The sequence below is a fragment of the Malus domestica genome, chromosome 08 (genome assembly GCF_042453785.1).
Source record: "Malus domestica chromosome 08, GDT2T_hap1".
NCBI classification, from domain to species: domain Eukaryota; kingdom Viridiplantae; phylum Streptophyta; class Magnoliopsida; order Rosales; family Rosaceae; genus Malus; species Malus domestica.
This window is the reverse complement of record NC_091668.1, coordinates 5,926,728-5,998,816: the sequence shown is the minus strand read 5'-3', so window position 1 is coordinate 5,998,816 and position 72,089 is coordinate 5,926,728. Positions and strand designations below refer to the sequence as shown.

General features: G+C 35.9%; 5 protein-coding genes and 1 non-coding gene across 6 annotated transcripts; 4 read left to right on the top strand and 2 right to left on the bottom strand.

The window, feature by feature from the left end:
* The first annotated feature begins 26,110 nt into the window (after positions 1 to 26,110).
* LOC139197992 (uncharacterized) lies at positions 26,111 to 27,763 on the top strand. The gene has a single exon (XM_070826215.1). It carries the CDS (start codon positions 26,111 to 26,113, stop codon positions 27,761 to 27,763), a length of 1,653 nt encoding a protein of 550 aa, XP_070682316.1.
* A 7,317-nt stretch (positions 27,764 to 35,080) lies between these two features.
* LOC103443114 (uncharacterized) lies at positions 35,081 to 37,353 on the top strand. Its single transcript, XM_008381898.4, has 5 exons — positions 35,081 to 35,629; positions 35,735 to 35,862; positions 35,968 to 36,080; positions 36,339 to 36,524; positions 37,135 to 37,353. The coding sequence occupies exons 1-5, from the start codon at positions 35,133 to 35,135 to the stop codon at positions 37,162 to 37,164; spliced, it is 954 nt and encodes a 317-aa protein (XP_008380120.3). The 5' UTR covers positions 35,081 to 35,132; the 3' UTR covers positions 37,165 to 37,353.
* Positions 37,354 to 38,358: 1,005 nt separating this feature from the next.
* On the top strand, positions 38,359 to 38,431 carry TRNAE-CUC (transfer RNA glutamic acid (anticodon CUC)). The gene has a single exon. It is a non-coding gene; the product is annotated as a tRNA-Glu (tRNA).
* A 1,982-nt stretch (positions 38,432 to 40,413) lies between these two features.
* Positions 40,414 to 40,881, bottom strand: LOC139197991 (uncharacterized). The gene has a single exon (XM_070826214.1). The coding sequence runs from the start codon at positions 40,879 to 40,881 to the stop codon at positions 40,414 to 40,416; it is 468 nt and encodes a 155-aa protein (XP_070682315.1).
* A 7,738-nt stretch (positions 40,882 to 48,619) lies between these two features.
* Positions 48,620 to 49,183, bottom strand: LOC139197990 (uncharacterized). Its single transcript, XM_070826213.1, has 2 exons — positions 49,054 to 49,183; positions 48,620 to 48,885 (listed from the first exon to the last, which is right to left on the bottom strand). Exons 1-2 carry the CDS (start codon positions 49,181 to 49,183, stop codon positions 48,620 to 48,622), a joined length of 396 nt encoding a protein of 131 aa, XP_070682314.1.
* Positions 49,184 to 50,181: 998 nt separating this feature from the next.
* Positions 50,182 to 54,413, top strand: LOC103443094 (AP2-like ethylene-responsive transcription factor ANT). The gene is made up of 9 exons (XM_008381878.4): positions 50,182 to 51,132; positions 51,240 to 51,840; positions 52,127 to 52,209; positions 52,379 to 52,387; positions 52,485 to 52,573; positions 52,658 to 52,731; positions 52,824 to 52,874; positions 52,973 to 53,049; positions 53,360 to 54,413. Exons 1-9 carry the CDS (start codon positions 50,841 to 50,843, stop codon positions 54,037 to 54,039), a joined length of 1,956 nt encoding a protein of 651 aa, XP_008380100.3. The 5' UTR covers positions 50,182 to 50,840; the 3' UTR covers positions 54,040 to 54,413.
* The last annotated feature ends 17,676 nt before the right edge of the window (positions 54,414 to 72,089 follow it).

Below are 72,089 nucleotides of genomic sequence, written 5' to 3'. Positions count from 1 at the left end.
CAGCATCGGAATAGGCTGTGAGATGTAAGGGACCTTTTTTGAACCACAGACCTTGAGCAACAGAACCCTTAAGAAATCTCAAAATTCGTTTAACTACTTGAAGGTGAGGTTCTCTTGGACAATGCAGAAATTGGCACACTTGGTTTATAACAAAAGAAATATATGGTCTTGTCCAAGTGAGGTACTTACAATGGATATGTATTCCTTAGGATTAGTAAGTAAGGGACCAGTGTAATCCAACTTAGTTGTTCCAAGTGGAGTAGAACGTGGTTTGTAGCCATCCATATTGGTTTTAACAAGCAGATCAATAAAAGCTTGACAGTGAGAAATATTTGGACCAGTCACTAGAATGTCATCAACATACACTGCGACTATAACCAAAGAGGGCTTTGTATGAACAAACAGAGAACAATTAGATTTGGAGTTTGCAAAATCAAGAGAGCTTAGGGTATGATTAAGTTTATCATACCATGCTCTGGGAGCCTGTTCCAAGCCATAGAGAGACTTGTTGAGCTTGCAAACAAAATATGACTTTGTGGGATCAATAAAGCTAAGTGGTTACTGCGTGAAAACTTCTTCTTTGAGATTGCAATGAAGAAAGACATTGTTTATGTCTAATTGATTTAGAAATCAGTTGTGTTGAACTGCAAGTGTTAACAAGATTCGAATGGTGATTGGTTTTGCAACATGACTAAATGTCTCTTAAAAATGAACCATTTCTTGCTTATGAAACCCCTTAGCCACAAGACGAGCTTTGTACTTATCAATGGTGCCATCAGGTTTTCTCTTAATTCTGAACACCCATTTGCACCCTACAACATTCTGATTAGGAAATGAAGGAACTATAGTCCATTTTCCAGTATTTTGCCAGGCTTGAAACTCTTCAGACATTGCTTGTCTCCAATGCTTATGTTTTGAAGCCTGTAAATAAATTGTAGGGATAAAACTGCTAGTATCAATTTGATGCTTAGTAGCAGCTAATATATTGGGTTTAAAAATCCCAGTAGTGGACCGTGTTACCATTGGATGTGTATTGGTAGAGGCAAGAGTAGGTTGTGAAGCAACAGGTACCGAGGACAAAGTTTCTTGGGATGCAACATGCACTAGTGATTGAGTTGAAGTTGGAGAAGATGATTGCTGTGAAGATTTAGCTAAACTGGGTAAGGATGCAATGCTACCCAAGATTAAAGGATTAGGTTGAGAGGAACGAGTGTGAGAGACAGGAAATGAAAGAGTAAAAGTTGATGAAAAGTTTGATGTAGGTGTTGTGGATGCAGATCCTAATGTGACATCGTCCTGTGATTGTTGTAAACCTTTGAAAGGAAAATGATCTTCATTGAAAATGACATGTCTGGAGATGTACAACCGTTGTGTTTAAATATCTAAGCACATGTAGCCTTTGTGTTGCAAATTATAACCGAGAAAGACACAATGAGTGCTCTTGCCATCAAGCTTTGAAGAAACATATGGTTTGAGCCAAACATAACAACTGCAACCAAATGTCACATCCTAACCCGGGCTCCACCACATCCTGGGCTTGACTCTGCCGTAGCACGATATTGTCCGTTTTGGGCCTCAACCACGCCCTCACGGTTTTGTTTCTAGGAACTCACGCTGGAACTTCCTAATGGGTCACCCATCTTGGGATTGCTCTCGCTACGATCTCACTTAACTTTGGAGTTCTTAAGGATTTCGAAACCAGTGAGCTTCCAAAATGCCTCATGCTAAGAAGAGGTAGGCATGTACATATAAGGCGTATGGGATCCACTCCCTGTGGGGATGTGGGATCTAGCAATCCACACCCTTAGGAGCCCAACGTCCTCATCGGCGCACTTCTGACCAAGGAGTGGCTCTGATACCAAATTGTCACATCTCAACCCGGGCTCCACCACATCACTGGCTCGACTCTGCCATAACACGATATTGTCTGCTTTGGGCCCCGACCACGCCCTCACGGTTTTGTTTCTGGGAATTCACGCGGGAACTTTCCAGTGGGTCACCCATCCTGGGATTGCTCTCGCTACGATCTCGCTTAACTTCGGAGTTCCTAACAAATCTGAAGCCATTAAGCTCTCAAAAGGCCTCGTGTTAGGCAGAGGTGGGCATGTACATATAAGACATAGAAGATCCACTCTCATAGGCGATGTGGGATTTAACACCAAAAATCTGAAGCTTGGAATAATCTTAAGCCTTTTTGAATAGTAGTTCCCAATGAGATTTGTCCAGAGTAGATAAAGGTAGTCGACTAATAAGATACAAAGTTGTGTTGAAGGCTTTAACCCAGTATTTGTGAGGAACACTTGAAGCTACTAGGAGAGTTCTGGCAGTTTCTGTGAGATGTCTGTGTTTACGCTCAACACACCCATTGTGCTCGGGAGTGTTCTAGCAGCTATATTGATGACAAATACGATGATTGACAAGAAAATAATTAAAATGTAAAGCTAGTGAATTCACCCCCAGAGTCTAATCTAAAAGTTTTGATTTTATTACCAACCAAATTTTCGACATACGCTTTAAAACTAACAAATCCAGAAAAAAAAATAAAATAAAAAACTTCAGACTTTGCCTTCAATGGAAACAGCCATGTGTATTTAGTGAACTCATATATAAATATAACACAATAATTGTAACTAATGGCAGATAGAACTAGAGTTGGGCCCCAAACATCACAATGAATCAACTCAAGACTGGCAGAGACACTACTAGTACTAAATGAAAAGGGTAACTTGTGATTTTTACCAATAGCATAATATGTGCAAAGAAATTTACAGACTTGGCACCATTGAAGTGTAGCTTTAGTACTTAGAAAAGTTGAATGTGCAGATATTAAGGGGATGCCTTTGAAAGGATATAAACCTTCTCTAACTGGCCGCTTGAAAAGGTATCATCCCCGTAAAGCGATCCTTGATTGTAGAACCATCAGAATCAAGGGTTAAGGCATAAGAGTTATCTTTTAAAAATTGATAGGCAGAGGGAAGATTGAATTTCATCTTGGGAACATGAAGAACATTGTTCAATCTAAATCTAGTTGACAATGTTTTAAGCATAGAATTGCCAGAGTGATGAATATACATACCTTGTTCTCTTCTCCAGAGTAGGGAATAAGAGAATGAATAACAGCTATATCATTTGTGATATGAGATGTGACGCTAGAGTCAATAAGCCAAGTAGGAGAAGAAGTCTTGGAGTTTGTGTGAACACACATAGCAGCTAATTTGGCAGAGGGTATTTTACCAGCAAAGGCGTGATCCATTCGTTCATAGCAATCAATTGCTTCATGCTCGAAGGAATGACAAATTTGGCAAGGATTTTTGCCACCAGAATTGTTGGTGTTGCGATTAAACCCATGAGAGTTATAGCGATTACCATCAGAATTATTTCGAAAATAGTCAGAGCCATTGCCAGAGTTATGGAAATTACCACGAAACTGAGTGAAGTTATTGGAGTAGTTACCACGATTGTTGCGTTGAGATGTCCCTTTGCCACGATTGTTCTGAAATTTGAGATGAGCATTGAATTACGTAGCATAGGCTTAGGGAAAGGGATAATATGGTGGTGTAGGGAGGAGAGGGCCCTGAGACTGAGCAGCAAATGCTCAGAAAGGTTCTTGAGCAGAAGAGACAGTGTCTTTCTTTTTGCGATTCATGAATAATTCTTTGTTAATCAACAGACCATGCAGTTCATCCAAAGTGGTTGAAGAAATTTTCTGCATAATAGAATCAATAAAAGATCCATATTCATCAGATAAACCATTGAGAATGGCAGCAATGAGGTCATGATCAGAAATTGGAGAACCAGCCGCCATTAAAGCATCTGAAATACCTTTGATGCGCTACAAATACTTAGAAATCGAAAGATCACATTTGTGTATAGAATGGATATGAGATCACAGTTGATGAATATGAGCAGCAGATACACCTCCAAATCGATTTTCAAGATTGAACCAAAGATCACGAGATGAAGTCACACCAACATTGAACGGAATAATTTCTTCAGAGAGAGTTGAGTTAACCCAAATAAGGATATTTTGATCATTCTCGTACCAATGTTCATAGGGAACTTTAACGAAAAGCACCTGGTACTGTTCACTTTAACGAAAAACCACATTTTTACACTAAAAAGTTAATCCTGGTACTATTCACTTTACCCTTTATTTTGTCCTTATCATTAAAACTCAAAGTTTTCAAGCCCTTTTCATTAGTTTTCCTATGTTCATATGCAGGGTTAGGGTTTCCAATAGTGCAACTGTTCTAATCAAGAAGATAAGGCAGTGGACAGGGCTCAGAACCATCAACGATGCTGGTGAGCTTGTAGCGCCTAAAAATCGAAGCAAAAAGAGCCTTCCAGACTAAGTAATTGTCACACTTCAGCTTCGTATGCACTATACAACTAATATTCTGGATTGTGATCGATGGAATCGACAAACTAAAAGAATTAGGATTCATCGTAGAGAAATTAGGGGCGACGAACTCAGTCGATGCAAGATTTGGATGAACAATTTCAGGATGCGGAGGCATGGAAGAAGATGACGACGCCATTGTTGAGGAGAAAAAGAAATTGGAGATCGAGATGAAGAATTGGAATATCAAAGTGCGGCGAAAGGAGGATCGAAAGGTGGTGAAGCAGAGAGGTGAGTGATACCAAGATAGAAAGAATGCTTTTTGTATTCTATTTCTTAATGAGGAAGTAATTACAACTGAGTTTATATACACTTTGCTAAATAAGCTTAGTGACTATTAACACTAGATTAACTACTAATCATAGTGATTAGTTACAAAACAATTGTAACAAATTTACAATTATTAAAACAAACAAAAAAAAAATGTAATGATGAGATGTCCCTTTACGACTATGATAGCGTATGGGGGTAGAAAAACCTAGAAACTCGGCGAAGATGGACAGAGGCGGCGTTCTTCACAACGTTGAACAACTCCAGAAGCTCTTTCTCCATCGGCCCCAATTTTTTCTATCTTCCATCCACTAGATTGAATTAAAAAATCAACCATTTTATTAGTGAATCAAAGGAAAAAAAGAAAACCAAAGCTCCTATAAAGGACGACCTACGGGGATTCTCCGACGATGTAGGCAGATGGTGGTGGAGAGGTGGTTTATGCCAGCAACGGCTGGGTATTTAGTGAAGAAGAAGAAGAGTTTTTTCCTTCTTTTTTTTTTGGTATAACCTAGCCAAAATAACGTCATTTTGAGTCAGGTGAGTTTAAAATGTCGGCGGCACGATCCAGGTGAAAAAGATTCGAAGCAAGATTCACAGGTTGGAAGGGTAAAAGAATTCGACCTTTTAGACAGGGAAATTGTCTGGGATATCTGTGAGAATGTGCATATAATCCAAGTGAAAAAGGTAACATATTATTGGGAAGAATAAATAACCTAAGATTTTTTGCTGCACTGGTTTGTCAACTTACTGCGACCGTACGTAAACAAGTACTTGCATGCACGCATAATCCGGCAGTGTGTCTCCCAACTCCGAAGCTTCGACAACATTGGCATGCATGCAAAAGCAAACCCTATATCAAACTTATTCCGGTTATGCTTATACGTAGCGTGGCTTATTTTATTCTATGCATATATGCTTCTCGAATTTATATCAATATGAGTTTTGATGTGACATGGTACCAAATGTCACAATTTTAAAATGGACAAAATTAATTAATTAATTAATTAATTAACAATTCTAAAATGGACAAAATTAAAAAGCAAGTGGACAAAACGATGGTGTTTCGAGAAGCATGCTTGATGTTTCCTTGTAAAAAACTGCGGGCAGGAAGACAATTGTGATGTGAACAAAACTTAAGTGCCATAATTTATTTAAGTAGTTGTATGAGCTATGGTTTACATATTTAGTCGTAGATGCACATGATCATGATGAGACTCACATTTGTATAATGTAAAAATCATTCATGCAGAGTGAGTGTGATGTAGGCGATTGATGTAGCAAAATTTGTATAATTATAAGAGGTAGCAATTTTTTTAATACACAAACAATAGTACAACACGGGTCTTCGTCAGACTCCAAAACTAAACCCAGGAGCTATTTCCACAAGAAAATTACTAAATCATTACCCAAAAATGTCTGTAAAAATATTTTAAATCTAGTACATTGTTGTAGCCTATTTTATCTGATAAGGGGAAGGGGGCCGGCAGAAAGGAGAGAGATTGAGAGAAAGCGAGATATATGTTTGTAGAATTGTAGGAGAATGTGTGTTGTTATTTCTCATACATAATGCCTTTATTTATAGTAATAAGGGAGAGAATAAATCTTTCATCCCCAAGGAATACAAGTCATAATAGGAAAAAATAACTATAATCAAATATAATCTAAGATTTACACAATAACATTTAAACTAGGAAAGTTTACAACACTCCCCATTCAGTGTGTAAATACCTCAAGGTAGATTCAGCATCACGTAGAAGTTAAGGAAGTTGACTCGTTGGCACTGATTCTAAAGAACACGTCATTCTCAATAAGGTAGGAACTTGCATAAAGAAAGTAAGTCTCACTAAAAAAAACCCTAAGGCTATGGCAAAAACCCGAGTAAGGACAAAATCCATAGTTCAAGGAAAAATGCTTGAGCAATGCAAAGTCAAAAGAAACATTTATAGGATGTCACCAAGGTTATGACCAGTCCAAGGTGGGTGCCTCATTAAAACATAGTTAGGTAAATCCAATGGGAAAATGCTCTTAATCGTAGGGAAAAATAGTATATTAAGATCAAGCAACTATACTTCAAGATACTCCCCATGAATTTGACACAATTCCAAAATGAGCTAGCAATGTTACAACTCAGAAAGTTTACGCATACCTATTCCATGAACAAACTTCTGAAACGTCGTCTTCGGCAGTGATTTGGTGAAAAGGTCGGCCAAATTGTCTTGTGAACGGATTTGTGTTACTTCAATCTTCTGATGCTTTTGTTTTTAATGTGAGAAGAAGAACTTGGCTGCAATGTGCTTGGTGTTGTCTCATTTGATGTAACCCTTCTTGAGTTGTTCAATGCATGTTGCATTGTCTTCACAGATTGTTGTTGGGACATTAACGACAAGGTAAAGATAGCAGGAGCTTCAAATATGGCCCACAACTGCTTTCAACCAAAAGCATTCCCAAGTTGCTTCATGTAAGGCGAGAATTTTAGCATGGTTAGACGAAGTGGCAACTAAAGTCTGTTTAGTTGACCTCCAAGAGATTGTGGTGCCTGTAATGGTAAAGACATAACCTGTTTGAGAACGGGCCTTGTGCAGATCAGATAAGTATCATGCGTCAGCATAACCAACAAGGCGAGAATTGACTCGAGAAGCATAAGGTGCGACATCACTCGAGGATCCATAGGGATAGAACAAGCCCAAATCCGTAGTACCCTTAAGGTAATAGAAAATGTCTTTAACGCCAGTCCAGTGTCTGCGTGTTAGTGAATTACTGTATCTTGCCAAAAGGTTAACAGTGAAGGAGATGTCGGGTCTAGTGGATTGAGCTAAGTACAATAAAGTGCCTATTGCATTTAGATAAGGAACTTCAGGTTCCAAAATCTCTTCATCATCCTCTTTTGGACGGAAGGGATCTCGTTTTGCATCTAGCGATTAAACGACCATAAGAGTACTCGAAGGCTTCGCTTTATCCTCATTAAAGCGGTGCAACATATTCTAGGTGTAGCTTAATTGATGAACTAAGATTCCATCTGAACAATGCTCTCTCTCGAGATCGAGATAATATAGAGTTTTACCTAGATCTTTCATCTCAAATTCCGACTTCAGGTGCGCGACAGTTCTCGCAAGCTCTTCAAGAGTTCTGATGAGATTCATGTCATCGACATATATTGCAACTATCGCAAAACTAGAATATGACTTATTAATGAACACCCAAGGGTATCGTTCGTTGTTCATATATCTCTAACTAGTCAAATACTCACTTAGACGGTTATACCACATTCTTCCTAATTGTTTTAAACCGTAGAGTGAACGCCTCAGTCGAATTGAGAATGTGTTTCGGGGTTTGGAAATATTTGATCCAGTCAATGTAAGTCCTTCGGGAACTTTCATGTAAATTTTTGTATCAAGATCCCCATAAAGATACGTAGTTACTACGTCCATCAGCTGCATATTTAGTTTTTTGGAAACTACCAAACTGGTAAGGTAGCAAAAAGTAATCACATCCATAACAGGTGAATAAGTTTCATCAAAGTCAATCATGAGGCGTTGTGAGAAGCCTTACGCAACAAGACAAGCTTTGTAACGCACAATTTCATTCTTCTCATTACACTTCCGAACAAAAACCCACTTGTAGCCAACGGGCTTCACATGTGGAGGAGTATGAGCTACAGGTCCAAACACTTTACATTTCGCAAGCAAATTGAGTTCGACTTGGATTGCTTGTTTCCAGTTTGAACAATCTGTTCTACGTCAACATTCATCAACGTAACAGGGTTCAATGTCATCGCTCAACATAATCTCAGTAGCTACTGCAAATGCTAATGCATCATCGACGATCATCTCATTTATACACCACACATCATCTAAGCTAGCATAATAGACCGAAATCTCACGATTCTTGAAAGGATGATTCATCTCTTCAAGGACGCTTCCATAATCTAGAATTTCCTCATGAGTTAGATAGAATGAGTAAGCGGCAGCCGGATTCATGGTAAGCTCTTCAGGCCCTTGTGTCGTGGGTTTCCTTTTCTGGGGGTGTGAATCCTTTGAACCAAGAGGTCTGCCACGCTTATATGTAGGGGCATATGATTAGCTAACTACTAATGTACGTGGATCGGCTAAAGTGGCATCCCGAGCCTCCAGGAGAGAAGTCTGTCGTATATTTGGTACAACTATCTTTGCAGGCGTATTCGCAGCTGGAATATGTGATCTTGTCACTCGTGCTAAATTAGTGAAAGCATCTGGCATGCTCTGAGATATGCTTTGGAGATCTAATATGCGATGTACTTCAATTTCAGACTAAGCGGTGCGGGGATCTAAATGAGACAAAGTGGGAGTCGTCCATGATAATTCGTGTCGTTCTTCAGGAACGTTGACGTTCTTATCTCCCCCTAATGACGGGAATACTGTCTCATAGAAGTGACAATCTACGAAATGAAAGGTAAACAGATCCCCCGTCAAAGGTTCTAAGTAACGAATAATCGAAGAAGAATCATATCCGACATTGATTCCTATTTTTCGTTGATGCCTCATTTTTGTACGTAAGACGGTGAAACCAGCACATAGACCGCACAATAAAAAAAGCGTAGATGCAATATGTCGGGTTCGTATCCAGTAAACAACCGAATGGCGTTATATGGTTGTGTCATAGGCCTCAAGCGGACCAACTTAGCCGCGTGCAATATTGCATGGCCCTAAACAGCGATCAGGAGCTTGGTACGTATGACCAACGATCGAGCAATCATTTGTAAGCGCTTAATGAATACCTCTGCCAGGCTATTCTAGGTGTGAACATGAGGTACAAGATGATCAACTTCAACCCCAACCGACATGCAATAGTCAACAAAAGTTTTAGATGTGAATTCTTCAACATTATCCAATCGAATAGAAGGTCATGTAAGGCGGGGAAGATTTAGGCAGATGCCTAGGCGCTAGCTAGGCGGTCTGGATAGTTCTAAGCGCCTCTGCAACGCCTAATCTCAAAGTAGAGCCTCGATTGAAATTCTACCGCTCACCGTTTGTGAGTAGAAAAGGAAAGAGAGAACGCAAAAAGAGAGAAACTTTTAACTTTTAAGGTATCAATCCATGGCAGTGCGATCTGGATTTGAGATCTCAGATCCACACTTTGACCCGTTCGACATTCTGATGATTGAAGGAAGAAGAAACGAAAAAACTTAGATGGGAAAAGTGTTCCACTTTCTAACAAGTCAAAATGTGATAATGATATGGGCTTTGGAAATACTAGGTGGCGTGTTAGAGGTGGGGTGAAAGGGTTAGAAATATAGGGATATTATTTGGTTTTTAATTTTTAATAAACCACCCACTACGTGGGATTTTTATCATTTCAAACAGCTTGGAATATATACATACATTATATGTACATATATATATATGTTATATATTTATATAAAGTATTAGGATAATGTTTTATTATTTTTTTACTTGATAGAATCACACATATATATATATATATATATATTTTAATTAATTGTGTGCTTTTTTATTTTTTTAGTTTCATGGTAGTATGCATATAGAAATGGTGTACCTAATTTGCAAAGGATGGATAGACTACAAGTTCATCCAATTGTGAAATGAATTGGAGAACTTTTGAGGGGACACATACAAAAAAAAGAAATAAACTAGATACAACAACGTTAAATAATATAATCTATGTCCAATCCAATGCAAGGATCATGAACAAGAAGAATTTAGTCTGTTATCCAAGAATACTCTTCATTATGATTATATGCTCACTGTTTTTAAAATATTGAACTTGTTGGATGGATGTACTTTGTGTATTCTTCTACTTCTATTTTTTCATTTTATCATTCTTCTATTATCCATACAAGTATAGTTTTTTTTTAAGTGTAAATAGGCACTTATTTACAAGATATATTATAAATTTACATAAATCCGCCTAGGTTGCCTAGGCACTAGGCGCCTACCCACCGCTCGACTAGTGCCTAGCGTTTTTTTATAACTTTGCTTAAAATTCGGGTTAGTGGATGCATGTGTGATGATTTGAGGATACAGCGCATCGCTATTCGTCCAGGATGTCCCAAACGGTCATGCCAAAGTATATTTTCGTGCGCAATCCTAGAGGTAGGGTTGGCCACATAGTGGCATTCTATAAGACGTATGGTCGTAGTATACAGACAACTCGAGATACGCTTCATATTCTCTAGAATATACTTCTAGCCATATTCGTAAGAAGTTATGCACAGAAATTTAACTTCATGTTCCACATGGGTTTCAGCGTGGTAATTGTAATCTCTAATGTCCTTGAAACTCAGCAACGTTCTTCCGAAACATGGAAAATAGAGTGCCTCATCAATGGTCTAGATTGTACCATTGGACAACATTATACGTGCCTTACTGTGTCCTTCAATCAGGTTGGATGGGCCTGACAAGGTTGTCAGAGGTGCATTCTTAGGTATGAAGTTAGTGAAATAAATGCGTTCACGCAAAATGGTGTGCGTGGTTCCACTATTTGCCAGAGAACTAAGGGCTGGTTTGGTATTGCTGTGCTTTGAAAAAAAACTGCTGTGAAAATAAGCGGCTGTGTTGTGAGAATAAGCGGCTGTGAAATAAATCAGCAGAGTGTTTGGTAAACTTTTTTGTAAAAGTGCTTTTGGAAAAAAAAAGCAGTCAAATAATGGGTCTTTTCATTAAAGAAGCACTGTAGCTCCGTGTGCTTTGAAAAAAAGCCATTTTTCCAAAGCTGCAAATAGCAGCTTCAGCTTTTTCCTTTGATTTCAGCTTATTCTCACAGCAGCTTCCAAAATAAGCCATTTTTTTTCAATTTACCAAACACCTAAAACCCTCACAGCTTTTTTTCATGGGTGCTTTTTTTTTAAGCACCTCACTCCCAAACTAGGTCTAACTTCCCTGCTAGTCATAGCTTGAATGAAAAATTAATTTGAATCACATGCATAAAAGTTCTTAAAACAAATATCCATTCAAAATAATTTAAGTATTCAAGGATGTTAATTAATTAAAAACTTAATATCCAAAAACAAATCACCAACAAATAATCCAAATATGAAGGAAAATTGTTCAAAATTTTACCAAAAAACAAGAGGGGGGTTCGGCCACGAGGTGGAATTCGGCCCCAAAGTCTTATTTCAACTATAAAAAAAAAGTTTATGTGTAAGATTCTAAACTTCCATAGGGTTGGTATCCTCTTAAAAGTCAAAAACCTCTATATTTGTACTCTCTGGTTCGTCCACTTGCATAAAGTTTGATTCAAACTTCTTACAACAAGAATGATATTTAGCTACAACCTTTTGGGGAGCTTAGCAAACACGGGACCATTGGTCATTTGAACCACAGCGATAGCACATATCCGCATCCATGGTTTCAGGTGATGTGCCCTTATTCTTGAAGTTCGAGGCCTTGGGAGCGAGATTTTGGCATTTCTAGGCTTTGTTTCCTCCCTTAGATTGGCCTTGGCTTTGTTGACCTTGACGGGGTATCTTCTGGCCACCCGTACCATGCCTCTTTTGGAGTTTTGGGAGTTGGTTTGTACTATAGTTTGCTTCAGGCACAGCAGTCGCCCTAGTAGGTCGAGCTTGATGATTCTTCATCAACAGCTGATTCTGTTTTTCAACTATAAGTAAAACAGATATCAAATTCGAGAACTTGTTGAACTTCTGAGCTTTATATTGTTGTTGTAGGACAATATTAGTAACATAAAAGGTCAAATAAGTCTCTCCAAAACATCATTTTCAATCAAATTTTCATTACAAAACTTGAGAAGTGATCGAATTCGACAAACTTCATAATTATATTCATTCACAGACTTAAAGTATTGGAAGCGCAAATGCTGCCAGTCATGTCTTGCTTTAGACAAGAAGATGTCTTTTTGGTGATCAAAACGATCAGCTAAAGTGACCCATAATGCATGTGGATTCTCTTCAGCAAGGTACTCGGTTTTCAAGGCGTCATGAATATGCCTTCGGATGACGATCATAGCAATACCTTTCTCAGCTTTGTCAACCGAGCAGTGAGGTGAAGCTTCACATCTCTTCCAGAGACCTCCAAAGTGGTGAAGTCGAGTTTGTTCAAATTCGACGTGCTCCTATCACAAAATAGATGGACAAGATGTGGTTAGTGTAATGGAGAAAAAATGAATCCATTCACATAGGAGTAGAACATTTAGGTTTTAATAGACATGTATTGGTTTAAATTTGCATGAAAAACTTCGGGTTTTCATGGGTGATGTCTTTAAAGAAAACTTCAGGTTTTCAAACAAGGCATGTTTTTAGAAACTTTAGGTTTCGAAGTAATTATGAACTTCAGGTTTATATGTTCCTACAGTCAAACACAAACATATACACAAAAATATGCAATATGCAAATAGAACTTCAAGTCTATAATTATAATTGAATTAATTATTCGAACTTCAGGCCAAATTTAAGGTGTGGGTGAAAAAATATGAAAACCATTGGGCCTAAAATAATTAGGCAATTAAACTCGAGGCCCCTAAAAGAATAGGCCAAAGCCCATGGGTAAGCTGAGTAAATAAGAGTCGTGCGGCCTAGGCCGAAGAATTGAAAGTGAGCTGCAGGCCCAGAGCAACAATCTAGTTGCACAAAAGAGCCAAGCTCAAAAGAATGGCCCAGACGAGGGCGATATCACGTGTGACGCAACATAAGCGAACACAGATACGCCAGCAGAGCTAGGATCTGGTGCGACACACAATGCCGTGACACTATGGCTTTTCAGGCTGGTGTTGGGTCGAGCCCAGGTATTGGGCTGTATCATGCGAGCCCGTTTTAGAAAAAAAATTATTTCTCTACGAGCCAAGAAGGCCAGCCTAGGTATTAGGCTTAGGCTTTTAACCAAGAACACCCTAGCCGGAGCTGGGTGCAGTCACCTGGGACGAATGCCAGCGTTGTCGCTGCAGCAGCCGTGATTTGGAAGAAATTTCTCGGTGCAAGGTCATGGGTTCGACAGCAAGCAAATTCTTAAGGACGAAGATGATACCTCAACAGTGGGGGAAAAAAGGAAACCTATGACATTCAAACTGGAATTTCACCTAAATTTGAAGAAATTCTTCGGGAATTTCAATGATATTGGATAAAAAATCATGACACCATGTCAAATTTAATTAGAAAATTACACGGCAAGGTCGTGGTCTCGCTTCAGGCGAGTTGGGTTTTTTGGGTTGGACGCCATAGGCGTTGGGTTCCAAATGAGCTTGATGCTCCATGTTTGCATGGGGTCACGAGTTCAAAGAACCCAAACGGTGATTTTTTTTTTCTTTTTCAGATTATGAAATTCAATTATATGCGTATTCAATTCAATAACTTTATGCAAGTACATATATTTGATGCAATTCATGGCAATATCAAATTCACATAATTCAACAATTATGAATATAATGCGTACACAATTTATGTAAAATCTAAAATTTGAAAAACGTTAAGTTGGGTCATGCATTATGATGAATGTTCATGCTATCAGGGCTGTAAAAATATCGAGATAAAACCGTTATTTTGGAATAACCTAATTGCGTGATGATATGGATGGACTGGTTTGATGCAAAAAATCTCCTCGTTAAATTCCTAAGCGCAGCAGTAGGAGCGTGTTGATAACTTGTTGTAGCCTATTTTATCTGACAATGGGAAGGGGGCCGGCAGCAAGGAGAGAGATTGAGAGAGAGAAAGAGAGAGAGAGATTCATCCCCAAGGAATACAAGTTATAATAGGAAATAATAATTAGAATCAAATCTAATCTAGGATTTACACAATCATACTTAAATTATGAAAGTTTACAACATACATATCATTAAATACTAAATTATTTTTTTAACATCGATATTATCTACACTAAGGGGAATGAGTGAGCTTAGCCTCACAATGAGTTACCAATAATATGGTTCAAATTGGCCTCTGTGATAATTGAACATAAAACATCTTACTTACCAGTAAAGATAAATATCATTATATCGTATTAAATACTAAATTATTAGCTATTCTTAATCTTAACCCAAAAGCCAACATACTACTTCACTCCTCCACAATGTGATAACATTATATGTATATTTGATAAGGTAACATCGGATAGGGAAGTGATACTCTCGCACATTTTTTAGCTTTTCATACATTTTTTTTTTAATTTTGTCATTAAATGAAATAAACCAAATGAAATTCCGATCAGAATTAGACAAAAATGTGTTAAAAGTTAAAAGTGTTTGTTTATTATTTTGTTTTTGAATATTATTGTTTAAGAACAATAATAAAATAAAATAAGGCAAAAATAATGCAAAGAAAACATACTCTCCATGGCGTGGTGAAATCACAATATTCCTTTCCCTTTCAATCTCGATGCCTCTTGTCATATAATTTTAAAGTAGTACTATTAACGTATTTTTTTTATATTATATATATATATATATATTTTATTAATTTGTATAATTAATACTAACATTTGTTTATTTTTTTTTTTTTAGAAAATGAGAAGAGAGGGAGAGAGGGAGAAAGTGGGGGTGTGAGAGATTTTTGTTTTTTTAATATTAGAGGTATTTTAATATCACATATATATGATGCTTCAATAAAAAATAAAAAAATTTGAATCTGTAAAATTATATTATTGCCCATGATTTTTTTTGTGATAGAAAACTAATTCATTTTTTCATTGTTTTTTTAGTTAATAAAGAAAATTTTATTAATTAGCAGAAATTATCTAATTCATTGGGCTCACTACTAAAAATTGTCGAAAACTAAAAAGAAATGCGTGGAAGGGATTTGAAAAAGAGAAAACGAAGGAGGGTATGGAGTGGAGTCAGAGAGGCGGTTAGTGCATGACGTTGACGTGTCACGACGGGGTGTGGTGACCACAGTGCCGCGTGGAACCACAACATGTCTCCCCAGTGCCCTCCTAGTCTTATTGTCCTATTATCTATTGGAAAAGGATTCTTGTCGGATTCATTTTTTGCGGATCTTAAAGATTATGTGGTTGTGATTATTAATTGTGCATCATGTAAAAAAATTATTTAAAAATTAAAAATTAAATACGAATATTATTTAATAAAAATTGTCCACATGATGTATGATAAATGATCAATATCATAGGATCCTTAGGATCCACAAGAAAATGATCCTACGAGGATCCATTTCCTTATCTACTAACAAGTGGTGGCTCCACCACGTCATTATCATGAGAGATTTTTCAACGTATTTAGAATACTACATGTGATTAGATAACTGAATAAAATTTTATTTTTCAAATGTTTATCTAATTATATAAAGACACGTGATATTCCTTCTGTGTTTTAGACACATTGAAAATTCTCTCCATTACTATAGAAATTTTGAGATTGACTAAATACACTGTATTTTCGTGACTTCAATAAAACAAATATTAATTTGACTTTTTATCTTTGAGCCGAAACGCCACTATTTCGATATAGTAGTCCATATAAATCCTTCTATAATTACCATTTTTTAAAGAAGTTAATTACGAAGAAGAATACGATAGTTCATTCTTTTAATTAAGAACATTAATAAAATATTACTAATCGTCAAATAATAAATAGACCTTTAGCACTCATTCAAACTCAGCACAATGATACAGATCAATAAACTCTTAACAGAAAAATCATGTTAAACTGTTACAAGAAGTAATTAGATATAGACCTTTAGCACTCATTCAAACTCAGCACAATGATAAAGATCAATAAACTCTTAACAGAAAAATCATGTTAAACTGTTACAAGAAGTAATTAAATCTAATTTTTGTAGGGCCTTGAAGAGAACTATTTCTTTTGATACCGTTTGGTACGCAGAAGGGACGGAACGGGACGGGACGGGACTGGAAGGAACAGGACGGAACGGATGATGTAAATATTAAAAAAGATAAGGAGAAATTGTCATAAAATGTTATAAATTTGTGTTCCACGGATGTGGAATGAGTCGTTCCAGGGTGAAGAGGTGGAACAAAAAATCAGCCAAATTTCGTTCCATGGGACAACCCGTTCCACAGTTTTTAGACGCATCAAACGTGGGACGGAACGGCTCGTCCCGTCCCTCGTACCAAACGGTATTTAGGAACAAAAATTAGTTTTTCTTTTTTGGGATGAAGACCAAGTTCACCTCTTTTTTGCCGACAGGCGTGGGCCGGGCCCCACCTTGAGATGCCTTGTCCCATTTTACGTCACCATCTCGTACATCTTTAAAACGCGCCACTAAATGTCTAAATGGGCCCATGCATCCATCACTGTCGGATTAGGATTCTCTCCCCTTATTTTTTTCATCTTCTTTTATCCCATTTTTTCACGTTCTTTATTTTGTCACTTTCTTCCTATAAATAATTAATATAAAATATTAACGTAACTTAACTGTTATCGTTTAAATACGAGAGGAGAGAAGAAGAGAAAAAAGAAGAAGGGAGAGAATCATACTTCTATCTTAGGGATCAGGATCCTCTCCTGAACAAATGATGAGGATCCTCATGACCAGGTTTATCAAGCCGTTCAAATTTTATCCAACGATTACAATTATTATAATTTTTAGATGAATCTCTTATTTATAACCGTTGAATAAAATTTGAATGACTCGATGAGCCTAGTCATTAGAATCATCGCCATTTGCTCAGTAGAGTATTCTGATCGCTATCTCTGCCCTCCATCCTTCCTCTGTTATTTTGTGGAGGAGTTATGCTATTCAGCTGTGGACCTCACTGTGCTTACAGTATTACTACTACTCTTCTGACTTTTGTACAGTTCTCTTGTATAATTTTGACTTTTATAATGTTAACTTCATAATTTGATTTGACAGCGCATATACAAGATCTTTCATGCATCTTTAGCATCGGGGATATAGAATCTAGATTTGTGAATTTGTAAATTAAGTTTGTTTATCGTACATCGTGTAATTAACTTTCGTCAAATAATATTTATGTTTAATTTTAAATAATAAAAATTAAAATAATTTCTGATTTTTCAATATACAATAAATGAACACGATACACAAATATACGATGAATGCACAGGTCTTGAGAATCCTTTCCTCACAGGGATACTCATTCTGGGATATACAAGTTCAATGAAGGTGGAAAATGATCCTCGTCAGATCTTTTTCCTGGGATCCTAGGATTCCGTGATCGTGATCGTTTATTGTACATTGTGCGGTCAGTTTTCGTTAGGTACTATTTATATTAAATTTTAAAATAACTTCTGATCATACGATGTACAATAAACGATCACAATCACGGAATCCTTAGAATCTCCAGGAAAATGACCCATCGAGGATCCTTTTCCAATGAAGGTAATCATTAAATTTCCAATGGTGCAATTTATGCCATAATTAAACTTAATTTTGGGTTTTAACACTTGATTATTGCACTCGAGCAACAAAAAAAAAAAAACAATTCAGAGTTCAAATTCAAATTTGAGTATTACCAAGTGGAGTATAGCGTTTGAATTCAAATCAGAGTTTGAAATTTTTTTTTGATACAGTTGATATTTTTAAGAAAATATAAAAAAAAAATCAAAAAGGGTGAGGTGCAATCTAAACTTTATCACTTATTAGAAAAACTCTTAAATTTTAACTAAAATCAACTTATACATTGCTAGGGAGACAAAATTAGCAAATTAAATAATGTGTCACCAATAAGAATAAACAGATTTATCAACGCTTAAGTAATAAATTACTTATCAACTTTCAAGACATTTTATTTCCAAAATTTTATAAATTTAATCTTTCTAACACTACTATTTTAAATTTCCACTATTTTTATTAAAAATATCTTCATCGATATTTTTAAAGACACCGATACTCTTTTATTTATTTATTTTTTTTTTTTTTGTGGAAACAAATACCGATACTTTAACATTGATTCAAATATAACATTGTACAAACTTTTGGTGATTGACATGCAACTCATCACTTTTTCTTCTTTTCTATAGACACAACTCACTTGTTCTCCATATTCTAACAAGATGAGGATTATCTCTTCTTCTAATTTCTCTTTCTTTTTCTTTTTTTTTCTACTTGAATTATTACGATTAAAACATGTCGACTTTTTATATTGATCTTTTTTATAGCAATAAAAAATAAAGTATAAGAGAAGAGGAGGAAAAAAGATAAGAATAAGAGGGGAGTCCAATGTTCAAACGGTGATGCAAATTAACAAGAATATAAAGACAAGTTGTGGACCAACTAAGGGACAAAAAAGCAATAGACTTTGAGTTGCATTTAGTATTTTTAATCTAGAAGGGCTAAAACCAAAACATCATAAATATAGGGGTCCCAAAATATCATATCATATAATTCACATAGGTCCCTGCTTGAGCTCACGTTGATCATGTGACAAACTTTGCTTCTTTCTTCCTTTTTCGTTTTCACTTAAACCTATCTTTTTGGTCGTCTTTGTTTTCACTACGTAACTATCATGTATTTACTGAGTTGAGAAGTAGAACACCAAAATTTCTTTTTCCGCTGCATGTATATCAAACTGTTATTCTTCTGTTAGGTTGCATTTAGTGTATGTTGGAATCTCGAACGTGATATCAGTGTTATGTTGTATTGTATTTAGTATTACGAGTGTTTTAACTGTTATATTTTACTTTTACAACTATTAAATCTTCTAATTTTAATATCAACAAATTATTTACCGTACCAGGCAATATTATGTTAGTACAAATAAAAATGTCCTAATCGGATAAATGGTCCTCGTGGTCATAAGGTATTCAGATGATAGCCCCTGTGGTAAAAAAATTTGGATTTAAACCCATGTGGTCATAGTATGTTAGGATTTAAACCCATATGGTCTAAGTCTGTTAAGATTTATGCCCTTCTGTCATTCCTCCATTAGGTTTAGGTTGGTCAAATCGGATAAATGGTCTCCGTGATCATAAGGAATTTGGAAGATAGCCCCTGTGGTAGAAAAATTCGAATTTAAATAATTTTTAATTCATTTCTTCTTCTTTTTTTAAATAAAATTTTTAAAAATATGTAAATTAATTATTTAAATAAAAGATATATATATATATATATATATATTTATTTATTTAAAGTGAGCACCCAAAAATGGTGAAACATTCAAAATACCATAAATTATCCTTTAAGAATTTCATAAATTATAATTGAACCAAAAGAAGCTAAAGTATTTAACCATATTTTTATTTTGAATGAATTTAATATTTAAAATTATAGAAAAAAAAAAAAAAAAAACCTCCCACATTAGTGGGTGGTTTCACGTTTTTAATTCTTTTTTTTTTAAATATGTAAATTAATTATTTAAATAAAAGATATATAAAAATGTCAATTGCCACACGCGTATGCGTGTGGCAAGAGGCTAGTAAAGAATTAATTAATCGGTTGGATATTCGGGAGTCAAAAACTTGTTAATTTTATAAAGGCATTTTGAATTATTTGATTTATTAGATCTTGAATTTTAATGAATTATGTGATTTATTAGTTTCACCTCATTCTGTCGCGTCTCCTAAGAGAAACTCTGCTCTACCTGTAAGCTTAGCGGAGAAATAACAGAACCTCTAGTTTTGGGCATAAATCCTAACAAACTTAGACCACAAGGGTTTAAATCTGAATTTTTTTTACCACATGGATTATCTTCCGAATACCTTATAACCACAGGGACCATTTATCCGATTTTGCCAACCTAAACCTAATGGAGGAATGACAGAAGGACATAAATCCTAACAGACTTAAACCACAGGGGTTTAAATCCTAACAGACTATGACCACAGGGGTTTAAATCTGAATTTTTTTATCACAGGGGCTATCATCCGAATACCTTATGACCACGAAAACCATTTATCCGAATAAGCCAAGAAAAATTATGAAATCTCTTTGAATAATGAGACGATCGTATATGTCTTTTCACTCTCACTTTCGGAAGTGGCTTTGAAGGGAGTAGTAAGGGGTGGTTTGGGAGTGATGTGCTTAAAAAAAAACACCCATGAAAAAAAGCTATGAGGGTTTTAGGTGTTTGGTAAACTGAAAAAAAATGGCTTATTTTGGAAGCTGCTGTGAGAATAAGCTGAAATCAAAGGAAAAAGCTGAAGCTGCAATTTCCAGCTTTGGAAAACTGATTTTTTTTTCAAAGCACACGGAGCTACAGTGCTCTTTTAATGAAAAGACCTACTATCATACTACTTTTTTTTCCAAAAGCACTTTTACAAAAAAGTTTACCAAACACTCTGCTGATTTATTTCACAGCCGCTTATTCTCACAGCACAACCGCTTATTCTCACAACAACTTTTTTTCAAAGCACAGCAATACCAAACCAGCCCTAAGAGGGGAGCCTAATTTTTTAACTTATTAGATATATGTTAAATACAAGGTAAAAAAATGTTTCACAAACTGATAAGCAGTGTGGTGGAGTGTGGTGGAAAGCATGCAAGTTTGTTCGCTAGATATCGTTTGGTATGCAGACGGGACGGGACGGAATGGAACAGAGACAGAACAAAGATGTCCTTGGATAGAAACAAGGAGGAAGAAAAAAGAGACGAAGATGTTATGATTTTGTGTTACACGGATGTGGAACGAGTCATTTCAGGGGGTGAGGCAGAACTAAAATTCATCCAAAATTCGTCTCGTGGAACAGCGTGTTCCACCCTTTTTAGGCACATCAAATGTGAGACGGAACACCTCGTCCCACTCCGTTTCGTCCTGTCCCACTTACCAAACGGTACCTTAAGTTATCATTTTGAATTCAATATAGAGAAATGTTAAAGGGATTATCTCAAAAGTAATATTCTTTATGAATTCTTTGTACTTATGTTTTTTTGCATAATATCTTATTATATTGACATGAAATTAACATTCCATGAAAATCTCACTTTGAATAACTCTCCCGGACATTTCTCTTTCAATAAAATATCTTCTTATACCGTCGAAGTTTCCTTTAACAAAGAAAAAAAACAGAAACTATTTAATTGTAAATGAAGCCCCTTTGCAAGCTTGCCTCGGGCGCCGGAAATCTCAGTGCCTGCCCTGCTCACTTCTTCTTGCTCTGAGTTCAAGGAAGAAACTACTGTGGGTTTCCAAGACATGGAAGTACCATGGCATTGGGAAGGAGTACAAAGGGAGCCTCACAAGCATATAATATTTGGGTTAGTTGGTTATTAGGGTTTTTGGTTCGAGATATAGCGGGTCGCAAATGTCTTGCATAGGGAAAGCTTCACTATATTCATTGGGTCTTGAGGAAAAAAATAAAATAAAACCTACGGATTTCGATGTGGGAGAGCATAAAAAACAAAACCCTAATTTGTCTGGGGCTTGCAAAAACCAAAGGGGAGTGTGTAATCCCAAAGGCATGTCTTATCACCTTTGTCATTGGTCAACGTAAACAAATCCTCGTAATCTTTGAGGTGCCACACCCACCACGCTTGTCCCTCCCCTTCTCTTTCCCTCGTAGCTGATAAAGACCTATTTATTTTGTTTTCAAGGTTCTTATATTTTCAAGGTTGTCTTTCTTCTTTTTCAAAGGTCATCGCAAGGTGTTTTGTTACGCCTCATATCTTTTAGAGGAGAAGTCTTTGTAAAAATTATCTTTTAATTTTAACTCATTTTAAACAATAGTTCTTTAATTAAAAATTTATTATTAATTTATTATTGATTTTTCAACTCATCAAAATATGCATTTATGATTCATCAATTAAAAATTCATTACCATTAGTTCCTAAATTTTAATTCAATTGGAGAAATAGTCCCTCAACTTTAACCTAATTAGAGCAATAGTCATTTTACTTTAACCCAATTGTAACAATAATCATTCCAAAATAACTCATTTTAATAAAATTCTGACAAAATTGACTAAAATGACTATAGCTACACGTTTTGATGAGTTGATGGACCCCAATTGTAGCAATAATTCTTCTAACATAACTTATTTTGACAAAATTCTGACGAAATTAATGAAAATGATCATAGCTACATATTTTGATGAGTTGAGGGACCAATAGTAATGGATTTTTAGTTGATGAATAATTTCTTTAATTTAATTAAAATTAAAGAACTATTGCTACAATTTACTCTCTTTTAAATGTGAGATGTTTTTATAATCATACATGAGCATGTTTTCTAACGCTTTTGCATGTTTGTTGTTACGATATAACGTGGTCGTTTAGCTGTTTGAATTTACAGTATGACAATAAAATAGTTATATGTAATTTATAATAAATTATCGTTTAGTTATTTAAATTCACAGTAATACAACATAATAATATAATTTATATTTTATAATACGTTGTCGTTCAATTATATTTGAAATCACAATATAATAACGGAACAATCTCTATAGGACATCTAAGTTTAGATACATGCCACGTTCTCGTTTGCTAGGAGCTTGAGCCCACATGGCTAGAGATCACCATGTCGTTGCCTACCGGTGCCATTTTTCACATATAAATTTAGGGAAATGATAAGCAGATTCTCTTAAAAGTGTAATATTTTATAGATTTTTTGTCACTTTATATTTTTAACTTAATTATTGTGTCAACATTATGATAACATTGTGTCTGAAACATAAGATGACAAAAAATCTATGAAAAGTTCAATTTTAAGAAAGTTTCCTTACCACTTCTCATAAACTTAAACTATATATATAGAAATAGAACCTTGGTTTGAGAGAGTGTAAGCCAGCCTTGGATCAAACTTCAACAAGTTATCTGCATATACATCTAAGTTTTAAGCATTTGAGTAGATTTATTTACTTGGAATTTGGATTGCACTCATGGCCTCCACTACCATGGCGTTTGCCCAAAACCCTATGAAAAGTTGTGTATAGAAATGCTAGCTTTTTATGAAGAACGAGATTTGGGTATTATATGTCATGTTTTTGGCAACGAGAAGAGGACAAAGATAAGCAATGCAAATGCATGAGGCTCCTAGACTCGTTAATTCTCGAAAGCATAAAACACTAAAGATGCTCGTCAACCCTCATCACATCATCATTTTGTTTGATTAATTTAACTAATCCTTTTACCTAAGGGTAATACTAGTGTTCCCTACATAAAAAAATGCACGCATTCCATCATTTTCGAATAATATGTACTTATATAAACTTTATAATTGAAATTATTCAACTTATAAATCTTCATTTGAAGATCATTCATTTAAAAAAATATTCGAATTGAGGATCGTTTAACCATCCAAATACATCAAATAAATAGTCAATTTATCATGAATATGTTACTTGGTCACTTGGTAGACGAAATCTTCTCTCATTTTTTTTAGAATTCTTCTCTCACACCGTTGATTTGTTCCATAAATTTAGATGACTAAACGTTCTCTGATTTAAATGATTTTTTTGTAAGAATGATCCTCAAATTAAGATTAAATAAATTGAACAATTTCAATTAGAATTTTATATTGTGAAGTTACATTGTTCGGAAATGGTGTAATATGCAGTCCCCATTTGGGCAACACAAATATTATCCTTTACCTGATTCCTTGCATCCTCCATCTTTCAATACTTTATTATATATTATGGATAATGCTATGAAGATCAATTATTTAAAACATATAATGTGATTGTTGATGATTGAATTATTACTTAAGTGCTGATTAATTTGTTTATTTTAAATAAGTGACACATCACATGATTTACAAAATTTAGTCTAAAAAATTAGTTTACCTAACATTATTCATATATTATTGGATAATACTTGCATCCCTATGTGAAGGATGCACATATCCCTTATTTACGAATACCTATCTTGACCAAATGAACACAATGATTAATTTGTTAATATTCATTTGAAAATCACTCCTACAAACAATCCTTCGAATTTGAGATCTTTAAGTCATCCAAACACATCAAATAAATAGGTGGTTCATCATTAATATATTACTTAGTAACTACACCGCCGAATTGTTCTATACATTTGAATGACCAAATGATCTCCAGTTGAAATGATTTTTTGTAAAGTGATCTTGAAATAAAAATTAACAAATTAAATTATTCCAGTTATAAATTTGTGCAATCAAAATACATTATTCGCAAGAGAAAAAGAATTCATCTCCGAAAAAGGGTCCTATATTATTTGGGGCACTCGTGGGAACAAAAAGCCAAATTTGTCTTTGTCATATAGAAGATGCAGACGCACACTCTCAATTTACACTATCATAGTATAAATTTAATTGTCCCAAACACAAACAATTTTTCATTGTCAAGCGCCAACATAAACCACATATTCAAATAAGTTGTATTCATTATCAAAAAAAAAAGTTGTACACATTGTTATCGTCTTACAACAGCTTCTTTTATGTCAAAAACTAAGAACTTGTTTAGAAGTGTTTTTAAAATGAATAAAAAGATTTTTAGAAAAGAATGTTTAGGGATTCTAAAAATACTTCAAGTATTTTTTGCAAGAAGCATATAATTTGCAAGTAGCACCAATTATGTGCTTCTTGTATGAAACATTTCAAGTGATTTTTTTTTTAAATTCACTTGCATTTTTTTATAAAAATTAGTTCAAAATATGTCTACAAAAAACACTTTAAGCCTTTCTAAAAACAATTTCAAACAAACCTTAATAAAAATTTATTAAGCGGATTCTAATATTCAAAGCTTATGCCACATGCAAATAATTAAAAATACGAGAAGAGATTGATTAGAAAAATTATTAACGTGGATTCTTATGTTCACATATCCTTCATGTTGAAATGAAAATTTGGACACGATTTTCGAATATTCGCACGCAAATGAACCCAAGGATTATATTACTATTAATTGTAATTAGTTGCCTCTTGCTTTACGCATTGAGTTACAAAACCCTGCATGTGAGAAGAGTTCTTGGGATTGAGTCCTCAACTGGCCGCGGATGCGTTGAGTGCCTGTTTTTGTGTCTCATTTGTATCTTTTTTTTAATTACTTGATTTGTGTCCATTCATTTAAACTAAAATGAGTTTTTATCATAAATGTTGAATTTCAAGGTTTGTATATATTTCATAAACTTTACAAGAGAGAAAATAATGTAGAACAAATGGCGGTATGGATCGAGGAGGAGATGGAACGTCGGAAGACAAAAGGACACAATCATAAAAGGGGTGTTAATTTCCCATAAAAGTGGCTTGAGCCACTTTTCGCAGAAACTTGTTAAAATAATTCTCCCACAAAAGTGGCTTAAGCCATCTTTTGCAGAAAGTCATCAAGACAGCAGCCTACTAATAAATGGAGTCTTTTGGGGTTTCAAGGGCTTTATTATATGTCAGTTATTTTCATTTTAATTTCCTAAGTCTTTTGAGTTTTCCAAGAGGTTGTAAAAGGCTTATTTAAGCCATGGCTTTGTAATCATTTAGACATCTTTCAAGCAATTAATCAAATTATCCTTTGGGATTTCTATCAACTGGTGGACTCCAGTAACTTTGTTTTACAAGGGATTACGCTGGTAACTTTTTCATTGCTTCGTGCTGCGTCAATTGGTATCAGAGCGGGTTTCTCCCGTCTTGGCATCGTTGATTATCCTATCTATCCATGGGTGATCGTGATCGTGAACCTGCTCCTATCACTCGAGCAGACTTGGATGCTCAAGCTGAACAAATTACAAACTTGACTACTCAAATTGGGGAACTTCGTGAGATGTTGGTCCAAGCCATCGGTCTAAATAATCATAGAGCTGCTGGAGTCAATAATCTGCGAATTCCTAGGCTCCATGTTCAAGACAGCAAATCGGAGTCTGAAGAAGAAGATGTGGAACCACACCCAGCTAACAATCTAAATCATCAAAACCGCAACAACTTTGATGACTTTCGAATTAAGGCCGACATTCCAACTTTTGCGGGAAACCTTAAAATCGAAGATTTCCTGGATTGGCTAGTTGAAGTAGAAAGATTATTTGATGTCATGGAGGTTCCCGAAACAAAGATGGTGAAGATGATGGCCTTCCGTCTCAAAGCAAATGCCGTTGTTTGGTGGGATCAATTACAAAATACCCGGCAGAGGCAAGGAAATAATCGAATCCGCACTTGGAGAAAAATGAAGCAACTCTTGATGGATCGTTTCTTACCTGCGGATTATGAACAACTTTTGTATCATATGTACATCAGCTGCGTCCAAGGCAACAGAAACGTGACTGATTATACGGATGATTTCATGAGACTTGCGAAGCGAAACAATCTGATGAAGACAGAAAATCAAAGGGTTGCGAGGTTCGTGAATGGATTGAAACCCTCTATTCAAGAAAAGATTGGGCTGCAAAATCTGTGGAGTTTGCAAGAGGCCATTAACATGGCCTTGAAGGCGGAGATAATAGAGAAAGAAAGGCGACAAACCTCTTTCCGGAGGAATGTGACGGAGCATTTTGAAAACCCTGTTGTCTCATCCACCGACAAAGGGAAATCTGTGCCACAAAGTTCGGGAGGATTGAAACCTTCAAGTTTTCCTTCTCGAGCATCAAATGAAGGGAGTAGCAGAACTTTTAACAAGGGGCATAATAGAAACCAACCTCCAAGGGAGAATCCGTACGCCAAGCCTATGGGAGACATTTGTTATCGTTGCAACAAAATTAGGCATCGATCTAACGTTTGTCCTGAACGGAGACAAGCCAACTTGTTGGAGGCTGAAGGCGACCAAGAAGAAGTTGGTTATGACGACTATGAAGGCGTTGAATTCGCAAATGAAGAAGGAATGGATCACCTCGTTTTGGTGTTGCAGCGGGGTCTTTTAACACCAAAAGATGATGGGCAACGACATTGCATTTTTCGTTCTCTTTGCTCCATCAACAGCAAAGTTTGCGAAGTGATTGTAGACAATGGAAGTTGTAAAAATTTTGTGGCCAAGAAAGTGGTGGAGCGTTTACAGCTACCAACGGAGCCTCATGTCACCCCATACTCACTTGGATGGGTGAAGAAAGGACCTTCCGTCTATGTCACAGAAACTTGCCGTGTCCCACTTTCCATTGGTAAGCATTACCGTGATGAAGTAATTTGCGATGTTATTGATATGGATGCTTGTCATATACTATTAGGGAGACCGTGGCAGTTTGATATGTATTCGACATTGAAGGGTCGAGATAATGTGGTGTTATTTACTTGGAATAATCGGAAGATTACGATGGCTCCTGTTTCGCCCTCTGATGTACCAAAAGCAAAAAATACTAGTTTCCTCACTCTAATTAGTGATAAGTAGAAGATTGAAGGGGCCATAAAAGAAGCAGATTATTTCTTTCCGATCGTGATGAAGGGACTATTGATAGAAAACAAAGAAGAGGAACAAATCTCTTCAAAAGTGCAACAATTATTGGAGGAATTTCATGAACTCATTTCTAACGAGTTGCCTAACGAGCTTCCTCCCATGAGGAACATCCAACATCAAAATGATTTGGTACCTGGAGCTAGCCTACCAAATCTTCCCCATTATCGAATGAGCCCTACAGAAAATGAGATTTTGAGGGAACAAATTGAAGACTTACTGCGAAAGGGGTTTATCCGAGAAAGTATGAGCCCTTGTGCAGTACCTGCCCTATTAGTTCCAAAGAAAGACAAGGAAAAGAAAAGGGCATGGCGTATGTGTGTAGACAGCCGAGCTATTAACCGAATCACCATCAAATACAGATTTCCAATACCTCGGTTAGATGACATGCTAGATGTGTTTGAAGGTTCGAAACTATTTTCAAAAATTGACATTCGCAGTGGCTACCATCAAATTCGAATTAGGCCTGGAAATTAGTGGAAAACGGCGTTCAAGAGCAAGGATGGACTGTTCAAGTGGCTAGTGATGCCATTTGGATTGTCTAATGCGCCGAGTACCTTCATGAGGGTTATGAATTAGGTTCATCGTCCCTTTATTGGTCTCTTTGTTGTGGTTTACTTTGATGACATCTTAATCTATAGCAAAACCAAAGAAGAACACATGATGCATTTGAGACACGTTTTGGGTGTTTTGAAAGAAAATAAATTGTATATGAATCTCAAGAAATGCATATTTTGTACAAGTAAATTGTTATCTAGGATTTGTGGTTGGTGAAAATGGTATTCAGGTGGATGATGAGAAGACCAAGGCCATCCGAGAATGGCCAACTCCGAAGTCCGTCTCCGACGTGAGGAGTTTCCATGGCTTAGCTACTTTTTATCGGAGATTTGTGTGGCATTTCAGCACCGTCACCGCACCCATTACAGAATGTTTGAAGAAAGGCAAGTTCTGTTGGGGAGATGAACAAGAACAAAGCTTTGTTTTGATCAAAAAGAAGCTTTGTACTGCTCCGATGTTAGCTCTTCTAAATTTTGAGAAAGTATTCGAAGTCGAATGTGATGCAAGTGAAGTGGGAGTGGGTGATGTCCTTTCCCAAGAGAAGAGACCTATAGCTTTTTTCTCTGAAAAGCTAAGTGAAGCCCGTAAAAAATGGAGCACTTATGATCAGGAGTTTTATGCGGTGATTCGAGCTCTAAAACAATGGGAACACTATCTCATTCAGAAAGAATTTGTGCTATTCACGGATCATCAAGCCTTGAAGTTTATTAACAATCAGAAGCATGTTAATAAAATGCATATCAGATGGGTAACGTTCTTGCAAAAATTTCCATTCGTTATCAAGCACAAATCTGGAGCTCAAAACCGTGTTGCCGATGCCTTGAGTAGACGAGCATCATTGCTAATCACTTTTTCCCAAGAAGTTGTGGCTTTCGAGTGCTTAAAGGAGTTGTATGCAACCGATGATGATTTTCAGGAAATATGGAGGAAATGCATTAATCATGAACTTATGGCAGATTACTCTATCAACAAAGGTTTTCTGTTCAAAGGTAACCAATTATGTGTTCCTGTCCATTCCTTGTAGGAAAAGCTTATTCGAGATTTGCATGGAAGAAGATTAAGCGGTCATCTTGGTCGTGACAAGACAATAGCAAGTTTGGAAGAAAGGTACTTTTGGCCACAATTGAAATGGGATGTTGGAGCCATTGTGAGGAAGTGTTACACTTTTCAGGTTTCAAAGGGGCAAGTCCAAAATACGGGCCTTTACATGCCTTTACCCGTTCCTAACAATATTTGGGAGGACATTGCTATGGATTTTGTGCTTGGACTACCCCGAACGCAAAGAGGAGTGGATTCAGTTTTTGTGGTGGTTGACAGGTTATCCAAGATGGCTCATTTCATTGCTTGCAGAAAGACCGCTGATGCATCAAACATAGCCAAACTGTTTTTCAGGGAGGTTGTTCGATTGCATAGGGTACCTAAGTCCATCACTTCTGGTCGAGACACCAAACTCTTGAGTCATTTCTGGATTACATTATGGAGAATGTTTGAGACTACTTTGAATCGAAGTACTACTGCACATCCCCAAACTGATGGACAAATAGAGGTCACAAATAGGACTCTTGGTAACATGGTTTGAAGCATTTGTGGAGACAAAACAAAACAATGGGACTATGCCCTACCTCAGATGGAGTTTGCTTATAATAGTGTTGTGCATCGTGCTACTGGTAAGTCACAATTTTCTATTGTTTACACTGCCACTCCTCATCACGTGATGGATTTGGTGAAGCAACCTAGGGGACATGAACTTAGCATTGCTGCAGAAAATATGGCTGAAGATGTGGTGGCAATTCGTGATGAGGTCAAGCAACGGCTTGAACAAACTAATATTAAGTATAAGGAAGCAGTGGACAAACATCGGCGGATTAAAGTGTTTAAGGAAGGAGATTATGTCATGGTGTTCTTGAGAAGAGAACGATTCCCTGTTGGAACTTACAGCAAAATGGTTTGAAAAATATGCCCTAGACTCAGGCAATCTGTTTTTGGTTTCAAGATTCATCACTTTCCTTCGAGTTTCTTCATGTTGAATAATGACACATGCACTTAAGAATGATGGTAGCTCACTGTTTATCAAAATGTGACTACGTAGATCTTCATAGTCTGAGCTAAGACTAGCCAAGAGTTGAAAAATCTTATCTTCTTCAGCTCTCTTCAGAAGCACGGAAGCATCTGTGATGTGAGGCCTGTATACATCAAGCTCATTCCACATAGTCTTGATATCACCCAAGTGTTGAACAAAAAACTTACTTTCTTGTTGCAAACCTGCAAGCTCCATTTTTAGTTGAAAAATCCGGGCAACATTGTTTCGATTTCCATACATCTCGCAGACATTTTTTCAGAGATGGAAGGAAGACTCTAAATAGCTGAAGATCTCAGCTAGCTTCCTCTCCATGGAGTTGAGAAGCCACGACATGACAAGTTGATCCTTGCATAGCTATGTCCCATATAAAGGTGATGAAGTTTTAGGTGCCTGAATGGTTCCATTTATGTAGCCAAGCTTTGATCTTCCACTGAGAGCAAGTGAAACTGCTCGAGACCAAGGAAGATAGTTGAACTCATTCAACAAAACTGAACTGAGTCTTTGATTTGGATTAACTTCTACTTCGGTAAAATTTAAAGTGGGTGAAACACTAGAGCTTGTAGTATCAGGACTAGGAGGATTTCTCTCAGCCATTTGAAGCAGCTATGGAAAAACAAAGAGGTTGAAGAAGACGATATGCAGAGACAGGCCACTGTGGTCACTGCTCTGATACCATGTTGAATTTCAAGGTTTGTATATATTTTATAAACTTTACAAGAGAGAAAACAAAGCTCTCATAAAGAGCCGGAGAACAAATTACAAGATAGTAGACTTTTTACCACTACCCACCATATGGTTCCTGCCCTAAGAAATCGAACACACCAAGGATAGAACAAATAACAATATACAATTAAGCAAATCCCAAATTTTAGGGAGAAACATTGACAAAAGGAAAAGTATGATAGAATAAGAAGTGAGATGACAAGTTGAAAGGTTGTAGCCATCACTTTAACCCATAACTTAGCTATAGTGATAATTACAACCCATACTTGTGACTTTGATCTATTTCAACAATAAATGATTTTTGAAATTGACTTACATCATCAAGATGATCTTTAAAATTGAAAATCAATTGATGTAGTTATTGAAAATAGGTATCATAAATCAATGTGGTACTTCAATCACAATTCTGTTAAAAAATCTGTTAAATGCTGATGTGGCACATAAATGAGCCCCATAAATCTTTTTTTCTCATAAATGGTTATTGAAATTGACCCATGACATCAAAATGGTCCCTGAATTTGACCTGCGACATCAAAATTGTCCCTGGAATTGAAAATCAATCAATGTAGTCCCTCAACTAAGTGTCTGAAATCAATGTAGTTCTTCCGTCACAATTCTGTCAAAATTTTTGTTATGTGCTAATGTGACACATAAATGGGTCACACAAGTTTAATTAAATTTAAAAAAAAATTACAAATAGGCTTAATAATTTAATAGTTAATAAAAAATTTGTCAACGCAAAAACCCAATCCTACAATCACCTCTGATCTTAGTTCACATTTCTATAACTCATTCACTCTCTATGCTCTAAAAAAAATCTCAATATACCCATATTTACACACTTCGACACCCTTCATCGAAGTGAACCTAGATCAAGATCACCTTTGGTGACGGCTTGGCTCATTGGCAACAACTTCTAGAACATCACCGTTAACATTTAGGCAATCAACATCCTCACAACCTTAATCTTGCAAAGCTTGTTTGGCGCTTCCCTAGTGGTCTAGTGATGCAAAGAACGACGAGGTAGACCTTGAGATAATGAGGTTATAACCAAGGTGCGTCCATTGTTGGTTAAAAACTATTTCCACACCCCCTCTTAAGCCTTGGTTAAACCTTGTGCCTTTAAGAATCTATGGAAATGGGCTCTCTTCGGAGTATGCCCTACTATAAGAAAAAAAATTCCATTGTACAAAAAGGTATTTAGACAACTTTTTTAATTAATTATTAAACCCACATCAGCACATAACAATTTTTTGTACAAAATTGTGATGGAATGATCATATTGATTTGCGACACCTACTTTCAAGGACTACATTGATTGGTTTTCAATTTCAGGAACCAAATTGATGGTGTGGGTTAATTTCAGGGACCATCTTGATGGTGTGTATCAATTTTAGAGACCACTTGTGATAAAACTCGTAAATCTTGTGGAGCCCATTTATGTGCAACATCAGCACTTAATGGAATTTTAAACAGAATTGTGATAGAATGACCACATTGATTTCCAACACCTATTTTCAAGGACTACATTGATTGATTTTTAATTTCAGGGACCATCTTGATGGTGATGGTAAATTTCAGAGACCATTTGTGATAAAAACCCAACTAAAATTTAACATCATTAAGTTTAAAGTGTGAAGTGTTGATTTAGTCCCTGAATGATCATCTCAGTGAAAATTAGGTTCTTGAATTATTTTTCAGTAAAATAAGTCCCTAAATTCATTAAAATTTGTCAATTTCATTCCTATTATTATATTCAAAGTTATTTTATCCAATTTTTCGTCAACTTAAATCACTTAACACACTTTAGAATGTAATACCAGCATTTTCTCGCTATAAGCCCTTAATATTTCATATAGATTGTGAATATAACGTCTAATTTACCCTCCAAATTTAACTCCATACACTATTTCTTTACGTAAAATTACCAATCTGCCCTCCAATGTGTATCACATGCAAGTAATGTGACGACTTAAATTGACGGAAAATTGAATATAGTAGCTTCAAATCTAATATTAAGGATGTAATTGACATATTTTTATAATTCAATGATTGAATTTTTTGAAAAAAAATATTTTAAGGACCTAATTATCACTTAAGTGATAATTTAGGAACTAAATTGACAATTCATCCAACTTTAAAAATATGAAAAATACAAAACTAAAATAAATAAATAATACGCATACCAACAGGTAACATCAGCAGCCACCGGGCCACTCTTGTCCTCCTCCATCATCCTCCCATCTCAAGAACTCCTTCTACAGCCACAATCCACTACATCATTCATCTCCTATGGCTATATCACAACTCCTTACCCACATATTACTTATGCTCAAATGTTCAAACATTGTGTCTTTGTTGCTGCAAATTTTCGATTCCGAGAATGGATACATATTCCCTACACCCCTCCTCAAGAACAATAAAATTGGAAGATGAGTTATCCATGTATCTTATGCACTAAAAAGAGAAAAATCAAATTGAAAACTATAAAAATTGAAACCCATAGAGCACAATTATCAAACTCAGTTTGACAAGTGATCAAGGAAAGGATGAGACGAATGAGGAGTCGGTGGTGCTAATGGTGGTTGAAGGAAGGGTGGACGGCGGGAATGGGGGTTAGATGTGGCTCATGTGATGGTTGGATTTCAGTGAAGCGACAAAGAAGGGGTAGTCGACGGTAGGTGTGGTAGCCACCTAAAGGCTGGTTTGGTATTGCTGTGTTTTGAAAGAAAAAAAATTGTTTCTGCTGTATTGTGAGAATAAGCAGCTGTGAAATAAAGCAGCAGAGTGTGTGGTAAAATTTTTTGTAAAAATGCTTTTGAAAAAAAAACAGTATTATTGTGTTTGGTAAACTTTTATGTAAAACAGATGTGAAAAAAAAAACCGGTTTTTCAAAGCTGGGTTTTGCAGCTTCTTGTTTTTGGCTTTTTTCACCTAAAACTGTGGAAAAAAAAGTTGAAGCTAATGTTTACCAAACACAAAAAAGCTTTCAGCTTTTTTTTATATCAGTTTTTTTTCAGAATCACCTCAGTACCAAATCAGGGCTAAATCGTGTTATGGATTTGTGTGACTGCTATATGAGAAGAGAATCAAACTTTGGATGAAAACTACGATTAAACTAAGAGTTAGTGCCACATACATCATGCAATTACTTGGGGTACTGCGCTCGTCCATTTTGCACCCGATTTCGAATTTCTCTCACTCCAAATTATAGTATCATAGGATATAATCTTGTAAAAAGGAAAATACTTTGTCTTAGGAAGAAACTACACGGTCAAATTTCTCTCTCGTTTTCTTTTGTGTTAACCATGATGAGGAGACGTGAGTATAATCACATGGTCTAGAACGGATGCGATCTTCTATTCACTCGAGTTCCAATACGCTTCCCGTATTTAGATTTATTTAGAAGGAGAGAATATATATCATTTTTATAAAAAAAAAAAATATGATTGGTTGTATTGTCCATTGGGCCTTGTAAGCCCAAAATGACAACAAACTACATGCAACTCAAACAAATAGCATTTGGGCCCAAACCCAACTTTGATATACAAAGGATCTTTGCTGTTTATTTGGGAAATAGGGATTCAAACACAGATCATTAGGTGTAAGAGTACAAATTTTTAACCACTCAAACTAAATCACCCTTGTTACTGGTTTAAACAGAAGGGTCATTTTTTCAAACATGGTTTAAATTTTCAAAAACCATAAAAACAATGGAAAACGAATTAAAAGAATTTTAAAACTTTGAGTTTTAACGATAAGAACAAAATAAAAGTGAATAGTACTATGATTGACTTTTTAGTGTAAAAATGTGATTTTTCGTTAAAATGAACAGTACCAAAGTTTTTCGTTAAAGTTTCCTAAAAACAATTTAGAGAAAACCCTGAATATAGACCACAAAATTCTTTTCAAAAAAGAGAGTTAAATATATAAACCAGAAAAATTATGAAATATCCTCAAAGCGAAAGGCCCAAAAAGAAGAAGAAGAAGAAGAAAAGGGTCTGGGCAGCGCTGCGCTTGTGTGGGTGTTGCTGTAGCGAACGAGTGTGGGCAACTGAGCAACCCACGGAACTGAAGGCTCAAATGCTAGTGCTCGGCCAAGCTCCCGGCGGAGCCTTATCAGCCCGGCGGTGTTCTCTCACCTCCCCGCCAAAATTCTCAAACCCAAACCCTCCCCTCTTCTCTTCCCGCAGACCCAGCAGATTCTTCTCCAATGTAAAACCTTCAAAATCCCTCAATATCACGCTCGTAAAGGCCAACGGAGGCGTCGACTCGGCTTCCTCCACTGCCAAACAGGGCTTCTCCGCCTCATCACCTCCTCCTCCTCCTCCTCCGCCTTCCGTCGATAACCAACCAGTTTTCGTGGGTCAGGAGAACATACATCTAGAAGGCGTGATTCAGTTCGAGAAGTCCGATTCTTCTGCTCGCTTGCGCAAATGGGGGTAATTTCTAACGATTTCAGGAAGAACCCAATTCGTGATTTTGTTCAATATTTTTGTTTATTGATTGATTTTAGCTTGTGTGTTTTGATTGTTTGTGGTTTTCAGTCGTGTAGCATTGCTTGCTGGTGGGGATGTTTTGGCATTGCTTACGTTTGCTGCAATTGGAAGATTCAGCCATGGATTCTCCGTTTTCGATTTCGAAACACTGCGCACGGCTGACCCTTTTATTGCTGGTATGGTTGTTCTCCTTTGCTACTTGTCTTGAGCTTGAATTGAAAGAAAGCATGGCCTTTGTATTTTTTTTCGTTTTGAACGAAAAGCCGAATGTGGTTGAACAGGGTGGTTTTTGAGTGCTTATTTCCTAGGAGGATTTGGTGAGGATGGTCGTGGAGTCAATGGACAATCGAAGGCTCTTACCGCTACGGCTAAGTCATGGGCCCTGGGAATTCCAGTAAGTTCATATGCTTGGTTTGCTTCGACTTCCATAGTTTTGTTGAGATTGTTGAGAGTATTAGCTTTGTTATTCAAGAGTTTCATTTATTATTTTTCACTTTACTTTGTCACACTCTTAGCTCTGGTATTGTTATTTTTGCTGCCTCTTCTGATTGCATTACTTCTTCTTGTTGTTGTGGCTTTACATGCTGATTGCATTACTTGTTAATAAGTATTTAGAGTATTATGTTTGCTACTTTTCCTTTTTTTTTGGCAGCTTGGGATAATCATAAGGGCATCAACAGCTGGCCACATTCCGCCAGTCAAATTCATACTTGTAACAATGGGGAGCACTGCTGTTTTACTTATTGGATGGAGATCACTATTGTATAAGTTTCTTCCCGGTGATAAGAGCAAGAAGAGCGATGTATATCGCCGCGGTAGCCCATTTGAATTGTTTGAGGTACAGCGACACTTCCTGCTTAAACAGTCGTTTTTGAAAATTATAATATCATGATTCCAGTACTTTGCCTCGACAAATCCAACTTTTCATGGATAATTTCATTGGATACACAATCAGAACGGCACTCGTTCTCATGGTAGGGGAGTACTAGAACTGTTCTTTGGTTTCGGAAACTGTTCAGATAGTTTTTGCATAATGTGCATAAGTTTGAACAAGCTAAAGCACCATATGTAGCCTGAACAGATGTTTAAAAGTCTGCGCATTTGGAGTTAGTCGATAATTGATATTGTAAAACCATCCTTCCAAGCTATGACCTCAAATCGTTTGTTGAAATTAACTTCCCTGAAACTGCTGAGTGCATCGGATATTGCATTACTTTGAAATGATAGAACTTAAATGTTTTCCTTGTAATCCTCTTGTTACACTTGGTAAATATTCTGAAATGATGGAGAATAAGCAAAATCGTTTCATATGCTTGATAGAGACAACATATTACTCTTACCTTTGAATATAATGGTGACCGGCGTTATTCTTCATAATTTCTCACCCAGTTTTGAAATTTCGTTTGACCATCTGTTTCTAACGTTCAAATGTTCATAATTCGTTGCAGTTGCTCACTTCATTAATACGAAGGTGGTGACCAATGACAGTTCTTTCGATCAGCCTGTATCACATGTTACCAGCAATCTTGACGGTAGTTGCACTCGCTCAAGATAGTCTTGGATAGAAATGTTACCTCCAGCGTGTTGTTGTGAAGCAGACACACAAATGTAAAGATACGAGAACAGATCAATTCATTAAGAAAGTGCTTTTCCAGCACTCACTGTCACTGGTGTTCTTCGATTCTTCTTATTCCATTTAAAATATTTTTTTGATAGTCGTTCCTGAAACAAGAAGTACAATGAAGTGGAGCTTTCAATCGTAAACATGGGTAATTGCATGCATTTGTATATAGTAAAGGTGAACAAAATGTATCGTATTTTTGTACTTGAGGTCCTACGTCCGGATTCCCTTTCTCGCCATTGCTTGTCTCACTAAGGAGACGACAACAACAACAAAGTTTTTTCTCATTAAATAGGATCAGGTATATGAATTCTAGAACACCATTGTCTCACTAAGGAGAGAGAAAAAAAAAAAAAAAAACTAACATTATGTTTGGATCAAGAAATTTAAGATTACTAAGGAATTTTTAAATGACGGTAATTGAAATGACGAGATTTTATTTTCTAGAATTTGTGAATTTCTTGTTTGGTTAACCTAAAAGAATAATGGAATTGAATACGGAATTTGTTGTTTTTAAACTATCAATCATATAAATTGAGAAATGACACCTATTTACATGGTATTTAAACTTGGGAATTGGATGTCCCAAATTCCAAGTTTTTTTCCATGTGGAAATTCTAAATTTCTATGTTTATAAATCTAAACAAAGGAATTTGTGTATGTCAATTTATAAATTCTGACTTTTATCCAAATTCCAAGTTTATTTCCTTCGTCCAAACATAGTGTAATGAAAAAGGCTTGAAAACTTTGAGTTTTAACGATAATGACAAAATAAAGGATAAAGTGAATAGTATCAGGATTAACTTTTTAGTGTAAAAATATAGATTTTTGTTACAATGAACAGTATCGAAACTTTTTCGTTAAAATTTCAAAAAAAAAAAAGGAAAAGGTGAAAAGGAATTAATAGCCAAAAGAAAGATACTGAAATTGCAATTTGAAGCCATTAGAAATAAGTAACTGGGCCAGGCTTGTGATTACTTTTTCTTAACAACTTGTCGGAAAACCCGTTGATTTAATTATTAATAAGTCTACCACACAGAGGACAATCAAATCCGTTGTAGTCTAGTTGGTCAGGATACTCGGCTCTCACCCGAGAGACCCGGGTTCAAGTCCCGGCAACGGAATTTTTGTTTTTATCTTTACATTGTATTTTTTCCTCCTTCCTTCTCATTAATAAAACACGAGCAAAATGCACCCTACAGGTGTGCTTGTGAAAGGTTTAAATTTACTTAATTTTTAAATAAAATATGCTATATTTACATGGCTGCGAGAATGACGGAAAAAACAGTAAAATTTATGTTGCATGTAATTATTAAATTGTCTACGATTTTTATTATATTTTTAATTTTGGTGAGAGGGTTTGTTGATACAAACTAAGTTGACAAAAACTGGTCTGTTATCCGATTTGGAGATGCGCTCATTTCCCTTTAAAAATGGGACCAGGATCCTCTCCTAAGCTAAGGATGAGGATACTCCTCATCAAGGGATGTGGGCCGTTGGATGAAAATCCAACGACTACAATTATTATAACTTTAAAGAGACCTCCCTGTTTGTAACCGTTGGATTTTCATCCAACGGCCCACACCAATTGATGAGAAGGATCATCATCCTTAGCTCAGGAGAGGATCTTGATCCAACCAATTATATTTTAACTCTTGTTCATTTAAAAAAAAAAATCAAATTAAGAGTTTAAGCGTGAATAATAGTTTCTATAAATGAGAGCTTTATTTATTTATTTATTTTTATAAGAATGAACATACGTCATTGTACGTTTGGTGCATGTTAAAGGGAGAAACAAACTCATCTCGAAACCGAATAATTTTTATTAGAGAAATAATATAAACATGGTATAATAAGTTATAAAAGAAAGGATAAAAAGAACTAAAAAAAGAAGAAAGAAGATTAGACATGCATGGTCAAAAAGCAAAGGGTGATAGCTGGGGTGTAACTGTGAGCTGGCATAAGTCTGCAGACTAGACTATGGTGTTGGATTACGCTTGAGACTGAGAGATAGAAGGCAGAAGCAGCCTGTGGCTGTAGCCGTCACCAGTGCCTGCCTAAAATGTCCAATCTGCCAGAGCATGGCTAAGAACCACTTCTTTTTCCTTTCTTTTATTATCTTAATTTACCTAATAACTCATTGGGTTGAAATAATTTCTCGCACACAGTTGTTTGTTGCAGTCATGGTTGACAGTTTTGACCTTGGATTGATCATGTGATCATGAGTATATGATTAAGTAAGACTCAACTAGATTCTCATTGGCATAATGGCATTTTATAATGGCTTCTTGAAGAAGTGTGTAGTCAGGCAGCAGTGACGAAATTAGAAATTGTTGAGACAAACAAATCCTAAAAATCAAGCTAATCATCCTAAAGTTATATTTACAAATCCGTCATCGGTAATACTGCAATTATTACATTTCAAACACAAATGGGGATGGTGGGTTTTGAAAAACTCACAGTGATTGAAGGTGTTCTTGAAGACCAGAAGAGATCTCAGCAAATGTGAGTTACAGTCACAGGTATCCATGAGAAGGGAGAAGAAGATCATGGTGTTGTGGGGGTGGAAAAAGTAGAAAGCAAAACCGTCTCGTATAGATTCAGAAGAATCACAAAGACGGATTCTTGCTATTAAGGTCGATTTCCATGACCGGAGGTGCGACCGTACCTTCTTGCTCTTATGTGGCTTTGCCACTGTCTGGTAGGACTAAAGTACAAGCTATCCCATGCTTCTGTTTCTTTTCTTCTTCTTTTTCGCTGTAAAACTTAAAACTAAAGTAGGGCCATCTGATTAGAGCCGTTTTCACACTAAATTAGCCTAGTATGGTTTTGTGAGATAAAAATATATACAATCTCATATTTTTGTGAAAGTTGTTTTACATATGACATGTTCGACATTCGTTATGAAAGTTTTTTCTAAGTTGTTTGATAGAAAGAATTATGTGAAGAAGGGAGGTTTGAATTTGGATGTAAATGTAGAAATAAGCATGTGGTGTGGGGGTGGCTTTCTTTTTCACCACATTCCTGGCATGGGTCAGAACGTGTTTTTTTTTTTTTTTTTTTTTTTTTTTTTTTTTTTTTTTTTTTAAACTGAAGATAGGATATATTAGAGACCAATATAAATGTTTACATCGTGGGTTAGAACATTAAACATAAACTCTGGTCCAATACAATCCCATACAAAATCACTACCTTTTTGAAAAGCAAACTTCGCTACCGAGTAAGCCGCACGGTTACTCTCCCTAGGTACAAACGAAAACGTCACAGACGTTAACCTCTGTACTACAAGCTCGATGTCACCAAGGATGCATTCAATACTGTAGTCAGGTGTAGATTCCTTCTTTAGCATCTGGATGAAAACCAAAGCATCAGATTCAATTACCACGTTGTCGAAACCGTTATCAATGTAGGCCATCCGAACACCCCGTATAGCACACGCCTCAACAGCCGCCGCAATGTGACAAAAGCCAGTTCCCAACCCTCTAGCAGTTTGAAGCAGACCCGCGAAATCACGGCCCACCCATCCCACTCCAGCACGCAGAGAAGATTTACACAAAGCCGCATCGGTATTCATCTTAATAGAATCAAATTTCGGTTTCTTCCAGTGAGAACGTGTTTGGACCTAAGAACCCATAATTCTATGAAAAGTAAACATCCTTCGTCCTCTTTATCCATTTCAACAAGCAAAAGGGAAACCCGAAATGAATACATTTGAAAAAGCAAGCTATGTGCCTATGCTGTTGTGCTACTATGCACCATCATCAAACATTAAAAGCACTTCCCAATCGTAGAGATTGTCATGATGATAAAGTCCTTCAAAACTGGACGAATTAGAAGTAAAATAACCTACCTACCCAAGTACGAAGATCTTTAATTTGTTTTGAATTTTTCCAACCAATTATTGTACACTCTTGAGCAGCTATGTTTTGATGGTTTGATGATTTCACACTATGTACAGTAGTATGGTATGTTGATTTTCTTAAGTTGAAGTGTTACACGTAATTAGAATAGACATGCATGTGGACTGATTCTAACCAATAATGCTTAAAAGAATTATAAAGCTAAAACGAAAAAAAAAAAAAAAAAAACCAAATCAACTCACGACACATTCATTACTATAAAGCAATGAAGTTTGAATTGATTTTGACTATTTATGCAATCACAATCCCATCAAGAATCCAAGATCAAGTTACACACATGCGCTAATATCCTTCCATTTCCATCATAAGTGACCTACTTTAAATAATGATTATGGTTTTTTTAGCAATCCTTATCTACTAATTATAATTAGAAGAGGGCTAAAGTTGTTTTTGAACGCGAACTAATTCTAACCATGCATGCAAGTTTGCAAGAAGCATAAAGCTAAAACGACGAAGATTAACTCGCATACACAAGTATCCTACCATTTCCACCGTAATTAAGGTACTTCGATTAAGGACCATGGTCTTTCTTAGCAATCCTCTGATCTCCTAATTAGAAGTGTATCAAAGTAGCTAGGGCACTAGGGAATGAAAGAGAGAGAATCTATGGTGATTGTGACATGACAAATAAGCTTGGATTTTGACATGTCACCAGAGAGAGAGAGGGTGGGGGGGGCAGTGACAGATAATAAAACTGGTAAGTTTAAAAGGACTTGGCCTTGCATGCAAAAGAAGAGAGAGAGAGAGAGAGGCATGCATTGCATTTGCAAAAAGAAAAACAGCAAGAGCAGCCTGAGGAGGAGTGACACAGCAGCAGCAGCTGCTGCTGCAGACCTAATAGGTCTAGGTAGCTAGAGAGGGTGTAGTATAGAGCTACAAATGTACTTCTCACAGTGGAGTTGAGTAGGCATCATCCATCCAGTGATCTCATAATCCACTCTCTTTCTTTCCGGTTTCTGCTCACAGTTTTGGCTTATGTGGTGATCTTTCCTTAGATTTTTTGTTCCTCACGTGATTCTCATTACTCCCCTCCCCCTCAATTAATACCCCCTGTCACTGCATCTACATAAGCACACTATTTTTCCACCATTTCACACATGGAAATCTATTTCAAACTATTCAAAAGAAACGACCGCGACAATTCTAAACACAACACGTGGTATTGTTAAAAGCTCATACAAATACAAGAAAAGATATGTTATTCACACATTCTATTTTACTTCTCATACGTCACTTGTTAATTTCTGTCCATTAATCTTCTTCAATTCATATGATCCAATGGCCTAAAATTAAAAAGCTGTGTAAGAAGTAAAATGAGGTGTATGGATATCACACTCCATACAAAGATTGATACGTGCACGATTAAGAATCGTAGTATGAAAATCAACTTCGAACTTTCAAAAGAAACGACTACGACTGCTAAAAGTTCATAGAAATATAGGATTGATACGTGCATGGTTAAGAATCGAGCGATATTGTTCAAGTGAAGGTTAACAACTTAACACGAAGATGACATATATACAGGTGGATAAACTGGACCACGACCCATTGCCACCCCTTGGGCCTAAACATTTGAGATTGGACCATGCCGAGTGCATTGGAGGTTATATTAGCAAATTCACCATAAATTAGGGTAACTTGAAATGTAATATTTGAAAGTTCCCAAATTAAAAGCAGTGTATTCATATTACTCATCCTATTCAATAGAAACTGGTATATTAGCAGCAGAGGTAGCTGGAAAATGACAGCAGTTAATCTTTAGGGTTTGGGTTTCTTGTAGAGGAGGCACTGTTACGCCAAAGACAAAACTGTTTTTGCTGCCAAAGAAATTAATTTAACACTGTGATTCTGTAGAAAGCACACTGCAGTTTCATCCTTCATTTCTGCAAATTTCTATTGACTTTTGCACCACAAATACTGTTGGTGATTGCGAAGATTCGAAGAACATGTCTTGATGAATCAACTAATTTCGATTTAATTTCGTTAAATATACATGCTATGGAGTTAAGTTGCTATGCGACGAAAAACTTGCATGCTAATATTGTGTGAGTAGGACATGATTGACATATACGCGAGATGAACGTTGCATGCATGCATATGCTTCAAATATTTACAAGATTGTTTTAGTGGCGCATGACCGATTGTACATGTGAGACACGAGTAGTATATAACGTGTATAACGAGTTTATGCAAGTTTTTCTACAACAATAGAGAAATAGCTAACCTCTCTTTTAAGTGCTGTTATTAGTTAGTGATTAGGGGGGGGTTTTCTTTGTTAATTTAAGAAGTTTGGTGTGTGATTACTGGCATTTTAACTCTTAAATTTTTTACTGTTCGACTTTGCTCAATTGTGTTTTGTAATTCTATGGTACTTTCTGTTCTCCCTGAGGTCCACATCTCTGACTAATTGAATACTACAAAAAATGCAAGTTACAAGCTAAGACAAATATTGTCTCTTTTGTGCTTCTGGCATCCCACTTTTCCCGCCCTTTTTGTAATCCATCTATTAGTGGTATAATTAAATAATAATTAATAAAATTTTGTTTTTCATGAATTCCCCGTGATAATGTTTAGAGTTACAAAGCAAAAGAATTCCCCACTAAGCTTAATTAATTAAACGAATTCCCCGTGATAATGTTGATAGTTAAGCACTATGTACCCATTGATCCCATAACATTTGCGTCACTTAAAAGTATGGTCAAATAGTTTAAATATGGTTTTTTTTTTGTCACACCCCGGACACCCGGCTCCAAAATCCTTATATGGTGTAGAAAATAATAAAATAAAAACTCTTAAATCTCTCATCTAAGTCTAACACAATCGCAGCTCGTCTAGTCCCTATCTTTTCAAATAACTCATGTATAAAAAAAGGTGAGGGGTGAGCAACAACCATCGTCGCCTATAAATAGAATATGTAATATGTCAGTCAAGCAATGTTGTTTTACAATCTAGAAAATAGAGTATTTATATAAAACAAATTTGTTTTTCATTTTATTTACTTTTACTCGCGGGGTTTATATTTTTTTCACCAATTCCGAGTCTGGAGTGTGACATTGTCAAAATCAAAGTTAATGCAAAATTAGATTCTAAGGGTATGCATTTTAATGGCATGCACTATTTGACAAGAAAAAGTGAATCTTTTGTGTCCGAGTTCGGATCTTCCCTCACACAATTTAAATAATTTTAATATAATATATTGTACAATTTGAAGGCTTATGAAACTTTTTGTGGTATATTCACTAATTCCCTCGCAAACTCAGTCAAAATGTTCAAACCAAAATCATTCATATTTGAAAATCTGTCGCCATGAAAAACTTTCATGCAAAAACAACTCCATGTAGCCACTGATCCCACTCAAAAAGAAACCCCATAAATAACAAAGGGGCAGACAATGAAAAAGTAATTTACATAACTTCCTGCCATTTTCAGAAGAAGAAAAAAAGTAGGAAAAGAAAAATAATGGAGGAAAATTAAATTATGAGTTCTCATAGTAATTGACTAGTTAATCAAAGAACAAGTTTAATAAAATGGGGAATCCTAAATGTTCAATTTATGCTCATTTGAAATCGAATATATAAATTAATGGTAGGATTGGATAAATCTAACAATTTTTTGCACGACTCGTTAACTCGACACAAAACAATACAAAAATAACAGGTTTTGGCTCAAACTTTTAACGAGTCAAGTCGTTATCTAGTCATTCATTAAATACTTGACAAGACATCGTTTTCTAAATCTAGACATTAGATATGATAATTTTTTACGTAATCCGTTAACCGGACATGGAATAACATGACCTATTAACGAATCAAGTCGTTATCGCCATATCAGGATACCTATTAAAACTTGTTAAGATAATAAGTATGATACAAAAATAATACAAACACGAGGTCTAGGTTTGGACGCGTTTATTTAAAATAGCATGAAACCAAAAAGATGGTAGGAAATCGCATTTGCAAAAAGAAAGCTCTTTTTTAATGGGCCTTTGCTCATCATTTCTGGAATATTTCACGCATATCACAAGACCTACGTCCCACTTTTTGTCTGGAAGCAGGTGTTGACTAAACACTCTAAGTTCCTTATTACTCAAAACTCAATTGGCTACTTTTTTTTTTGGGTAAACACTCAATTGGCTATTTATGTTGAATACTAACCGACCGATTTAACTTTTAGGTCTGCAAATGGTGGTTTATGAGATTTCGGAGATGTTGCGTGAAATTTATAAAAAAAATTATTCCTTAAGATAGTTTTTCAAAAAAAATAGGATAGTTTATTGATGTTAGGAAGTAATAACTTAAATCAAAATAAATTATGAGACTCACTGATGGTAAGTTTACAAATGTCATTAAATGATAAATAAAACGAGCTAAAATCATAACCTTTACTAAATAATAAAAAACAGTTCAATCTTAAACAGTCAAACAAGAAAAAAAACTTCTTACTTTAATGTTTTACTTGAATATATAACATTATTATATAATAAAATTGAAAAAAAAAACATTTTTAGAGTGTTATTAATTATATGACAAACTTGATGGTGTTATTAGATGACAAAATTTTTTGGCTCTTCAAATTTGGAGTCGTGTGTAATTGCACCCTTCGCTCTCTCTCTCAAAACCCCTTATGGTCATTTAAAGTTCTTACATGATCAACTAACAAACTTTGAAATAAAAATAATGAGCGGTTTTATTGCTACTTGTATCGAAGTCTTTTGTATAAAACTCTATACCTCCTATACTTAGGCTGGTCCAAGCATTTGATCATGAATCATTCCTCAGCCTACTCTTTATCTTATACTCAAAAGTATATTAAAACCCTAATTTATTCTCAAAGCTGTGAAAGGGAGAGGCCATGTACATGCACCTGCTTTGGACTCTTACCTATTTGAGCAAAGTTCCACTCTGATAACAAAGTACTTGATTTTGGAAGTTTAGCCTTAAAATTATGTATGTTATGACTTCCTCATACAAACTTAATTCAAACCGGTTTTATTATTCCTCCCTTGTTTTATTCCGCAATATATTCCACACCGCAAAATTTGTAGCCGTTAAATTTTTATCAACGTACAGTAAAATATTCTTTTTCATACAGTATTATACACTGTTTCTTAAAATCAATGTCCTATAAATTTGCTGATTTGGTAATTTCCAGAAAACGTCAAGATCGCTGCTGCAATTATCACCAGTTTCATTCCAATCATAGGAGCATTATACGAAACCAAACCGATAAAACCAAGGAAAATGTAAGTTGGATTCCAATTGATAGTTACCATATCACAGCTCTGCTCTGACCAGAAAAAGTAAAAACGTTGCTGTCACACCTCATTCACTCCAATCCTTTTCAAAAAACCCGATCGTTGTGAGAACAACCATTACCACCTTCTTCTTTTTTTTTTTTTTTTTGAAGAACCCATTACCACCTTCTTTTGGTACTTTGGTTCTAGGCCTTTTAGTTAAAACGGTGATTGAAATTGATATAATTTTCAGTCAAAACCGGATAGTTGTGAACAGTCATTGCAACAGAAGAAATACTATGCAGAATTATTATTGACACTTTAAAAATTTAATCGTACATCATAAATATTTTATTTTTACAAAATACTTTTATGAAAAATGGACAATTAGAATTTTAGAGTGCCAATAGCAATGACGAATCCATGATTCGAATATTGGGTTGTCCTAGTGATAAAGGTCTAAGTTTTTCATATAGAAACAGAGCGCAGAGTGCGAAGCGGCAAAAAATTTCAGTTTATTCATTGAGGCATTTCATAAAACACTTGATGAGTAATATCAAGAGAATTTGTCGAGTGTTGTCCACACAACCTATCGACATATGCCTAACAAGTATTATATCAAACACTTGGTATGTACAAAATGCCCCGTACAAAATATATGAAGTGTCATTGAAAGACAATCACATGTATATTTTCTGAACTCCAGATGATCCTAGGACCACCTAAATCCAAATATGCATCCACCTCTAACCAATAATAAAAAAATCACCATAAAAAAATTTCTTTTTTCTTCTTTTAGTTGTTCTATTCTTTAATGTTACCATTTTTCTTTCCCATTTCAATTCACTACGACCACAATATTGTAATTTACTTTTAAAGTCGTGAACCAAATTGATGGTTCATTAATATTACTTTTGACAATTATGTTCTATCTTTTAGTGTTGGATGTTTGTGAGTAGTGAATTGTTTGATGCAAATAATTTTTATTTTTTAATTTAATTCTGAATTCAAATCTCTCAACTTTTTAGTATAAATAAAAAATAACGACATCGCTTGTATATAAAAAAAAATGTCGAATATTTGGCAAGTAACACAACTAATCAATTATAATAATTACGCATCAAGTTCACCATCAAAGTTAGGCGAACCTAAGAGCAAGTCCATCAGGGACCAATAGGCCGACACCCAGCATGAAAAATGGACCAGCCTCCCCTCTTTTTGCTCCAGCCTAGCCGAATAGGCTGGCACCCAACCCAAGCCAGCCTAAAATGTGCTGAGCTATAGGACGACCCATCTAACGTCAGGCTTGAGTCAGCCTGACGTCAAAGGCCACCAAATTTTTTTTTGCGCCAGGTGCGTGGCCACTCGTTCTGACAAGAAAACGTTGGCTGGCCCGCATGCGTAAATGCACTAACGACTCTAATAGGGAGGCCACGTGTTTGGTTCTGGGCCGTTGGATTTCCAACGGTAAAAAAATTTTGAATTTGAAATATAACGATTGGACGTGGCTTGATCTAGACTGTCAGATCCAGAGATCAACGGTCCACGTTTTTCTCCCCAAAAATTTTCTAAAAAAAAGGCACAACGGTCAGAATTATGACCTTTAGCCACATGTCAACATATAGGATGTTGGATTTGAATCTTTTTCAAATCTAACGGTCCAGATTAATTAATTAAATTAAAATTATTAGAAAATACATAAAAAATTAATTTTTTTTCTATAAATACCTAACCATCACCTTCCACCTTACACCACATTTCAATATTTTCAACACTTTCTACCAAAGCTTTCATATGCTTTTTGTGTGAAAAAAATGGCTACGTGGAAGCTCATCGGAAATCTTACGTTGTGTGAATGCTAGGTTTACATTACTCATGACCCGATTACGTTGTCGACCTTGGGTAAATGTTGTTTGTAAGGTAGTACGGTCATTCGTATTTATGACCATTGACCCAATATGTGACTCTGGGTGCTTTTCTTTGCAGCACTTCGTGGAAGACTAGAGATTGGGCAAGGACATTTAGGTCATTATGAGCTCCGAGAACACAAAAAATGCATGCCAAATCCATGCATCAAATGAAGCCATAGCTTCCAAAATGATACTTTTGGCTCATTTTCTGTCGCCATAAGCTCTTTGCCATGCACTTGGACAATTTTTTCAGGTCCAGTGCGTGCAGTCAATGCTTCCAATCATGCTAGGAAAGCCTCGCATCTCACCCTTCCTCAGCAGCCTTTGCATGTCCCTTGGCATGAGTGTCCGGAGGTACTCATTGGTATAGAGGGCTTCGATTGCGGAGTAAAACCGCATCATGGACTCAATAACAGTTGATTTTTCCATCCTTGTTATCTCATCCACTTGATTTGCAGATGCTCCATATGCAAGCATCCACAAGGTAGCAATAATTTTTTGCTCATGAAGAAGACCTTGAACATGAAAAACATATTTTTTTTTTGCACAAAAACAGGAATCATGGTTGCAAATAGCACTCATGATTTTGTCGAACAAACTTCGTTGCATTCTAAAATGACGTCTAAAAACATGATCAGGGAATACACAATTAGGGATAAAATAATCTTCCAAAAGCCCTTTACCTCGTTTTTCCCTCTTTCTATCCAAGTTTGCAGCATGTATGGGTTTGAATATTTGACCCACATCTTCAATGACACGACGGGAATGTGAGGCCTTCTGCTTTCTATGTTCATCATCCTCATCCTCCTCCATTGCGAAAGCCTCATCTCCACCTTCCTCAAGATTGAACAATTCTTCCTGTTGTGCCAACAATCTTTTCTGTTGCTCCTCAAACTATTTAGACAATCTCCTTGAATAAGGCATTGTAAGAACTCAAGATTTAAAAACGACGAAGAATGATTCTTAGCTAAAAAGAATGATTAAGTTTGGTGTGTGAATGATGATGGATGTAGGGTTTATATGGACAAAATAAATAAAGGATGAGGTTCTAGACACTGCCACGTGACACTACGTATTTGGTTGAAAATCTTATCGAAATTTTGGCTAAATTATTGTAAATAGATAGTGACATGTGGCGCGTCGGGATTGATTAAAAATTTAATCGGAAATCTATTCACAAAATAGTATGTTCGGATAATAACACGAGGCATGACAAGATTGGTTGAAAATCTTATCGAAATATTGGCTAAATTATTGTAAACAAATAGTAATAAGTGACGTGACGAGATTGGTTAAAAATCCTATCTGAAATTAAAACTAAATTTAAATAAAATTTATTATATACAAAAAAAATAATAATAGTTTAATAAATAGGTTGGGAGCTAGCACATTTTGTATGGATGAAAATTGTTTATGCCAGTACATTTTTTAGGAGTGGAGAAACATTTGACTGATTTTCTGTTTATAGAGCTTATCACTGTTTATTGAGTGGATTAAATGAACTGAATGCCAACGGATTTTTTTAAGGGTGGACTTGCTCTAGTAGTAATGTTTTTCAGCTTCTTGGTTCAAGTTTTGCACGCTTGAATTCAACCGAGCTAACTACAATACTGTATTCCTCCTGTATTCGCGTTCGAAAGTTTGAAAAACAAAAGTAGAAAAGAAATAAAAAAGCATTATTTCTAATTTTAATTTGTAGATACTTTGAGCCTGCAGAGGGGCACAAAGGCTGTACTGTATGAAGTGACTAGATGGGGCAGTGTCCTGCTCGTCAAATCCATCTTAAGGCCCTGTGACTGTAAAAATAAAGCAAACTAGTTTTGGATATCTGACTTATCTCTCTCTCTGTCTCTCTCCCTATTGGCTACCACATACCCACTAGATTCAGCTGACTACTGTAAATGAAGAGGGAGAAGAAAGATTATTAAAAAAGATTGAGAATAAGAATTTCTGGGTTTTATTTAGGCTAGTGTTTCTGGGTTTATTTGGGTAATTAACGAGGTTTGTATGTTAGGTAAAGGGTTTTAGTGATATTGGATCTGGGATTTTGGTAGGGTTTAAGAGGAAAAGGAAAAGTCGTGGTCTTTATCACATACACAGATCCCTATGGGATATATGCTGGGGATGCCCTTCAGCATTTTACTTGCTTGCCAAAGCTTTTGAATATATTTATATTCTTTTTGTTTAGTTTCAAGAGACCACAGGTTTTTCTGTCTTTAGAGAGAGAAACACAGTGGCGAGAGAGAGAGAGATGATGTTATATATGTGAGTGCATAGAAGGAAGTGTATTTGAAGTTCAGAAGCTAGAGAACAAAAAACCAAGTTCTTCTTTTTCTTATGGGGAGGGAGGAGATTTTTGACATGATTAGGTTATTTGGTGTCAATGATTGAGTAGATTTTAGAAGTAAGAAGTTGAAATCTAAAAAACCCAAAAAAAGGAAGAGAGAGAAAGAAAGAGTGAGTGAGGAAGATGAAGTCCATGAATGATCATAACAATAACAACAATGGAAGCAGTAACAGTAACAATAGTAACTGGTTGGGTTTTTCACTCTTACCCCACATGAAAATGGAGGCTGCTGCTTCTTCCTCCTCCTCAGCTACCCTCCCAAGCAACAGCAGCTTCTACAACCTCAGCAGCTCTGGGCTCTGCTGCTATGGAGTTGGAGAAAATGGTAACTTTCACTACTCTCCTCTCTCTGCAATGCCCCTCAGGTCAGATGGCTCTCTCTGCATCATGGAAGCTCTCAGCAGGTCACAAACAGGTACTTTTCTTCCCTCTCTAAAACCCAAATCAATATTTCTCTCTCTCTCTCTGAAAAATGCTTGAATTCTATACAGCTTTGATATATTTTTGCTTTTTTATTTGAAGGAATGATGCCCAACACATCCCCAAAACTGGAGGACTTTCTGGGAGGAGCAGCTCATGATTATGTGAGTGAGGAGAGAGAAGCCATGGCTCTGAGCTTAGACAGCTACTACAATGCAGAGGCAGAGCAGCAGCAGAATCATCACATTCCACTCCACTCCAGTTCCTACTACTCTGGAATACCAATCCAAGGAATCTACCAAACCCAATTGGAGGAAGAACATTCTAAGAATACCCAAATGACTCAAATCCCAGAGGACTTGAAAACCTGCTGGGTTTCCAGGCAGTACTCTGCCCACCCAGCTCTGGAGCACCACCACATGAATAATGTAACCATGGTTGATGACAGTGGCGGTTCTGGGTCCATTAATGGCGGCATGAACCGTGGCGACTTGCAGTCTCTAACGTTGTCCATGAGCCCTGGATCACAGTCCAGCTGTGTCACAGCTCCAAGGCAGATATCTCCCACTCAGACAGAATGTGCAGTGGCAGTCATTGAAACAAAGAAGAGAGGATGTGGAAAGCTTGGCCAGAAGCAGCCTGTTCACAGGAAGTCCATTGACACATTTGGGCAGAGAACTTCACAGTTTAGAGGTGTCACAAGGTTCATATCAAAACCATCACTTCATTTTTGTTATTTTACTAGAAATTGTTTCCAATTTTCATTACAATGTTGTGTATCTCTCCTCGAAGTGATTTCGGCACTCTCATTTTCTTCCACCACTCCTTTCTTTGAATACGGTAAATCAAAGGAGAATCGAAGGACGGAAACTAGGGAAGTAGTAACTGAGGAGAAAACCGGAGTGCGAACATCGGTTTTTTTTTCTTTCTCTCAAAGTGTTCTTCAAGTAACCATTTTTTAAAATTTTGTTAAATTTTGCTTCTCTTAGGCATAGGTGGACGGGAAGATATGAGGCACATCTGTGGGACAACAGCTGCAAGAAGGAAGGGCAAACCAGAAAAGGAAGGCAAGGTCGGTCAATGAAAACCACACACTATTCTTACTGTTTTTGGGGGAATTATTTCTTTTTTACTGAATTTTTTTAGGACCCTACCTGCTGCTGAAATCTGACTTCTGCTATTAATTCTTTACCTGTCATGTTTATGCCGCTGTTGGATTCCGTTCAAATCAAATAATGCAGTATATCTTGGTATGTTTTTTTCTCTCCAACAATAATTTGGGATTTTAGTTTTAATTGTCACCTAATTTGTTGATTTGCATTAATCATTTGTTCGTTTGAACTGCAGGAGGTTATGATATGGAGGAGAAAGCTGCTAGAGCATATGATCTTGCTGCTCTTAAGTACTGGGGTTCGTCAACTCATATAAACTTTCCGGTAGGGTTTTGACTCTCAAGAGTTTTTATCGGTTTGTGAAAGCTTTTTAGTTGCTGAAGTTTCATTCTCTTGGTCTTTTGGCAGTTGGACAATTACGCTGCACAACTTGAAGAGATGAAGAACATGAGCCGGCAGGAATATGTTGCGCATCTGCGAAGGTAGCGATTTTGATTTGTTAATCATAGGATTTGTTTGTTTTCCAATGTTTTAGAATTTTTTATAAGCATTCATGAGTTCCTTTGATTTTCAGGAAAAGCAGTGGATTTTCGAGAGGGGCTTCAATGTACCGAGGCGTGACAAGGTTTTTTCAGTTTTGCATTAAACGCACCAAATTTGAAGGTTAAAAGGGTTAATATTGTTCTAATTTTGGTTTTGTTTTCTGATCTTGGTTTTCTGCAGACATCACCAGCATGGGAGATGGCAAGCTAGGATTGGCAGGGTTGCTGGGAACAAGGATCTTTATCTTGGAACTTTTGGTAAAATTTATACATTGTTTGAATTCCTTTTGTTTTCGGTCACATTTTCTAAATTCCATGAGGCTCTTTGCTTAAGCACTTTTTCAAAAGGACTTATTTTTACCGCAACTCTGTTCTCACACTTTTTATAAGGCTGATGAAATGTCTGCTTTTAACTGTAACAATGGACTTTTTTAAGGCTGTGTTAGAAAAGGACTTCCCAGCTAAAATCACTTATTAAAGGCTATATTTTTACTGCAAAGTCTTGATCTTTCTTGCAAGGCTAATTAATGCAGTTTTGTACAAAGTCTAAACTTGAATTGAATTTTAGGCACCCAAGAGGAAGCTGCAGAAGCTTATGACATAGCTGCAATCAAGTTCCGCGGCGCAAATGCTGTCACCAACTTTGACATTACCAAATATGATGTTGAAAAAATCATGTCCAGCAATACCCTACTCGCCGGAGAGTTTGCTAGGCGCGCCAAGGTGATCGAACCTAACATTGCAGCGCCAGCCATTGAGTATAACCCACCTACACAGAACAATGCGGAAGTCAATCAACCCGAAATCAACAATGGGAATAGCCTAGACTGGAAGATGGCACTGTACCAATCTGCAGCTCAGCAACAAGCAGACAGTTGTGTTCAAACACTTGATCAGAAATCGGTCGGTTCAGTGAGCTATAGAAATCTCTCATTCTCAATGGCATTGGAGGATTATATTGGAGTTGAATCAGCGCACTCAAGTCAGACAATGATGGATGAAACAGCTAGGGTTGGGCCTCATTTTTCGAATCCGTCCTCGTTGGTGACAAGTTTGGGCAGCTCCAGAGAAGCTAGCCCTGATAAATCGGGCTCCAACATGATGTTTGCAAAACCTCCATTGGCGTCAAAGTTTGTAAGTCCAACCTCTGCGGCAACTGTTAGCTCCTGGTTCCCATCAGCACAGCTGAGGCCTGCTGCCATCTCAATGTCTCAATTGCCTCTCTTTGCTGCCTGGAATGAGACCTAGAAAGCTCTGATGTGTTCTGCTGAAATGCCTTCAAAGATTTTTGCATGAACAAGGAAAAATGGGAAGATATTAGTTATGTTTAGGGAGGGAAAAAAAGAGGTGAGGGTTAAGTAATTAGTGGAGAAAGTTCTGGATTAATCAAAATGACAATTGTGGGCCTTGGGGGTCCCACTTTTCTGTCTGTAAGAAACTTTTTTCAAACCAAACCTTTTGGCTCATATGGTAATTATGAAGATCTTGCAAGATGGAGGGAAGTTAAAAAAATATGGAGTACGACAGTCTTAACAGTCATATGATGAGCTGCTCTTATTAAGGACTGAGTTGTACTCTATTTGTGTTTCGTCCAAATTCATGTACGTATAATTTTCACTGCACACGTCCAATCTCTTTATTTTTCTAGATGAAAAGAGATTAAGGGGTGGTTTATGATCATGGTATAAAATATCGATGATATCGGAAATATCGGTAGTCCAAAAATATAGAAATTTCAATGGAAATATTGGGATATTATCGATATCCATAAAAATTAAATAAAAACCACGAAAATTATATAAGAAAAATTTAGAAATTTTTATTGAAACTTTGGAGAATATTTATTTAGTCAATTATCTATTAGTTTATCAAAAAAAATTAGAAGGAAATGCATTACATGATGGATTTAACTGATTTAAGTTGATTATACAGCGGGTTGGCAAACACTGTGAGTGTAGAAAATATGTAGTAATTAATGAAAAAAAAGATTGAACACACCATAATCATTTATATTTTACACATTATACATTGCATGGTAAGATACATGAGTGATTTAGTACCACATAAAGTTCCTATGAGGTTCAAATTTTTCACTATCTTCATCATCTCTATGTGTAGAGTAAGTTTATTGTGAAGAGTATTCATCAAATGATAAATCCCGAAAATAGTTTTGCATGTAATTGTTAACATGTCACTCATATAAATATAAATATTTTAGCATATTGTCACTAAAACATAAGTGATATATTGTGGTTAAGATGTTGGAGGAGTAAAATGGGAGGGGTTCCCTTTGCGTTTTTTTTCCCTCCCTTTTTTCCCTTTTTTTCTTCTTTTTCTTTTTTTTTTCCTTTCTTTACATCGATATTTTTTATATTTTAGCGATATTACATCGATATTTTGACAAAATATTACTGAAGTGTGAGCGAAATTATCGACATTGATATTTTCCGATATTATCGTCGATATTGTCGATATTTGTACGATATGTACATGGATATGTTCTGAAATATCCGTGATTCGAAAAAACCGAATTATCCTCGATATTTCGTCGATATTATCGATATTTCAGACTATGTTTATGATTAAATGCAATGAAATTATGAACTGATGCATGCAACATTAGAAGTAGCCCTTGCATAATTGAAGTAGCTTTTAAACTTTTTTTAAGGTCCCAAAGTACAAAACCAGCTCAATGTTCTTCAATAATGCAAAAAAAAGGAGTTTAAAGTCCTTGCTTTGACTCAACTATCTAATCCATGTTCCTCAATCTGCATAACACCATGATTACAATCCCTTTTCTCATTTGAGCTTTCCTCAAAGGCAAACAAACATTCCTCCTCATTATTCAAAAAAGGGTGGGGGAGGGATTCTTGGAGTTCAAGACTTTAGTTTGGCTTATTGTTTTTTTATAGCCAAAATGGTATTGGAGATTGGTTCAATTCCTTTCTTGATATTGAAAATTGATAGAAATGGCATTTGAGTATGTCCATCGTAAATTATTTTAATCATTTCATGAAAAATCTATCAATATCCTCCAATAGAAGAGTTGATTTGACAAAAATACTCTAAAAAAAGTAGTCATGTGGTCATTTATGTGACATATTAACGAGGATATTCATAGATTTTTCAATGAATAACTAAAATGACTTACAATGGACAAACTCATAGACCACTTCTATAAATTTTCAATGTAACAAACTAAGTAAAGAGTTGTCCCAAACTCAAGAAGCTTTTTGGCTAAAAAGCCTCTAGGATTTAATGGCTCATAATTAGTAGGCACTTTGTCAGCTATTTCTTTTTGCAAAAGCACTTATGTGGGATGAAAATTTCTTTAGCTTTTGTAATCCCACTTCTTGCTGTAATCCAAAGAGAATTTTTGGATGTTAAAGATATTCCATGTCGTGGTCTGCAATGTCGATGCTTAATAAAAATAAAATCGTAATGTTAAAATCATTCCACACGTACGTGCGTTTACAGTGTTTGGCTTCTTGGCATTCCACGCGTGTGAGGTCGATTGCAATCTTGACATTTAGGGTTCATATGATGGGGAGTGCAATGAGGGATTAGTGCCGGAAAAGCTGGAAGCTTAAGCCAATGTAAAAGTTGTTTTGTTGGAGAGAATAATAGTCGAACTCTTTTACGAGTGTGGCTTTAGTGTTATGTATCCTTTAATATATGGGTGTTTTGACAAGTAAATTTAATTTTCACAACTGTTTAGATTTAGACATCTAGTTATTCAATACAAGAGGAGAGTAATAATCGAAGATTAGTCATTTATTTTTTGTATAAGCAAACAATACAAGACTGAACGCGCAAGGAAAGACATATCAAAAAGAAAAAACTTGGTACGTGTAATCAAAATATTAACTCCCGTTACAGGTAAGAAGGAAACAACTAACGTAACAAATAAAGTTGGCAGGAAAGGATTACTCATTTCTATTTTTATTTTTATTCGATAAGAGTAATGAGTTCAATGGTCAAAATGTCAAAGCTTGTTTTGTGGAAAAAGGTGGAAAAGCAAATAGGGTTTCTTGTTATATTTACAGAAAAGTAAGGATCAGTTATGACATTTTCTTCAACCTTGTTTGAGTTTAGTCAACAAATATGATTACTAGCTTGTTGAGTACAGGTTGGATAGGAGAAAACAATGCCACGAAATTTTCTGTTCATCTTATCTGCGCACGAGCTGGATCCTTCCTTGCATGCAGATCTAATCGAAGAGAAAAAGTACATGGTACCAAGATATTGCAGAAAGTGAAACCATGTGAACGTGATCATGGTAGGCAAATAGGTTTCAATAAGTTAGATTGAGAGGTTTTAGCGTTGTATTACATAACGAAAGATACATGCAAATGTCATACATTAGATATACATCCAATTACATTACAAATTCTCTCTTCTCGAATGAGAACTATATAACTATAAAAAGTGTAACTATGTAAACGTTATCGTAATAGATAAATAAGTTAAAACAAGTTAGATAGGGAGACTTTTAATTATCTTAGGTTGTAGTACATAATAATAGAGATACACACGAAGGTCTACGCGGTTTCAAAATAAATTATCTTGTTTAGATGAGAACCATATAGTTATATATATATGTTAAAGTTGGTGACAGTGCGAGGTGGCCTAGGTAAATAAACAAAATTGTATGGTACTTGACAAAAATAACAAAAATGTATATGGTACAATTGGTTAAATTTTGTCTGCAATGGGGCCTATGCCAATGGGTAAAAGCTCACATTTTTGTCAAGGATTGAAGGATTTTGGCAGCAAAGCATCAGTGATAACAATATGTCTTGCGCAGTGCTCTGAGACGAGGCCCCCAAAAGGAACAGAAAAGAAGAAAAATTACACGTATGCTGTACATCCATATAGCAAGTTTATAAATTTTCAACCAGTCCTTCCAACTTTTTTCAAAGTTTTCATGCAACTTGCCAGAAGAGTTCGAGCTCTAATCCTGCAGTTTTTATATCTGCTGAATTTCTGATTCAATAAACTTTACTTTTATGGAAGCTCTATCCCTGATTCACTGCCAGTCTTAATTGCTCTAATATATTCCAAAATCTAAAGTCTGCTATGAGATTAATTTGTTATCTGGTTTTGTACATAAAATTCATGTCCATTGATTAACTTTGCTTCTCACAAATTTAGTTGTTAATAAAACAGAAAAAGAGAAAAAGAACAAAAACTAATTACAACTTTTGATTCGTATTCCATCAACTCAAACTTAAGAAGACTGCATCTTAATTGTCACGACCGCACGATAAAATAGTTACTTGCATTTTAGGAAAGTCTACATAACACATAAATTACAATGCTTTAAGTATCGAAACCCTACCATGCAAAACACCAAAAGTAAAAAGCTAATGATAATAATAACCTTACAATGTTTGTGATTTTGTCAATCAATTTGGGATTTGGGAAATACAAATATGGATCCAAGATACATGGTGGTGGCCTGAGAGAAAGATCCTCCGAGTAGTTTTAGATATGGGCAATGTCGAATAAACATGTATTCCTACAAAAAAATAAGTAAAAAATGGTCCCAAATGTTTACAGCTCATTGGATGGTGACCTATCTCAGGTGCTGTGATCGTTCTTCAAGATTGGCAATATTTTTGGGACTGAAAATAGGAGCCCTGCCAAACCATTTTTGCTAATAATTGTTTTAATGGGATAAAAAATAGTCAATACTTGATGCTCATTGCTCCCTCTGAAGGACTCCTGTTTCTCCCAAGGAGACCTACAAAACCCTAGATTTTTTTACCCAACTTCAACCTCAAAACACTGAACTTATTAGGGTTTTGGTTTTTGGGGTTTGGTTTGGACCACACATTGTCTATCCACCTAGTACGTTTCAATTTTCTAGTTGTTTGATTGTTATTTTGGGACCAGCCGCATGATTTTGGGACCAGCTGCATCAATGTTCCAGTCCTCATGTGACCTTAATTCATTAGCTTACAATAGAGAGATGCCAACTTAAAATTGATGATAAAGCTCTACATGTATATGTTTTTACAATGCGGTATTTAAACTACAAGTATAGAAATTCTAACTTGAGTGTAATGGGTGTTAACAATAGCTATGGAATCTGAAAGATCAGGAAAGACTAGAGAGAGAAAGAGAGAAAGCTTAGAAAGAGAGGGAAAATTGTAACTGATTTTTTTATTTCTTCAGTTCACATCTATTACAAGAGATATTTCACTATAAATACTTGTCAACCTATCTATCTCAACTCATATAATCCAATGACACATGTCACAATCTTGACCACTAATATACTCTAACATTCCCCCTCAATCTTATGTCTTAGGTAAACCAAGCATAAGATTGGAACAATGAGTGGTAAACAAAGGGGAACATAAACCCTTGGTGAAAATATCGGCAAATTGAGCTTGGGAAGCAACAAATTGCAGAGATATAACACCTTGTTGAACCCTTTCCCGCACAAAATGACAATCCACCTCGATGTGTTTGGCTTTAGAATGCAAAACCGGATTGGTAGCCAAAGCCATAGCAGAGACATTGTCACAATGTAAACTGGGAGGAGAGGAAATGTCAAGATGAAGATCCTTCAAAAGTTGTTGAAGTCAAACAACTTCGGCAGTGGTAGTGGCCATAGCCCTGTATTCAGCCTCTGTCGATGACCGACTAACAGTATGTTGTTTCTTAGAGCTCCAAGAAATGGGATTAGAGCCGAAAAAGACAACAAAACCTGTAGTAGACCGCCTATCGTTGGGATCACCAGCCCAATCAGCATCTGTGTAAGCTCGTAAGCACAGGGAACCAGGTTGAAAAAAGATGCCCCAGCCAATAGTACCACGGAGATATCGAAGAATCCGCTTGACAGCAACATAATGAGAGTCCAGAGGAGAATGCATAAATTGGCACACTTGATTCACAGAATAGGCAATATCGGGCCGTGTAAATGTTAAGTATTGAAATGCTCCGACAATGCTCCTGTAATGTGTGGGATCGGAATAACTAGGACTGCCATGTGTGAGAAGTTTCTGATTAGGATGACAGGGTGTGAGACATGGTTTACACTCGAGCATATTCGACCGTTGCAACAGATCATGAACATATTTAGACTGATGCACAAATAAGCCCGAAGAGTGATAGTCAATTTGCAAGCCAAGAAAATAATGAAGAATCCCCAAATCCTTCATGTCAAACTCGGTGGTTAACTGAGAGATAACAGACTGAACACAAGCATCACTATCACCAGTAAGTATGATGTCATCCACATATAACAGTAACACAACCATGTTGGTACCATTATGTTGAACAAACATGGAAGGATCGGCATAAGAAGACTTAAACCCCAATGAGAGTAAGAAAGTAGTGAACCTGTCATTCCAAGCTCGGGGAGCTTGTTTGAGTCCATAAAGTGACCTTTGTAATTTGCAAACATAGTCGGGATGAGCCTTGTTAACAAAACCCTGTGGCTGGGACATATACACCTCCTCCTCAAGAAAGCCATGTAAAAAGGCATTCTTGACATCAAGTTGTTTCAGTTTCCATCCCTGAGTGGCTGCAAGAGAGAGAATAAGGCGCACAGTAGTAGGCTTCACCACCGGACTGAATGTTTCGTAATAATCCAACCCAGCTTCTTGAGAAAACCCCTTGGCCACCAAACGAGCCTTATATCTAGCAACTGACCCATCAGGATGGCGTTTGACTTTGTAAATCCATTTACAACCCACCAAATTTTTATTTGGTGGCAATGGAACAAGGTGCCAGGTATGTTGCTGTAGTAAGGCATCCATTTCCTCCTGCATAGCAAGCTGCCACTGTGGAGACTTAGAAGCTGCAGAGTAAGATGTCGGTTCTTTAACAGAATCAAGATGAATGGTAGTATGATACACATTCTTCTTCTTAGAAATCCCCGATTTAGACCGTGTCTGCATAGGATGGAAATTCTGAGAAGTCAAGGGAACAAGGTGTAATTCCGGAGCTTGAGAAGTAGTAGTATCTGGATGCAAGTCCGAAACCATAGGAGGTTGAGACGGAGGAGTTGTTGGATGTAAGGATGAACCCATGGCAGAATCTGTGACTGAACCAGAGATGTCCGTCGGTGTGGAGACAAGATCACCTTGATTGAGAATATGAGACTGAGTAATAGGACTAGGAGTATGGGAAAAAGCAGGAACACTGGCTCGAGGTAAGACAATATGATTTAAGGAAGGATGCTCAAAGGAATGTGAATGAAGACCAGAGAGTGGAACACCGGAAGACAAAGGTGAAATAGACTGTAGAGGATGAAGGTTAGTGGAACCAGGAAAGTGACTTTCATCAAACAGGACATGTCTAGACACAATTAACTTGTGATCTTTGACAGAGTAACAAATATAACCTTTATACTGAGATGCATACCCAAAAAAAATACAAACAGTGGTTTTTGGATCAAGTTTAGTTGTTCTGTAGGGTTTCAAAGAAGGAAAACAAGTACAACCAAAAATGCGTAAGTGAGCAAGTTGAGGAGGTGATTTATACAAGACTTCAAAGGGAGACTTCATGAGTAAAGTGGAGGTTGGCATCCTATTTATAAGATAGGTTGCAGTGGCACAGGCATGATACCAAAACCTATAAGGTAATGAAGCTTGCTGCAAGAGAGTAATGGCAGTCTCAACAACATGCCTGTTTTTCCTCTCAGCTAACCCATTCTGCTCAGGGGTATAAGGACAAGACTTTTGATGGGTGATACCCTTTTCCCGAAGAAAAGACTGAAAAGAAGCACCAATATATTCCCCACCCCCATCACTCTGATACCATGTTAACAATAGCTATGGAATCTGAAAGATCAGGAAAGACTAGAGAGAGAAAGAGAGAAAGCTTAGAAAGAGAGGGAAAATTGTAACTGATTTTTTTATTTCTTCAGTTCACATCTATTACAAGAGATATTTCACTATAAATACTTGTCAACCTATCTATCTCAACTCATATAATCCAATGACACATGTCACAATCTTGACCACTAATATACTCTAACAATGGGGTGGACACATTGTACCAACCGGCCGAAAGATTCTTCTTACCGCTTGATTGGACTGCAGCTACGAGAGTGGGGGTGAGAACAGAGAATGAGGTGCGCGGGCCATGAATGCATGGGTGTGGGGGTAGGGTGGGGTTTTTGGTTGTGGGTTGTATTAGATGATGGGGTCCAAAAAGTTGAATTTCATAGTTTTTCGATCAACTGACCAAATTTACACTTGTTAGGTTGTCAGTAAATTTAACAATTATGAGAAACCATTTTTTCAATGAAGACATACTATTGTTTATTTTTCTTAACAGACAATTGACAATTAAATACAAGACATAGGTATAAAAATAAACATTGTTAATCACTTGAATTACATGTGCCCCATGCAAGTGCACGTACAAACTTAGGTGATCAAGATTCGATACATGGCTGTAATTTATGCAGCATGCATGGAATATACATGTCAGTTGCGATATTACTTTCAAATTTAAGAGAGTAGATGGAGCCTTATTGATGTCCTCATCTTCATCTTGGCCCACACTTCTCAGAGCCTCTCAGAGCTTTTGGAATTCCATCAATAAATTAAAAGAAAAATTAATTAAAATAGTTTGAAAACATTGAGTTTTAACGATAAGAATAAAATAAAATGTAAAGTAAATAGTACCAGAATTAACTTTTTAATGTAAAAATATGGTTTTTCATTAGGGAACTTTAATGAAAAAGGTTTGAACTAAGTTTATTTTAATAAAAAACCATGTTATAACTTTATTTAATTAAAAAGACTTAAATTTTAATGAAAAACCCTTAAATTCTAATAAAAATGACAAAAGAACTTAAATTTTAATGAAAATGACATAATTTTAATATTAAATTTTTTTTTTTTTTTAAATGATGTGCGGACCCATGCAAATCCTCACACAAACTGTTTATGAAACTTTCTACACTGTTTATGAAACTTACTACATTGTTTATGAAAACTTACTACACTGTTTATGAAACTTAACGGTACTACACTGTTTATAAAACTTAGTGGTACTACATTCTTCTCTCTCCTTTTCTTGAATATTCTTGGCACATTCTCACCTTCCAAACACATTTTCTTCGATACTTATTAAAATACAAATATTTAAAAATCATTTTTATTGGCTTTTTTTTATAAAAATATGATATACACATATTTTTATCCTTTTGTTGCCAAGTCTATGCGGCTATTGAATTGTTGGTTTAAAAATTATTTGATACATGTTAGCCATCGATCTCTTTTCTGTGAAAATTTCTATGACACTCGCAAGCTGCGCATTTTAGGGATCCCGGAGTGTCCTTATCTCCGCTCGGCATGAACTCACCGCATCCATCGAGCACGTGCCCGCCGCTGCTGGCGGCGTGGTTTTTCAAACACTCCCTATACCTAACTCTTGATACTACTGCACTTGGCGGCGGTTGCGATGGAGCTACTAGTGCTTTGAAATTTGATTCGTTAGCAATTGTTGTTGCAGCACTTGGGGTGACAATAACTAGAGTTGGGGTTAGGTCAAGATCTCTTCTTGATTAGTCTAGGGTTTGATGAGGTGGGAGGTGGTGGTGGTGAAGTTGTCTGATGGGAGTTTTGGGGGTTTTTGGTTGGGGGTGAGAGACGTGCGATTTGGATTTTTTTATGTTTATTTTTTATTTTTTGTCATTATTATTAAATAAAGTTAGTAAATGGTTTTTTTTTTTATTAAAATTCAAAGATTTGAAGCTCTTTTGATTAGTTTTCATTTTTCATTAAAGTGAACAGTACCATGAGCTTTTCATTATAATTCCCTAATTTAAAAACCACACTTAAATGTGGCTCACCACATTACTGTAAAATTTCCTTCTTTTAGTAATTTATGAGCTCGTTTAAAAATGCTTTTAAAACTACTGAAGGAGATTAAAAAAAATATTTTTAAGTTTCAAAAACACTTGAAGTACTTTATGAAAAAAGCACTTCAAAGAAGGGAACTTTAATAAAAAACTACCGGTATTGTTCACTTTAACGAAAAACCATATTTTTACACTAAAAAGTCAATCTTTGTACTATTCACTTTACTCTTTATTTTGTCTTTATCGTTAAAACTCAAAGTTTTCAAGTCATTTTCATTAGTTTTCCTTTCAAAGAAAGCGCTTAAAGTGTTTTTCAAAAATTCATTTGCGATTTTATTAAGAATTGGTTCAAGAATGTTTTCATCAAAAATGTTTTCAATTGTTTTAAAAGTATTACCAAACCAGCTTTAATTTATAAACGAAATAAAATTGGGATTTTTTATTAACACCCCATATTTTGTTGACTACACCCCACATAATAATTTAATATTAAATTGCTCATAAAATGACTATTTAAGCCCTAAAATGTTCTAAAACTTAAAATGAAGATTCTAAATACACCCCAAGTTCTTTCTTTGAGTCATGCCTAAAATTTTCTTCTACGCTCTCACATAAGTAATATGACAATTTTTCCAGAAAAGAATGAACAGGTTTTCTGTAAAAGTTTGAAAACTCAATGTGAAACTCCATCACTTCAATATTATATACATACAACTAGAAGACTTAAACCTTTTTGCCCTCGAGTCAGTTTGGGTGAGGCTTGTCTCCTTTTGTCTTTGCTTTAATGAAAACCCATTTTGACTAAAATAAATATTGAAGAATTATATAGGTTACTAATATGAAAATTGAAAAGAAAACTGGAGGAAACAAGTTTGTGAAAACGAATACGTGGGTTTGATGTGGGGTGTATGTGAGGAGTTTAGGGTGTAAGGGTAGCTTGGGAAATAATGTGGGGTGTATTAAGATATTTTTTAATTTAAAATGTAAATGTTGGGTATTTTTAGTACGTAAGGTATAATCAACAAACTATGGAGTGTCAATAAAACAATCCAATAAAATTTTATTCTATGAATTTTAATGTTTATTATTTTTGCAAGACAGTCTACAACCCCTACTACTCTATAGTCAAAGTAGCTACTGGACCCTGAGATTTTACGAATTTTGCAGACGGGCCCTTCAAACATTAATGGTTTTTTGGGAATGTCCTTGTCACAGTATCTCACGCACAATCACTTCCTTGTGATTTGTTGCTTACTCAATTGTTTTGTCCTTTGTTTTTATCTCGCTCACTTTCTCTGAATCTCCTGCAGATAGAGCTGTTGGCTACTAAGTAATTTGATTCTCTTACGATTTCAACGAAGATCTGCAACATTCGGCCAAAATAATGTGTTCTCGTTAGACATTTATGTTTTGAAGATCCCACCATGTAATTCATATTATACTTAGAGGCGGAAACGTGAAGGGACCATGATGATTCCAGGCTTATTTTGACATTTTTATCACTGTTATGCTTTTAATTTGCAAAGTTTTTTCTAGGCTCAGCCACTTAGGGTTTAAATCCGACATTTTTACTTTAATTTCTTTCATCGAGTTTGATTCGAGGTTGGTGACTCCTATGAAGTTCAGGCAATCTGTTGCTTGTGAGCTTTGAGGAGAACTTTGCTCTAGGGATCAGTGGAGGGAGAGAGGAAGAAAGTCATAGAGGCCTGGGTTTAGGTTTAAGGAAGAGGATGATGAAGATGACACCATACCTGACCCAAACACCATTGGTCAGTTTCTCACCACACGACACAATAATTTTTGTAAGATTAGGAGAGTGTTTCGGATTGAGATATTTAAGTCCCTTCTAGGCTAAAATTCTTGCTTTCACAAAGTGATTATTGAGACGACAGGGATGAGCTTCATCACTTGCTTTCTATTGGAGTTTAACCGTGAGGCCCATTAAGCCCAATAAAATGAAGGTCCGCAATGGCTTGTGGTGGGCTAAAAATCTTGAGCCTGCCTACTTTGTTACCATTTTTATGGGTCAGGTACTGTTGTAATGGGCTATCACTTTATCGTCGTTGGACAAAATTGGGCTGCAGTTCGATCCACATTCGTACGACGTAGTTTTGGACATAAGTACGATGCATGCACGTTTCAGACTTAAAAGTTAAGGTTGAATTAATCAGTATAAAAAGAAGGGAACTTTATCGAAAAACACCCGGTACTGTTTACTTTAACGAAAAACCACATTTTTACACTAAAAAGTCAATCCTGGTACTATTCACTTTACCCTTTATTTTGTCCTTATCATTAAAACTCAAAGTTTTCAAGCTATTTTCATTAGTTTTCCTTAAAAAAAAAACGTAGAGGAGCCGCATCTACATAATACCACTTTGGAATTTATACCCTCTGTTTGGGGGTAACTGGTAATTATCCTTGCAACTCACGTCCTGTTCTCGATTCTCTCCTCTTCTCGATACTAATTGTATCAAAAAAAGTAAAAAACAACATAAATATTGGATTAGTATATGGAATCATAATGTTTCACGGTACACCTTTTTTGCCAATATGTGAAATTGCAAGACTCTTGGTAGCAAAAATCACTCATCAATGTTAGAACAATAATATTATCTAATACACACAAATGTAACAACCTTGCTAACACACTCTCAAGTAAAAGTAAGCCTTAACATTGTATGCGCTCGTCTGTATTAAAAAGTGTGTTAACCGGTATGTTAGTTTCATGTGCGCAAATAACATTGTTCATGATGGTAACTCTATATTACAACAAATCCTTCAAAACAAAACAAAAGGCCATCTACCACAATCTCTAGCAAAAAAGAAGATGAATTTGTGATAGAAAATTTCCGTTGTGGTTTAACCAAATGAAGTAAAAAGGAGCCAAATCAAATGGTGATGATATAGGGATATATTCTCTCTCTGTTCATCCAACACAAGTCCTTAGTTGTGGAGTAAAAAATAATCAAGAAGAATATGGAGGTAACACATAGATTCTAGGGTTAAAAGGACAAAACTACCATCGAGGAACTCCTATACGCGAGCAGTGGACAACCATTCCTCAATCAAGTCAAAAGTGACCAAAATAAGTATTTATTTAAAACCTATTTCATCAATCCTCATCAAATATTCTCCATAAGATAACCCCCAAATCTTTCATTTCAAATTATATTAATTAGCTAATTAATTGATTTATTATTCAATTAATTTATTAATTAGCTACAAATCACGAATCTCACCCAAAAAACCACCCAAGTGACTGGTCCATCTCCTCCCAAAGGGGCCAGCCACACCCCTATATAAACACCGTCATTTTCTCCGAAACCTAAGTTCTACACTCTTGCTAAATTCTGTAAATTCTCCAAACACTTTTATCTTAAAATTCTAACTTTGGTATTGAAGGTTCTTTGGCCAAAACCCCCCCCCCCCCAAATTCATCGTGAGTGCGTGAGGCTCTTGACCTTGACCAAATGTGTTATTTGTTTTGTAGGTGCAATTTTGTTCAAGAACAAGAAGGAAGAAATTCGCATCCACATTAGTTTTTTTTTTCTTATTTTTTCTTTGTCAAGAACTATGATATATATATATATATATATATATATATATATATATATATATATATTCCAACATATATTCACATGGGGGAATAGTAGTAGTATAAAGATTGGGAGAGATCATGGACTACAGAGATAAAGCTTATCTGCAATATGAAATTATGTTCTTATGGACTGACTCTATAGATTTTGATAGCAGACGCTTCCTCCTTTTCAGAAGAATAAAATCTGCCGCAAGTCTTTGTGTTTCAGTATTCTGCTGCTGCTGCAACTTATAGCTTCTGAATTCATCATTATGTTCAATACATGATTCTTGTCAATACAAGTTTCATATGCTAGCTCCTGCATTTCTTTTCGAAAAACACTTGCCTCATTTCATTATCAGTAGCCTAGGGTTTTTTAGTATGCTCTAATGTATTCCACACGCCATGATTTTTTTTTTTTTCTGTTAAATTCTTGATCAAGAATCTAATAACCAAAATCTAACTAGCCAGCCATTCTCACTTACATGTCAATCACAATCAATTCGACATGTGTGTAAAAAATAATCACTTAGGTATGTGCATGCGTTAAACTATAATTTGAGTCAAGCACGCTTTAAACGTAACCATTTTTATTGTCTTATTGTTTTAATTTGAAACATGTATTAAAAAAAGACTTCTTTTTACGTTTTTGTTCATTCATATATGTGTCAAACTTTAAATTGCATTAGATCGTATCAGAAAAATAACGAACTAGATGTCTTTTCTCATTTCCAAATTATTCTAAAAATTTCGAGGCAGTACAAAATAAAGTAAACTCATCATATCATTGTAGTTGTAGTAGGACCTAAAAGCATGTTTAGTTTGGCCATCAAATGGTCAAGTTTTAGTAACTTCCCCACGTAAAAGAATCAAGTTTTGAGTGAGCAGTGCCTGGCTGCCTGCAGAAAACTGTTTTTCTTTGTTTGAAGAAACATTTATAATGATTGTAAAGAGCAAGGCATGCATGCATCATAAGCTAAATCAGGATGATGATTTCTTCTCTTGCTGCGCATGCTTTGATAATTTTCATTGGAAGATTATGGGGTTTTGAGGATTCTTAATTATATTTTAATGTGTGGATTTAATTTCTTTAATCTCCATCATGCACTGAATTTTACTACTAGTTCCTCTATTTGTTTAATGTGCTCTTGATGAGTTGTAGTTGTACTTTGTTTTAAAAACTCCAAACACCCATTAATATAAAACAAGAATTAAGATTATTCAAAACTATGTTTCTTAGTAAAAAAAACACTTAACGCAACTTAATTAAGAAAAACAAAATTTGAATTTGGAAATTCTTGAGTACTAAGGTAGGATGCATGTATCTCTTCTCTAAAATGATAAAATCTCTCTCATTACCTGAATGTGTCATCATAATCGGTCTTACGTAAAACTAAGTATGGATGTTATCCCCACAACATATTTTTATTTAAGCTTAAAGTACTAATCCCTATTAATGAATGGGCTAATATTGGTATTAAATTATTAGTTGATCATCTAAACCATCCACACGCTTCTATTTAAGCCTACTTTGAACCCACCATGCCCTTTTAAGGACAAAATTTTTGGTTTGTCAATGCGTGATATGGTATGAGAGATATGAGGTCTCAATCAGTTATATGTTATAATCTCCCATGCACCGTATTATTATTTTATTGGACCTAATAGTTCACATATTATGAGTTTTCTCTATGTTTTGACTCAAAGAGTTTCTCTAACATCACCTATTGTCAAATAGGTTATTTACAGTAAGGTTTAGTTTGGCATTGTTGTGTTGTTAGAAAAAATCACTTTTAGAAGGCTTAGTTTATCTTTGCTTTTCTTTACTGGACGGATTACTACTATTTTCGCCCCATGAGGTTGTTGCCTTCCTACTCATGTGTTAAATGATGATGATCTTTTCATTTTTTGTCGTGGGAATGTTCGATCTCTTCGTTCTCTTCAAAATTTCTTAGATAAGTATGGGCGTGTATCAGGGCAACTTGTTAATGCAACTAAGAGTACATTTTATCTCGGCTCCTCCTCTGTTCATCGTAGAGTGCATGTATCGAGACACCTTGGCTTTCGTTTGGGTGTTGTTCCTTTCACTTATCTTGGGGTACCCTTTTTTCGTGGTAAGCCAAGCAGAATTCACTTTCAAGCTTTGGTTGACAAGGCTAAAGCTCGCCTCTCAGGTTGGAAAGGAAAACTTCTCTCAACTGCTGGACGACTTCAATTAGTGCAGTCTGTTTATCAAAGCTTGTTCCTCCATAGTTTCTCAGTTTATCAATTACCATCTTGCCTTTTAAAACATCTTTCTGCTTGCGCAAGGAATTTTATTTGGTCAAGGGATTTAGCTTCCCGGAAGTTGGTAACTGTTGATTGGAACATGGTGTGTGGACCTAAAAATGAAGGTGGGTTTGGTCTTCGTGATTTAGCTTCCTTGAACTTGACGGCTTTGCTTAGTTTTGGATGGGATGCTTTACAATCCTCTTCCCTGTGGGGTTCTTTTGCTCGTCAGCGTTTTCCCCTTTCACCTTCCAAAAAACAAAATATCTATTTATGGTCTTCTGTGTGGCATGGTCTGAAGCGTGCTCTACCTATTTTGAATAATAATAGTCGTTGGATTATTGGTGATGGGAAGTCCGTTTCCTTTTGGTTTGACAAATGGTGGATGAATCTATTATTAGTCCTTGTTTATCTTCTGTCATTTCACCTAAGGTTCTTCCTCGGGTTTCAAATGCTAGTGAAGCACAAAATTGGTCTTTCCTAGTTTATTTTATAAATTTATTCGCTTCTGTGGTGCAACAAATTTTACGTCTACCTTTGCCCTTAAATGTCGATGATGATAAATTGATTTGGGAGCTTTCACCTACTGGGAAGTTTTCATTTTCTTCTGGTTATCAGCTTATTCGAAGGAAACGTAGTGACTGTGCTTGGGCTGAGGTTATTTGGCGTCATTTTATTCCGCCACGGCTATCTATTTTGGTTTCACAGCTTTTTCATGTTAAATTTCCTACCAAGGGTGCGCTTCAACGACGTGGTATTTCCTTGGCATCCATTTGTTGTTTATGTCGTAATTCTGAAGAATCTAATGCTCATATTTTATTTGGTTGTCGGATATCTAGGCAACTTTGGAGTTGGTTAGCTTGCCATTTTGGTACCTTGCCTCCTTCAGATTCTTTGGATGTTTTTTGGGATATCTATACGCGTAAGCCCTTTTCCCAGCAGTTGCACAATCTTTGGATTTTTGCGGGTCTTTCTACTATTGCGGCTAATTGGAAGCCTCGAAATAAGTTTATTTTTGATGGCCGACCACTCAGTTTTCATCGTCTCTACATGTCTATCAATTATACGATTGTTCATGGTGGAAAGTTTATTCCTGGTTACTCTCAGGGTTATGACACTCGAATCATCTCTTCAATGGGGATCCGACCTATCTCTCACAAGGCGACTACTATTGTTCCTGTCCTTTGGTCTCCTCCTTGGATTCCTTGGATTAAACTTAATACATATGGTTTATCTAAAGGAAATCTCAGTCCTGCTGCTTGTGGAGGAGTTTTCAGGAATTGTCATGGTCATTTTCTTGGTGGTTTTTGCCAATGGATTGGTTATCACAGCTCTTTTTTTGCATAATTATTTGCAATTATTATTGGTGTAGAGTTTGCATATCAACTAGGTTGGCATTGTCTTTGGTTGGAAAGTGATAGCTCTAGTGTTATTTTTGCTCTTCAATCGTCTGATTTTGATCCTCCATGGCCTCTTCGTAGGCAATGGTCGATTTGTTTGGACCGCATCCAGAAAATGACTTTCTACTCATCTCACATACATCGGGAGGGAAATTTTGTTCAGAACAATTTTGCTAACATGGGCTTGTCTTCTCCAACTTTAACTTGGCATGATTCTCCTCCGCCAGCGGCTCGTGCATCATTGTTTTCGGACTATGTTGGCTTGACTGGTTATCGCTTCTCAAATTAATGTGCATATTGGCATCCAAGTTTGTCCTATTTTCTTTTTTTTCCCCCTAACTTTGTGGTGTTGCTCAACTTGTTTTGCAGGTTTAAACCTTTAGGTTTGGTTTCAAAGGGGTTAGGTTTTATGTCCCCTCCTCTTTTTTTTTTTGTATCTCTCTTGTTTTCGTTTCTAGAAGGATACGGTTTATGCCCTCCCTTCTTTTTCATGTATTGTTTTTGTTATCTTTGTTTTATGAGGGGTAAGGTTTATGTCCCCCCTGACTAGGTGTACTTTCTTTTTTCGTTATTAATAAAATTTCCCTAGTACCGTAGAATTTTCCAAAAAAAAAAAGGCATTTAGTAAATTAAATTGTAAATCTACTTTGAGTATAATCAGTATAAAAGTGCTTTGAACGTGTATAATACGTTAATAACAAAAAAAAAAAAACCATAATGTCCAAAGTGTTTGTTTGTAAAAAAGAAACTAAATTTCACATCATATATTTGTAAATTTACTTAACTAAATATTTGAAATCATGTTTCAATTAATAAAAACACTCTAAAATTATTATTTTTTTGTTGGAACACTCTAATATTTTGACAAGAGAAAAACTAATAATTTATAATTACATATAAATATGGGAGCTTTACCTATAAAGATAAAAACATAAAATACATTTCTTAGAACTCCACTAGTTTTGAATCATTTCAAAGAGAGACAAAAACGCAAACCCTAATAAACCTAGCCCAAAAACAAGCAAACCAAACCCCAATAAGCTTATCAAAAAGCTATAAAAACTAAACTTCAAACTGATTTTAGATTCGTAAAAACTAATTTTTACCATATTAGTTTCGCAGTTCATGCACTTCTTGAACTTAGCTTTAAACCAGCTTTCCCCACCACAACTTTTTTTTAAAGCATAAGTTTGGTAATTTAGCAAACAACTTAGCACTT

Bases quoted from the DNA above. Each gene is read 5' to 3' on its own strand.
- LOC103443114 (XM_008381898.4), top strand. From the start codon at position 35,133: ATGAAATATCCTCAAAGCGAAAGGCCCAAAAAGAAGAAGAAGAAGAAG. The intron at 35,630-35,734 runs GTAATTTCTAAC...TGTGGTTTTCAG, and splicing joins GCTCGCTTGCGCAAATGGGG to TCGTGTAGCATTGCTTGCTG. The intron at 36,081-36,338 runs GTAAGTTCATAT...TTTTTTTGGCAG, and splicing joins CATGGGCCCTGGGAATTCCA to CTTGGGATAATCATAAGGGC.
- LOC139197990 (XM_070826213.1), bottom strand. From the start codon at position 49,183: ATGGAGGAGGATGAGGATGATGAACATAGAAAGCAGAAGGCCTCACAT. The intron at 48,886-49,053 runs GTAAAGGGCTTT...TTCATGTTCAAG, and splicing joins TAGAAAGAGGGAAAAACGAG to GTCTTCTTCATGAGCAAAAA.
- LOC139197992 (XM_070826215.1), top strand. From the start codon at position 26,111: ATGGGTGATCGTGATCGTGAACCTGCTCCTATCACTCGAGCAGACTTG.
- LOC139197991 (XM_070826214.1), bottom strand. From the start codon at position 40,881: ATGAATACCGATGCGGCTTTGTGTAAATCTTCTCTGCGTGCTGGAGTG.
- LOC103443094 (XM_008381878.4), top strand. From the start codon at position 50,841: ATGAAGTCCATGAATGATCATAACAATAACAACAATGGAAGCAGTAAC. The intron at 51,841-52,126 runs GTTCATATCAAA...TGCTTCTCTTAG, and splicing joins CAGTTTAGAGGTGTCACAAG to GCATAGGTGGACGGGAAGAT. The intron at 53,050-53,359 runs GTAAAATTTATA...ATTGAATTTTAG, and splicing joins TCTTTATCTTGGAACTTTTG to GCACCCAAGAGGAAGCTGCA.